This window comes from Myxocyprinus asiaticus, chromosome 13, assembly GCF_019703515.2.
Source record: "Myxocyprinus asiaticus isolate MX2 ecotype Aquarium Trade chromosome 13, UBuf_Myxa_2, whole genome shotgun sequence".
In the NCBI taxonomy this organism is placed as follows: Eukaryota; Metazoa; Chordata; class Actinopteri; order Cypriniformes; family Catostomidae; genus Myxocyprinus; species Myxocyprinus asiaticus.
Window position 1 is genome coordinate 22758079 of NC_059356.1, and position 60948 is coordinate 22819026.

Below are 60948 nucleotides of genomic sequence, written 5' to 3' on the forward strand. Positions count from 1 at the left end.
CCACCTGATTTATACTGTTTTTGGGAGTGGTTTACACCCCCCTAAAGCGGCAGATACTCTTGGAGTGGTGATTACTGCTTTCGGAAAAGGTCATGAGGCATCGGTGTATTACTCCCTGTTAATTCAGAGTCTTGGGGATGGAGCTTCAGCTTCTCTTAAGAGATTGTGGGAGAAGGATCTTGGCTTGGTATTGAGGAGGGAGTGTGGGCTAGGATTCTAAAAAATGACAAATCTGCATCTAGAGATGCAAGGGTTCACCTTATGCAGTTCAAGATTTTACATAGAGTCTATTGGACCCCCTCTAAATTGTATAGGCTTGGTCTTAAAGACTCACCCACCTGCTGGCGATGTCAATCAGAAGATGGAGACACAACCCATGTTTTTTGGGGGTGTCGTAAGATTCAAGAATTTTGGCTTAAGGTGCAACGTTTTTGTGTGATGTGTTGGGAACTCGGGTCTCGTTCTGCCCCAGACTCTGTATTTTGGGAGATGGGAAGGTCATGGATTTGGAGGATAAGTACATGAAGGACTGGGTTTTGACCAGTGTGATGATTGGTAGGCAGGTTATTTTGAGGAGTTGGAAGTCAGATGGAGCACCCTCGTTCCCGGAGTGGTGCACGGAGATGGGGAGGGTGGCTGTCTTTGAGGAGGGGTCAAGCAGAATGATGGGAGTTAGGGATTTTTATAATAAGAAATGGGGCAATTACCTAGCATTTCTGGGGGAATCTTGAGGAGAGGCGGTGGAGGGAGTAATTTAGTTTTTATTTTTTATTTTATTTTTATTATACTTGATTATTGTATTTTCTTTTTGTTGTTATTGTTGTTTTAGTTTGTGCTTTTTTTTTTTTTTTTTTTTGTGTGTGTCTATGTTCAATTGACCACAGGGGTGTTCGTGGGGGGGGTCAGGGTGGGGTGGGAGTTTGGTAGGGGGAGGGGATATGGTAGGGGTTTAATGTTTAAAGTGATTGATTCATTATATATATGTTGTTGTTTTTTTTTGTGTGTGTGTTAATTTATGAATCAATAAAAATGGTAATAACAACAAAAGGACACAAAAAATATTACTATTGGTTTAAAAATGGACAGAATGAGATTGAGTGAGAAAAAATGTCTTTTGGCACTACAAGATAGGGGACAGATGTTTAAACAGTGCCCTCTAGCCTGTATGTGCAGATGTGTGAATGTGTTTGTGTGTGTGAATGTGTGTTTGCGCAAAGGGATTGGAGTGTTTAAAGCAAACCCTGTGTTTGGAGATTAGGGATGCACAGAGAGCATAGAACAGAACAGCACACCATGAACCAACGAAACAAAACTATCACACAAGATTTGCTGCAGAGAGAAAATGAGAAAGAGAAAGCAGGAATCTGGGGAAACAGGATAAGGGAACAGAGAGGAACTCCAGGTATTTTTAATTTCTCAGGCACACGTGAAGAGGAAATAAGGATAGTGGAAGACAACAAAAGAACAGAAAGAAGGGAAAGAATAAGAGGATGATTGAGGAGGGGAGAGAAGGGACAGATTTATTTCCTGGAACTCCACAAGAAAGTAATCAGAGAATTCATGATGTATTTTTTTGCACCACGCTGCTTCTCATTTTTAACTTTTGCTGCCTCTGAGCCAGTTCTGACTGTTCAGTAGCCGGTTCTGTACTCCTTCTGATTGGCTCTGTCAAATTGTTACTGTGAAAACCCAATAGAGAGGTGTGGAAAGGAGGTGGCGAGAACCGGCTTGACAATATAAATAATAGTTTAATAATAAACTTAAAAAGACACGAACATAAACATGCAGGGCAGCTGCCCATAACTCTCTCTCTCTCGAACTGCCACCTCCGGTCGCCTTTATCCCTCTCCAAGGCTTGACTGGGGCTGGGTGTGCAGCATCATGACCCGGCCCCGCCCTCCTTCTTGCCACAAGAGGCCATTTGAGAAAACAGCTGGTAGGTGCTTTGACCAGATAAGTGTTGCATATTTTTTATCATCAAAGTTTAGAGGCTTATTTTCACCTTTAAGGGAAAGATCAGCCAAAAATGATTTTACTCATCCTCATGTCGTTCCAATTCTGTATGACTTTCTTTCTTGTGTGGAACACAAAAGGAGATGTTAGGCAGAATGTTAGTCTAGGTCACCATTCAGTTTCATGGAAAAAAGATACCATGAAAATAAATGGTGACTGAAACTAACATTCTGCCTAACATCTCCTTTTGTGTTCCACAAAACAAATGAACTCGCACAAGTTCGGGATGGTGAGTAACCAGCCTGATCTCAGGAAATTTACGCGAACATGACAACAGTTTTGCAATTCAAAGTTTACATTCTGTATAACACGTTTGGCTGCAGTTTTCCACTGAAATGTCCAGCTGAGGGCACCAAAAGCGAGTAAAATGGTGTCTTCTGATGAGGTTTTAAGGAATTTTAGATGGATGTTTTTAAAACATACCTCCCTAACCTAAAACTTTTGCCTGAACCTAACCAATAGTTTTTTAAAATATAAATGAGATGTTTAAAAAGACATCCTTACCAAATCAATGCCTAAACCTAACCATTAATGTTTTAAAATATAAATGAGACATTAAAAAAGACATCCCTACCAAATCAACACCTAAACCTAAGAATTAGTGTTTTAAAATGCAGAAGCGAAATGAAAAAGCACATATTCAGAAGCAACCACATTATTTTGTGCCGCTTCTATGACTCTGATGTGTCACAAATCAGCTTGAGTTCATGGCTGAACTTGAACCTTGGTCCTTCAAATCAAAGTCCAGTGCTTTGTCAGGTGAGCTATGATGCAAGCTATTCATGTTGAAATAATTTTATATATATATATATAGGTAAGTCTGTAATACAAGAATTAAAATGTATCGTTTTTCAAAAAATGCATTAGAGTAAAAGTGTGTCAAAGCATAAAATAGCAGGTATTTATAAAGTCATTATCAGCCATTAAAGTCGTGATTTGAGTGAAACTGTATAAAACACACAGTTGTTGTAGCGCCTCTAGTGTTCATTTCACCTGGAAACTTCAGGGAATTGTACCTGGAGACACATACGTATAACAAGTTTTGCAAAAATGTTTATAGAGTCACGTTTTCACTATGAGATCAGGAACGAGTAACTGATGACAGAATTTTCATTTTTGTGGTGAACTATCCCTTTAACAGTGTTTAAATGTGCAACATATGCAAATCAGTATCATTGGTATTATATATTTAAGGGTACTTTTCTTCATTTTTTGTTTTAAAGCTAAATCTAGGTTCAGGTGAATGTTTTTTCCCAGTTAGTCTTTTCAATAATTAATGAACGATATTTAGCTAGTATCTTGGAGGTTTGTGTTTGGCTACCACCTATTGAGAAAAAGGAAGTCTGCTCTCTTGCCCTTACAAATATAATTTGTTTCAGCTTATTTAAGATGTGCATATCTTTGTCTGTCTGTTTGTGTGTGCGTGCATATGCATTTGTTCATGTTTTGGCAGATGCAATCATGGATTTGTCAAGTGGATCATCTTACTTGCATCATTTTGAAGTCCAACTGCTCAGTGAAGTGTGTCTATTTCATCTCAAGTGTTTACACAAACCACATTTTAGTTTCTGAAAGAAAAGTCTTAAGATTTGATGATGATTAGGAATCGACAAAGTGGATTTGAGAATTTTCAATGGATTTGCTCATAAAGTGAAGCACCTCTAAAACTTTACATCTATAACACAGTCAGCAATGCTCTCCACTTCAAGCAAAAATCAAGTGAAAATCAAGAATAAAACTGAGGCACTTTCAGCACAAAAGTAAATGAAAATTAACTTTACATTCTGTTGTAATGCCCTTTGTGAGGGTGCGGCTGGGCCGTGAGGACACACGCCCGACCCTGAATCAGGCTAATCAGCGGGGAGGGGGATAAAGACGAGCCGGAGGTGCCATTTCGGGAGAGAGAGAGCCACATGAGGCCGCTGTGTGTGTGTGTATGTGTGTGTGTGTGTGTGTGTGTGTGTGTGTGTGTGTGTGTGTGTGTGTGTGTGTGTGTGTGTGTGTGTGTGTGGGCAGGTTTAAGTGGTTTACGAGGACTTTTTTTTAGGTTACAAACTGGTAATTACAAGGGTATTATACTATAAATGTGGTTTATGAGGATATTTCTAGTGTCCCCATAATTCAAATCGCTTAAAAAACATACTAAACAATATTTTATTGAAAATGTAAAAATGCAGAAAGTTTTTTGTGAGGGTTAGGTTTAGGAGTAGGGGTAGGGTTAGGGGATAGAATCTATAGTTTGTACAGTATAAAAATCATTATCTCTATGGAGAGTCCCCCCCCCCCCCCCCCCACCAACCAACCAACAGTGGTATCAAAATTACTCTGTATTCTGGAACAGATTTTCATAGGTAATTTGTTTTTTTACTTAATCTTGTACTTATTTATTAATGTTACTTATGGTTAATTTTAAAAGATTTAATGGTGTGCTTGCTTTAGCAATTATATTTTTTTTTATCTCACACTATCTGAAACTATTAGTTTAAGGTCTGGGGTAGGAAGGTAGGTTTTGTTGATTTAAAACTCGTTAGAGCATTATCCTTAAATACCTATTCTCTTTGGGAGAACATTTAACTCGCTTTTAGTGCCACACAGTGGATATTTAACCTCAGAACGTCCGCAAAACGTGTAATGAACCGTGTAAATAATTTTCATGGTAATTAATTGCACAAGGAGATAAGCACACATAAGAAGCTTCAGTGGATGGTTTGTGATTTAGCCTAATACAGCAGTAAAGGAACACCATGTGCTGTACTCTTCTGACTCTGCTATCTCAGTGTTGCAGAGTTCATGTTCATGGAACATATCTCCAGGTCTGAGAGATCTTCTTGGAACTATAGTCTGTGCAGCTCTAATGTGCTTTTTTCATTGATAGATGCCAGTTCCTGCATATTCCAGTACATTTTGGAATTTGACACATGAGGAATGGTTGTTTAAATCCCACTGATTTATGGCCATTACTGCCATTTAGCAAACTTTCCTCAAACTTTCCTCAAAGGTCTGAGCGGATGATACATCTGCTGAGGACATCTGCTGACTAACTAAAAATATATAAAAAAGTGATCTGTCCTCCTAGACTGCAAAAGCTCATAATTTGGAGGAGCACATTATGTTCAGTCTTTGATGGGTTTTATGTTCTATTCTAAACTCCATTGTGGTTTTCAGTTTATATTAGTGAAGATGGCTGCTTGTGGTGGTGTCTTGATATGTTTTATGTGATTTACACAATTAGGACATGTTCTTGAATAAACATCCAATATTGCTCCTGGAACCAAGACTCTTAAATTCACAGACCTGTGACATTTTTATGGGTAAGTAGGCAAGTTTTACCTACTGGACGATGGAATAAAAAAAAAAAAAAATGTTAACCTAGAAAATGTGCTTCATGTGGTAACATCTAAATTTACTGGTTTTTATTCAAAACAAAAATGTATTTAACCTTACTGAATCAACCTGAATGCATTAGGTTACACAAACACACACACACACACACACACACACACACACATGCACGCACACACACAGACACACACAAATTAATTTTAAGGATTAAATCAGGTAGAAACAGCTCCTTAAAGAATTGTTCACCCAAAAATGGAGATTCCTTCATCAATTACTCACTGTCACCATGTTCACTGTTAGGGGAAAGGAGGAAGTGGAAGACGGCGAATCCAACTCAAATGGTATGTTTATTTTAAACTCAAAATTTACACTTTTCAGTGGACACACTCAAAAACCCGCTTTTCAGCGGACACAGATCAGTACAGTCTCTTCAGCTTGTGTCTCGTAACTCTCTCTCTCTGCTCCCTGGTGTACGGCTCGTCTTAAAGCCTGTCTTCACTCTCACTGCAATGACAAAGAGCTGTTAGAGACAGTCATTGCCAGGTGATGATCCTTACCATTCTCATCTCCTGAACTCGCTCTCCATTCACAAGCTGGTGCTCAACCACGCCCCCACCTCCACATAACCCCATCGCCTGACTCAGGCCAGGGAGCCATCTGGCCTGCCCAGTACTCCCCCCCATTTCTGGAAAGAAAGTCTGCAACAGCAATCTGCGCCCCCGGTCTTTGGACCACCTCGAACTTAAAAGGCTGAAGAGCCAGATCCCAACAGGTGATCCGCGCATTGGTATCCTTCATGCGATGGAGCCACAAGAGCGGGGCATGGTCCGAACAGAGGGTGAAAGCCCATCCCGGGAGGTAGTACCGAAGGGTGAGGACCACCCACTTGATGGCCAGACACTCCTTCTCAATGGTGCTGTACCTCACCTCTCTCACCAAAAGCCTCCGGCTGATGTACAGCACTGGGTGCTCATCCCCCTCAACCTCCTGTGACAACATTGCTTCCAACCACCTGTCCGAAGCATCGGTCTGTACAACAAAAGGGAGAGAAAAATCAGGAGCATGTAACAATGGCCAGTCACAAAGCGCAGCTTTCACCTGCATAAAAGCCTGTTGGCATGGCTCCGACCACTGGACCGTGTCTGGGGCTCCCTTTTTAGTAAGATCGGTCAATGGGCTGGTGACATCTGAATAATTAGGCACAAACCTCCTATAATAGCCAGCCAGCCCCAGGAATTGTCTCACCTCCTTTTTGGTCTTGGGTCTCAGGCAGGCCACAACTGCTTTGGTTTTTGGATTTTTTTTGGGGGGGTGCACCTGCCCGTGACCCAAGTGGAACCCCAGATATCGTTCTTCCACCCATCCAGTTGCACACTTCTTGGGGTTTTCCATGAGTCCCGCCTGTCACAGCGACCTCAGAACCGCCCTCAGATGCTGCATATGCTGCTGCCAATCATTACTGTATATAATGATGTCATCCAGATAGGCAGTGGCATACGCAGAGTGCGGTCTGAGAACTCTGTCCATAAGGCGCTGAAACATAGCTGGGGCCCCAAACAAACCAAATGGAAGGCCAAACGGTGTGGAGAAGGCCATTTTCTCATGGGACATTGGTGTTAAGGGGATCTGCCAATAACCCTTCATTAAATCCAGTGTAGAATAAAAGCGAGCCATGCCCAACCGATCGAACAGTTCGTCAATATAAGGCATTGGATATGAATCAAATTTAGACACCGCATTGACTTTTCTATAATCCACACAGAAAATCGCTCTTCAGAACCAGTACCAATGGGCTGGCCCAGTCTCTGTGGGATTCTTCTATTACTCCCATATTGAGCATGGCCTTTAATTCTTTTCTAACCACTTTTTCTGTGCTCGGTTAATCGGTAGGGACGACTGCGCACCACTACCCCTGGGTCGATATGGTGTTTTATAAAGTTCGTGCAAAAGGGAAGGGGCGAGAACACATCCGAGAATTCTCTTTGCAACCGGGCCACATCCGTGATTTGTGACAGTGAGAGGTGGTCTCCGCAAGCCTGTAGCAAATTCTCCTGTGATAGCTGCCCCAATGTGTGGAGTTTTGCTCTCAGGTCAAGAACATCTTGAATTTCATTTTTGCTGTTTGAAAGTCCCTTCTCCCAATTTTCTCTCACAACATCTAAGACACTTCGAGGCTTACGCCCATACAATAATTCAAATGGGGAGAACCCCGTGGAGGCTTGCAGGACCTCTGGAACTGCAAATAACAGGGGTTCATCCCAATTCTGAGCATTTTCGTGCACAAACTTATGAATCATGTTTTTCAGGGTTTTATTAAACCATTCGACCAAGCCATCTGTTTGTGGGTGGTAGACGCTTGTCCGAATCGATTTAATACCCAATAATTCGTACAGCTCGGGTAGTGTACATACCATAAAATTAGTGCCTTGATCAGTGAGGATTTCTTTTGGAATCCCCACTCGGAAGATAATTCTGAAGAGTGCTTCAACAACACTACGTGCTGAGGTGTTGCGCAAAGGCACTGCTTCCGGATATCACATTGCGTAATACACCAGAACCAACACAAAGCGATGCCTGTGTGTCGTACGCTCTAATGGCCCGACGAGGTCCATACCAGTTCTTTCGAAGGGGACCTCGATCAAAGGGAGTGGGAGCAAAGGTGCTCTTGGGGTGGTAGGAGGATTCACCAACTGATATTCACAGCATGCCGCACATCATCTGCGAAAAGGTTACCCCTTTTACAGTGTACCTGGAACAGCCCTCTTTTCAACCAATCACTGCCATCATGTTTTAGCTGTAGGATAAGAGTTACAATGTAAAAAAGTGGAAATCTGCAATCATACCTTAAGGATCTATTTCTAATTGATCTAACCCTTAAAAAAAACATTTGTTGTGTGTAACCTAATTTAGTTGTATAATATTTTTGACTTAAAGTTACCTGACACAAAAAATGTCACAGTGTAGGGTTAGGGCTATGATTGGTTGATAAGAATGTTGTTCCAGGAACAACAGTGGATTTTCCAGGAAAAACAAACTACTTGTGTAAACCATAATAATGTTTTCTTAGCGGAGATCAGTGATGGTCATTGCTTTAAATTACTGTATCTAATGAGAAATGATGTCCACTCACCTTAACTACTCATAAACACCAGGGACGGCCAGGCTGTAGGGTAAGGCATACACACCAAAAAACAAACACAGCCAAAAACATTCATACACTCATTACACACATGCTTAAATAGCCAGGAGGATGCATACAGCTCACAGAGCTCTGACAAGGTGTTCACTTCATAGAACAATCTTGTCACTCAGTGCAAAAATGAATAAGAACAGACATTTTGCGTATGGGTGGGGCGGCGTTTTCGTATCTGTTTGTGTATACTGTATGTGTGACACAGTTGATAATTCTGGAAAACTTTAGAAAATGAAGCCAAACACATACGAGTTCCCGCAAATGTTCACTTCAGAACAAAGTGTGGTTTTGATCTAAATTAAACTGTCAGCTTTTGCAATGTCCAGGAAAGCATGCACACATTTTTTTTTCTCTAATATGTTTGTTGTCATTTTTTTTCTCCAATATGTTTGTTGTTGTTAAATCTCATCTTATTTTAAACATCTAACTAGGGGGACACGTGACGCCATGCGAGAAGCAGACGTGTGAGTGACTAGCTCTGTGTACTTTGCTAGTTTTAATTATTTTCATGTTATAATCCGGTGAGATTCGATACACCCAGTTACATACTGGCTTTTTGAGGTAAACATGGCAAAGAAGTCATAATCCTCAGACTCTGGAGACATTAAAACACACTTACGTGTTCAAGCTGAGGCCTCTGACAGGCCTGCGAGCCGGGGACTCGATTTGGAAAGCACATCAGAAGAAATTCAGCATCAACTGTCCAACATATTGGTTATGCTGACGAAGGTTGTTGCTGACTTGGAGGATCTCGCTGTAATACGTCGATCGATTTTGGCGATGGAAACAAAATTTTCTGAGTTGGTCACAAGAGTGGCAGATGTTGAGAAACGGATTGATTATCTGGAGTCCTCGGAAAGGGAATTATCCGCTAATTCGCCTGCATCCAAAACAGACTTGGAACACATTTTGGAAAACTCAATATGAGTTGAAGGAATAACATATGGATTGTTGGAATTCCTGAGCATGAAGAGGGCAGAGATATGGTGAAATTCCTTGACGAGCTCTTCCCGAGTCTGCTCAACATAACAGGCCATAAACTGGAAATCGAGTGAGCTCACAGAGTCCCAGCTCACAGATCTGCTGAGGGAGACAGGCCCGATCAATTCTGGCCACATTTTTGAGATCATCCAATAAAGATCTGCTGTGCCAGGCAAGGAGCAAAGGAAAGCTTTCTTGGAAGAATCACAATATTTTCTTTTTCCCGGACTTTGCGAATTCGACAAGAGAGAAACGCGCTCGGTTCAAGGAATGTAAGAAACTCTTACATCAGCAGAAGACCGCTTTTGCACTGATGCTTCTGGCCAAGCTGAGAATAGACATCAAGGATGGCAGTAAAGTATTTACATGTCCCAAAAAGGCACTCTCTTTCATAAATACATTGGAGCGAGTAAGCCATTTGAGGTTTTTTATATTAGTGGACTGACTCGCTGTCCAGTGACTCGATTGTCTGAGGAAGCTGGGCGCCATTTTTTTTTTCTATTTGCGTTGGCTCCACCTAGCGGCTGGTGTTTGTTTTGTGGAATGACACTTCCTTCAAAAAACTTTTGCATTGATGGAAGATCGTTTTTTACACTGAAGTTCCCAGCCAGATTGAGAATGGACACTATGGATGACCGCAAATATCTACATGCACACATAAATGACGTTTTTTTATAAAGTTGACGGGCTGAGTAAGTCATGGTGTATTTTGTATTTTTTTTTACATGGCCTCTGAGTGAGTTTGGCTCTTGATCATCCAAGGAACCGGGATGCCTGTTTTTTTTTATTTATTTTTTTTGTGTGTGTGCTGGTTCCGCCTAGTGGCTGGAGCTTGTTTTGTGGAATAACTCTGCTTCGGGACAGTTGGGGATGAATCTGTTCGTTCCTTGTGCCTATGCCTCCTGTTGGCTGTAGTTTGTTTTTGTGAAGTATTTTTAAAGGACATTAGAATGATTATGTCATCTGCTGAACTCATAACAGCCAGCTCACTGAACCATTGTTTGTCTGTCCGAGGAAACTGAACGGCTTTATATTGGCTGGAATTTGTTTTGTGAAGGAACACACCTTCGAGATAGTTCTGTGAATGAATCTACATGTTCTTTGTGTTTATTCTGCCTGTTGGCTGGGGTCTGTTTTACAAAGTATTTTCTGTTATGTAATTTTGCCTCACAAAATTTGTGCAGAAGCTCCGGACTTGAGAAATCCGATAGCAAAGTTGTCACGGGGCTCTCATAGACGTACATGGTCTTTTTAAATTTAGAGGAATTGATGCCGGTTGGCGCTGTCATGCGCAGGGTTAATGCGCATGTTTTCCTTTTTCTGTTTGTTTTGTTGGGGGGGATGTTCGGGTTTGATTTTTGGAGTAATGGGGAATATGGACTGTATAATCTTGTTTTTGACACACAATTTATTTATTTTATTATATCAATATGTCAGATGTTAATATGAGTAGGTTATCTCTCTCCACATGGAATGTGAATGGGTTGGGGCACCCCATAAAAAGAAGGAAGGTTATTTATTTTCTTAAGCATAAGAAATATGATATAGTGTTTCTTCAAGAAACACATCTTTCCCCGCAGGAAGCTGAAAAATTTGGGAAGATATGGGGTGGACATGTTTTCTTTAGTGCTGGCTCAAGTAAGAGTAGGGGAGTCATCATACTGATAAATAAACATCTACAATTCAAATGTCTCAAACAGAGTAAAGATAAATTAGAAAGAGTCATTATTGTTTTAGGAGAAATTCAGGGGGCAAAGGTTGATTTTGGCTAATATTTACACACCTAATGCTGATGATCAGGGCTTTTTTATAGATCTTGAAGGGATCTGCAAGCCACTGGCATACCTCATGTTATAATACTTGGAGGTGACTTTAATCTTTTGATGGACTCAGTCCTTGATCATAGTGAAGCAAAAGTGTGTAAGCCCCCTAGAGCAACATTGACACTTCACAGGATGTGTAAAAATCTTGGTCTTGCAGATATTTGGAGACTTTTGAACCCATCTGGTAGGGACTATACATTTTTTTCACCAGTCCATAAGATTTATTCTAGAATAGATTTATATATATATAAGTCCCTCATTTCATCAGTTGTTGACTGCTCAATTGTCTCAGATCATGCCCTGGTGAGTTTAGAGGTGTTGCCACATACAGAGAAAAATAAATCATATAGTTGGCACTTTAATGTATCCCTTTTGCAAAATCCTGATTTCCAACAAATTTTAAAGACTGTAATCAATGTTTATATGGAGACCAACTGGTCCTCAGTATGCTCTGTGGGCATGGCTTGGGAGGCACTTAAGGCAGTTCTTAGGGGTCGGATCATACAGTATGCATCATTCATCAAACAATCCAAAGCACGAGAACTCGTGGAGTTGGAAGGGAATATTAAAAGTGCAGAGGCAGAGCTGAAGTGCCAAATGTCGTCTAATGGCCTCAGAGAATTGAAACGTTTGAAATACAGATATAATACAATTTTGTCATGGAAAGTGGAGTTTTGGTTGTTCAGGGCAAGACAGTCATATTTTGAGTCTGGGGACAAAGCAGGGAAGTTTTGGCTAGATATATAAAGCAGAGAGAGTCTTTTTCTACCATTCCCTCAGTGAAATCTGCTGGTGGTGAAATTTTTACCTCAGCCATTGATATTAATAATGCCTTTAAAGAATTCTATCTTGATCTTTATAGTTCCATGTCTTCGTCTACTGATGAAGATATTAGAAACTTTGTGGAACCATTAGAACTCCCTAAACTGACGACTGAGCAAAAAAATTCTCTTGATTCTGAGATAACCTTGGAGGAGCTTGGCGAGGTAATACAGGCTCTGCCTACTGGCAAGGTTCCGGGGCCAGATGGTTTTGCCACTGAATTTTTTAGATCGTATGCGACAGAACTGGCTCCACTTTTGTTAGAAGTTTATACAGAATCATTAAAGAATGGAAAGCTTCCGCTAACCATGTCACAAGCCCGGATCAGTCTGATTCTTAAAAAGGTCAAAGATCCAAGAGAGTGTAAAAGTTACCGTCCAATTTCCCTGATCCAGCTAGATCTAAACATTTTGGCAAATATTCTGGCTAATCGATTAAGTAAAGTTATGACCTCTCTTATACATATAGATCAGGTGGGGTTTATTCGAGGCCACAGCTCTTCTGACAACATTAGGCGTTTCATTAATATCATGTGGTCAGTGGCGAATGATCAGACTCTGGTCGCTGCCATCTCACTTGACGCCGGAAAGGCATTTGATATGGTAGAATGGGATTTTCTTTTTAAGATTTTGGAAATATATGGGTTGGGAAATACTTTTATTGGATGGATTAAGTTACTTTATAGATGCCCTGTAGCGGCGGTACAAACAAATGGATTAAATTCAGATTGTTTTACTCTGGATAGGGGCACCCGGCAGGGTTGTCTTCTTTCCCCATTATTGTTCTGTCTTGCCCTGGAACCTTTAGCAGCCACGATAAGAAAGGAGGATGATTTTCCAGGGGTGACGGCGGGAGGTGTGGCGCATAAGCTTTTACTTTACACAGATCATATTTTGTTATTTGTCTCCGACCCCACTAGATCTATGCCTAGCCTCCACAGAATTATCAATTCCTTTTCTAAATTTTCGGGATACAGAGTTAGTTGGTCTAAATCCGAAGCTTTAGCTCTGACTGCATACTGCCCAGTAAGCTTCTCAGTAGGCTTTTCAAGCAGGCGCCTTTCAATAGCCCTAACAGGGCATTAAGTATTTGGGCATTTTATTCCCAGCAAATTTATGTGATTTTGTCAGAGTTAATTTTGACCCTTTAATAAAAAGGTTTTCGAGCGATGTGGGCAGGTGGGCTTCATTACATTTATCTATGATTGGGAAGGTTAATGTTATTAAAATGAATTGTATTCCAAAATTCATCTACCTACTACAGTCTGTCCCTGTAGATGTCCCCCTCTCTTACTTCAAGCAATTTGATAGCATAGCAGAGTCCTTCATTTGAAATGGAAAGCATCCCAGGTTACATTTCAACAAGTTACATAAGCCGATTGACAAAGGTGGGTTAGGCCTACCTAAGATTTTGTTTTATTATTATGCATTTGGCTCATTGGTTTGGCTCATTTGGCTCAGACATTTGGCTCATTGGTCGCTTCCACCTGAGAGAGCCCCTCCCTGGTTTTGTATTGAAAAGGAAGTTCTTGCCACTGCAAAGCCCTTCTATTAAAACAACTGGAGAAGTTAAGTCACACCCCGTTATCTCGCAATTACACTCGATATGGACAAAAGTGTCCAGAGTGTTTAATTCTGACATTTATTTAAATGTAGCCTTGAGCATATGGCTGAACCCTAAACTATGTATTAATAAGTCCCCTCTCTGTTGGTCAGATTGGATTGTGAGTGGGGTTAATACACTTGGTGACCTATATGAGAGTGGAGTATTGAGATCTTTTGAAAATTTGATTCAACATTTTGGGATTCCCAGATCTCAATTTTATAAGTATTTACAGCTGCACCACCTGCTCTGCACTGTTTTTGGGAGTAGCACTCACCCCCCTAGAGCAGCAGATACTCTGGGAGTGGAGATTGCTGCTTTTGGGAAGGGTCACGAGGCATCAGTGTATTACTCCCTGATAATTCAGAGTCTGGGGGACGGAGCTTTAAATTCTCCCAAAAGATTATGGGAGGAAGATTTACATTTGTTGTTGGAGGAGGGAGTGTGGGCTAGGATTCTAAAAAATGTCAAGTCTGCATCTAGAGATGCAAGGGTTCGCCTTATGCAATTTAAGATTTTACATAGATTTTATTGGACCCCTTCTAAATTGTATAGGCTTGGTCTTAAGGACACACCCATCTGCTGGTGATGCCATTCAGAAGATGGAGACACCACCCATGTTTTTTGGGGGTGTTGTAAGATCCAAGAATTTTGGATGAAGGTGCAAAGTTTTGTATGTGATGTGTTGAACATTCAAATCTCATTCTGCCCCAGACTCTGTATTTTGGGAGATGGGAAAGGTCATAAATTTGGAGGATAAGTATATAAAAAATTGGGTTTTGACCAGTGTGATGATTGGTAGGCAGGTTATTTTGAGGAGATGGAAGTCGGATGGAGCACCCTCGTTCCCAGAGGGGTGCGCGGAGATGGGGAGGGTGGCTGCCTTCGAGGAGGGGTCGAGCAGAAGGATGGGAGTTAGGGATCTTTTCAGTAAGAAATGGAGCAATTACTTAGCATTTTTTGGGGAATCTCGAGGAGGAGCAGTGGAGGGAGTAATTTAGAGTTTAGTTTTTTTTTTATTATTATTATTATACTTGATTATTGTATTTTCTTTTTTTTTTTTTTTTTTTTTTTTTAGTTTTGTGTTTTTTTTTGTGTGTGTCTATATTCTATTGACCACGGGGTGTTCATGGGGGGGTCAAGGTGGGGTGGGAGTTTGGTAGGAGGAGGGGATATAGTTGAGGTTTAATGTTAAAAGTGGTTGATTCACTATATATATTTTGTTTTTTTCTTGGTTAATTTATGAATAAAATAAATAAATAAAAAAAACATCTAACTAGAATTTCCACTATTCTTGCAGAAACTTTTATTTGAAAACTGGATTGTGATGTCAGATCACAAATAGGCTTAATTATTACCGGGCCTGAATCATGAATTTATGATAGGTTCAGATAATCAGGCACGAGAGCTCCAGTCCACTGATGGACTCTACTGTCTTACTGTCCAGATGAATCCTTCTCCATCATCCGAACTTTCAGAGAGTTTGACTGTTCATGTCCTTTTCTCTTCTTTTACCCTCGCAAGTTCTACTAAAATTTTAATGGCAGAGGTATTTTTATACCAGCTGCTGTCAGCGTTATTAGTCTCCTCAACTTTTAGACAGTGTGAGAGATGATCTGGAGAAAACTGTCATTTCTGAATCTCAGATCTGAAAAGATGAGAAGGGTAAAATGATGTAGCCTGGATATTCTCAGATGAATGGAGTTCTGTTCTCATCAGACTTTTTTGATATCCTTCGTATAAAGATTTGGAATAAAAGGACATGATTCTCTGTAGCTGTTAACATCAGTGTTTATGCACCTGATCAATTCATTAGTAAAGATGGAATACCTACCATTTTAAAAATATAACACAAGTGATGTGTTCTATGTTCACTATGTCCATTTGCTTACATACAGCATGTACTAATTCAGCCATCTATATATTTAAGCATATTTACAGTTCTTGCATTTCGCCGAGCAACGTACAGACAAGCAGCCCAACTGAAATGATCACCTCTGAATGTAATGCACCCAATATCAGCACTCACTGAAGGCCACTCGTCCAATCAGATTACAGGACTAGAACTGTTTTATAATCACATACATTCAAGCAAACGGACACTCCCTGCAAAGACAAAATGCAGTAACTACAAATGTTGTTAAAATTGAGTTATAACAAAATGGGCTCTCTTCAACAACACAATCACACAGGAAATCGACCTGTTGCTCCCAGAAGTTCATGTACCCTGAATTCAACCCCATTCAGCTGAGTTACTGACAAGCACCATTTCCCATCAGACATTTTTGTATGAAAACATTCCCTCTAGCACTGCTGACCTTGAGTTCTGGTCTCATGTAAACCAGGAAGTAATCACGTTCACATAAACAATGGTGAGCATTTTCGCTTAAAAACAAAAATTTTACTCCAGGTATGGGTGATGGAACAGAATTGATAAAATATGCATTCCTGTTGACTGCATTACAAAAAAAAAAAAAAAAAAAAAAAAGCTTGTGTTTGGTGCCACTCTGTGAACTGGAGCTCACACTTGCCCATACATTCAACAACACTTCCAGCTTCGTCCACTGGGGGCAATGATTTAAATTTTAATAAGCATAGACCAATTTCAGCATCAAAAACTTCAACCTACTGTTGCCGAATTCACAGTGTAGTCTGTCTGCACTTGGACTACGATTTGTACTGTACTGAGTGAGACTATTTCATAATCCACATTTGGTTGGATAGTCAAAAAACATTGAAGCAATTGTTTTTGGTTTCAGTTTTGACATAGTTACTGCATTTTGGTTTTGTAGGGCAGTACTGCTCTGCCAATTTCACCCCTCTCATCTCTCAGCTTTTCCTCTGGTTGTCTGTATTTCATTCCCACCTTTAAGCTCTCAGTGTGTCTCTGCAATATGTTACTTGGCAGCAGAGGCGCAAAAACCATATATGCAAGACTGGGGTAACAAGATAACAAGATAACCAATAACAAGACTGAACTAATAACAAGATAACAGCTTGACAGAGACAGAGAAATGGGGCACAAAATGTCATTTTGCATACCCACTTGGAAAAGTGTAGTTGCGCCCCTGCTTGGCAGTTAAACCTGAAACACATTCTCTATCTGAGCTCTGTCTGTGGAGACCACTTTTTCTCTCTCCGTTCCTCTTGTTTTTCAGTTTTTACCTTTTAACCCTATTCATTGTCTCCCCAGCTTTTCTCTCGCAACTATTTTCTGCTGAGCAGAGGTGCTGGATGGACACACTTTCTTCAATCAGACTGTGATCAGAGAGCACTGTCCATGGTGCTGAAATCACTTTCTTTCTTTCTTTCTTTCTTTCTTTCTTTATGTGCTCTTTGAGAAGTGCCTGACTCATCCCTTCCTGTCTGACCTGATGACTCCTCTAATTAGTTACTCTGTCAGCCAATCCCATCTCTTTCAATCACCAGCAAAACACATAATGATTATCCTCTCAACCAATCACAGCAAAATGTCTTAATGGATCGTTTGAGGACAAAATGGGCATTTAATGTCTTTCTTTCTCACCATGGGTAATGATTACGGCATTGGAAGTTCACCCCACGCAACAGCCAGTAAGGTGACAGAAAGATTGTTTGAATTTGAATATGTCACCAGCCTAATGATTACATCCCTGATAGCAAGCTGAAGTATTAGAATTGTATTAATTGGTGGAATTAATTAAATCCATGTTTCGATGGAAGTTGTTTCTTCATTATTTTTGATTTTAGGTTAAAGATCTTCAAGAAGTACACTGTGTTCATCCAATGAGCTAATGAGTTTGTCTTTGTCATATAAGTTCTCTCTCTGCCATTGGCAAAATACGATGGTCATTAAACATTTCAATAATTAATTAATTTTTAATTACAGTAGAATATTCTATTGATTATTCTTATTCTACAGTTATTATTTCTGAATAAGCTGTTCAGCTGTTGAAATTATTAATTCAACATAATGCAAGTAACACAATGATTTTTATGTGCTTAAAAACCTCACAAGAGAGTGGTTTCTAGTCTAAATTATGAAGATGGGTGAGTTCAATACAAGTTAAGCTCAATCGACAGCATTTGTGGCATTCTTAAAAAAAATATATATATATATATATATATATATATATATATATATATATATATATATATATATATATATATATATAAATTCTGGGCTATACAGTGAGGCACTTATTTTGTAAGTGAATGGAGCCAATCCATAAATGTTAAAATACTCACTGTTTCAAAAGTATAACCACAAGATGAAAACGTTTTAAGTGTTACCATGATTTTAGTGTGATAAAATCACTAACCTTTTCTGTGTAAAGGTATATCTAATTTTACAACTTCGTAGCCATAAATCCTAAAACGACAGTAAAACAATGATTTAAACAACTTTACATCTCAAATACAGTTTTAACATTTTTATTTATTTATTTATTTATTTTTTTAAGAAAAGGAGGGATGAGTCAAAAATAATTTTTTTGATAATCAACAATTTATCACAAATGCTGTCAATTGAGTCTAACTTGTATTGAACCTGGAATATTCCTTTAAAGGGATTATTCAACCAAAAATGAAAATTCTGTCATAATTTACTCGCCCTCTTATTGTTTCAAACCTGACTTTCTTTCTTCTGTGGAACACACAAGGACATTATTGGCAGAATCTTACAGAATAACACCCTCAGTCACCATTCATTTTCATTGTATGGAATAAGAGCAGTGTCAAAATTCTTCATGTTCCAAAGAAAAATAAAAAAGTGAAATGGATTTAGATCAACTTGAAGGTAAGTTGATGATGACAGAACTTTCATTTTTGGGTGAATTCTGTTTAAGACATTAAACACAACTCAAACGTCCAGAGTCCAAGAAACAGACACTGATTTGTTGCTTCAGAAATAGAATTTAATAATTTTAACTAGAAATAACAGAGGGTTGTGTAATACTTGTACGCATGCACATATTGTAATCATTGTGTGTATTTGTGACATTGCTAAGTGTGTGAATGAGACACACTGGGTGACCACTGCCACCAGTAAACAGCTAAAGAATTAAAATCAAAGTATTCAAGCTGGAGTTTTGTGCTTTTTTTTTTTTTTTTTTTTTTTGAAGAAACAAAAACAGACAAATCAGCTGATATAAATTCCATTTCTCATGCTTTCTAATAGTTCTACCTCCTACTAGTTCTCTTTCCAATGCAATCATTCACTTATTGTGCAGTCAGGAAAGCTTTTTACCAAAAGTGCTCATTCAGTTCATAACAAAACATTTTTTGCTCCTAACCTGGGAGCAGTTGTCCAATTCCATCTTGACCATGGTCAAAAAACATTTAAAACTGGTCTCAGATTAGGAGGAAGTTCTAAATGCACTTTCAGGTTAGCGATCTGCATTCATCCTCCGTAATTTGGCAGGGAGGTTGTCTTCTGGCCGGCCTCCACTGGAGGACATATTTATGTGTGGAGGGGCGTGGGGGTGTGTGGGAATGGCTGCAGGGGTGGGGGGCAGACTCCTCTGGTGGAGATCTCCAGTGGACATGGCCATGGTCTGGAATCCCACCTTGATGGCTTTGAGGTGGAATCGTGCCTCTCCGTCACCCTGGCCAGGACTGGATCCAAGGCGCTGCAGTTTGAGAGGAAGGTCCCCTGTGCTCGAAGCTTTGTCTGATGGATGGGAGCTCAGATGCAACACCTTCCTCTGCAAATCCTCCCTGCCATATGAGCTCATTTTCTGAAGTTTATTGGGCAGTTTGCAAGAAGCACTACCACTTCCTGGACCGGCCACTTCATCACCTGCTTCCAGGCAGTCTACTGAGAACACTCGGTCATGGTACGGAGTGAGCAGGGGAGAGGAAAGCGAAGATTTCTCTTCATATTCTTTCACGCTGTAGGGTGGCGTGGGGACCTCAAAGGTGCTGTGGAACTGTGAGTAATCCACCCGAAAAAACCCCTCTTCCAGAGACATGACGGGCAGGAAACGGTGACCCCACAACACTTCATCTTCTGTATATGAAGTACGTGCCTGACATGTCATACCTACAAGAGATAATGTATTATAAACAAGCATTAAAATGGACAGAAAAGGTCTACTGTCAAAATGTGTTTCAGTTGTTAGGTTTGCCTGTATGTGACTTGAAGATGTGAATGATTTTCACTGTCCCATTCCTCCCTCTTCCCCCAGAATCTGATTTACTGTCACATGTTTGTGTGTTTTTGTTCATTTATATGTTTTCATGTTTTGATTTCTTGTCTTTTATTTTGAAATGTAGTTCCTGTTTCATGTGACTACCTTGTCTTGTCATGTGACCCTCATGTTTCATGTGTTTTTGTTTTCATTGGTTTTTAGTCATTGGGTGCTTCTAATTTCTGAAATTGTGCATCCTCATTTCCTTTCCTTGCTTCCTTTCCTCATTTCCTTGCTCCACCCACTTAGGAAATGAGGAAAGGATGGAAGGAAAGGAAATGAGGACAGAGGAATCGAAGGAAGATGTTTTTGTAAAATGGAATGTCCTGCTCACTCAGGCGTCACTTCAGAGTGCCGTCTCTGCGCAGCTGCATTACATCGGAGAACTTTCCATTATATTATTGAAACTTGATAAATTCATATTTTCATTATAAAACCTAATAATTCAAGATGCACAGTTAAAGTATGTGATAATTAAAGTTTATTTAAACCACAAAGGTGAAGCATGAATTAAAACTGTTGTGTCAGATGTGAAGGGGGAGGAGAATTTGAGCGTGATTCAGGTGTTTCGACCAAAAAGTCTGCCGCAAAGGAAGCACCTGTGTTTCCTCGCTCAAGCGTCCTCTGTAAGCTTCCTCGGTCCTCGGTGCATTTAGCGAATTGATATGTCCTTCGTGATGCCGGACTTTGATTGGTTTCCAGGTCACGGGCTTGAGGACGGAGGAGCGAAGAAACGAAGAAGCTAAATTTAGGAAATGAGAAGCACCCATAGTCTTGTTATCGTGTTCATTAGTTTTGTCTTCTCATTGGTTTGTTTATTAGCCTTATTATCAGTTCTGTTATGTCATTGGTTCATGTGTTCATTGTCTTGCTAACTTGTTATGTCTGTGTATTTATAGCCCTCATGTTTGCCTTTGTCTCTTGTCGAGCATTGTGATTGTTTAATCTTGTAATGTTGTTTTTGCTTCTAGTTCACGATTTAGTCATAGTCAAGTCAAGTTAAATTCATGTTTTGTTTTGCTACTTTCATGTTTTTGGATTTCACTTTACGTAATTAAATTGCACTTGGGTTCTTTTCATCTTTGTTTCAGCTTCGTTCTCGTTCTGTTCCTGCCTGCTCAATGTTACATTTACATACTCTCAGTACATAATGTGTGTGAGAAGGTCAGGCAAGGAAGAGTTTTAAGACTCCTGCAGCCATAATTCAAACAGGGGGATGCTGAGTGATCCATAAACACTGCTGTGCTCTTTTGCTGGTGAACCTGGCCACAGAGAATGAAAATCCAATTTGCTCCTCAATAAAATTACAAATAATTAATAGACCAATCACTGAATGCTTTGTCCCATTAAAAAGCATGCATTGCTTTTCTTATTTTTTTTTTTTTTTTTTTTTTGTATCATCACAAGAGGGATTATGCCATTTTGGGGGAAAAACAATCAATAAAACATGAAGGAGAGATGAAAAAACAAAACAAAAACAAAAGAGCAAACTAAGAATTAACCATTCAAGAAAGAAGATTAGTAAGATTAGAGATAATTATCTCACAGAATCTTGCTCACTGAGGAAGTGAACATTTTAATTTGTCTTAAATTATATTTTAGGTGTCTGCTTGCCACATTGTACATTAACATAATTAAAAAGAGTAATTCTGGGCTCAATACAAGTTCAACTCAATTGACAACATTTAAGGCATAATGTTGATTACCAAAAAATAAATAAATGAAAATTTAAACTGTAACTGTAACCCAGATTTATGCAATTTTTTAAAAGAAAAGGAGGAACAAGACAATTAATTTTGTGGTAATCAACATTAATGCCACAAATGCTGTCAATTGATCTTAACTTGTATTGAACCCGGAATATTTCTTGAAGTAATCTTGAGTAATATTTAAAGCGATACTGTTAAAGGGGTAGTTCACCCAAAAATGAAAATTCTGTCATCATTTAATCACCCTCATGTCATTCCAAACATGTGTTTTTTTTTTCTTCTCCTGTGGAACACAAAGGAGATCTTAGACAAATTGCTAGGCTCAGTCGCCATTGACTTTAATTGCATCTTTTTTTTTTTTTTCTCCACAAAATGAAAGTGAATGATGACTAAGGCCAACATTCTTCAGAAGAAAGAAAGTCATATGTGTTAGTAACAACATGAGGGTGATTAAATGATTCATTTTTGGGTGAACTAATCCTTTAAGCTGCACTTCAGTACCATAATTACCATTTGTGTTAAAAAAGGCTGCTGTTTAAAAAACAAAACATATATATTCATATCATTAACTGATGACAAAATACTAATCATTTAATAACTAGCAACTAATTAGCAGCACCTAATATAGAAGGAGAATGAGTTTTAGTTTTAAAGTACGAAGGATGGAAATCACAATAAATCACTCTCTGACAGTATTTTTGATGACTCTACATTATGCAAAACAAATTATAATAATAAAAGTTTATGTGACATTAATCATACAGAAAATCCCATATTTTGCTACTGGAGAGATCGTACTGAGCAGGAGCAGTGGGGTGGCCTGCCTTCATTTAAAGGCTTAAATTGTGGATCAATGCTGGAAGAGGTTTTGCAAATGTATCAATGGCTTCACAGCAGTTCAGCTGGAAGTAGCTTTTTAAGTTCTCATTTAAAGCATGCATGCAAGACAAATCTCACAATCTTCGCATTGAAACTCTTGATTGGGCAATGCTCTGTCGGCATATATAATTAGAGTCTGTCTGCCATCTCTTTTTTATCCATTTTAACTGAAATGTTCATATACTGGATCTCTTCCTTTATGGTTTCCTACTGGGGTGTAGAAGAAGCGCAGATGCAAATTAAAACTAGACATACATTTCAGCTCTGTGAGCTCTAAGCTACAAGCACCTAAAAAAATAATAAAATTAAATAATATGCATGTGCAGTGGAGCCATTATCTGTATTTGTATCTGTATCTGTTCATATGATAAAATTATTTGTATCTTTCTCTGTATTCGAATAGAACCGGGTGTGGGCAGAGCTTAAACCGGAAGTGTGTCAAAACTAAATGAAATGCCCATTTTTAAGTATTACTCTTACATTTATAGTTTCTATTAATTAAATATGCCTTGTATATGCCTTTTCATAATAATAGCCTAATAATAATAATAATAATAATAATAAATATAATAACATACAATTATTATTTAAAATATATATATATATTTTTTTTTTTTCTTACCAGATGAAGCTGAATTTGTAGGCTACATTAACTGTGGAATATGTTGTGGTTTCTCCTGGTATTTCAGATATTAATATCAGCATAAAAAATAATTTTCATTTGTCTGTGCATGTATAACAACATTATTCTGGAGGCAGGAGGTGTCAAGCAAATTGTGAAATGTCAAGCACATATTTTTGCAGTGAATAATAAATACAAATTCAAACATTAAAATAAATTAAAATAAAATCAATATAGAGGTTAACCCTAACCCTATCAGAAATTTTTACGATAGGACACCATTATTTAGTTAAATAATAATAATAATAATAATAATAATAATAATAATGTTAAATTTATATTGCGCCTTACCAGAGTTCAAGAACACTTAACATTCTAAATTTAGCACAGTTTAAAGAAGAAAAAGAAAAAATACGGAGCATGTTTCAGTTTCTTTATTTTACATGAGCAGGAATATTCCAAACAGATGAGTACTCTATGGAGCATTTAAACCTTTATGGAGCATTTTAACTTTTTTTCGGAATAAAGTCTTAACCAGTTAATTACCTTAATCGCTGATGTAAATATAAATATAGTAAACTTTAAGAGACGGATAGACGAGCTCTGACGTGAAATCATTACTTCAGGTCAGGAATTTAACATTGTGCTCAGGTTTAGGCTATAAATAAATACTCATGTGTGAATCGTGTGATACATTAAAACAGACATTTCAAGAAGTGGAAAGTGTATATGTTGTTTCTTAGTATATTACACTTGATAAGCTCCAAACGCGCACAATTAACAAAGACCGCAAACGGAGTTAAGACTGCGCCCATCTGATTTGAAATAACAATGTGCTAATATTCATTCATAAGGTTTACACTTTAGAAATATTGGCTGCACAGATTCATAAATTAATTGCAATTTTGGATATGTTTATTTAAAATGTCACCTTTTCCTTGTTCTTTTTGGATAATCAGTCAAATGAATATTTGTTTTATATTATTCGGATGAATATGTTATTTGTTTTGAAGTCATTATCCGTGCCTTTCCGAATAAGGTATTCGGCTTCGGGCACATCCATATTAAAAAATAAATATTAGCTGCTAACATTTTAACATAATAATAATACAATTATACCATGGGTCTGTTGAATGCTTGATTTTGATTGGTTGACAAGTTCTAAGGTGTGCAATTATTTTTCAAGTAAACGCACAGCTATGAAGTAGTTCCAGGTCTTGACCGCATAATGGTTCCATTTCACTTTATTTAAGTGAAAATTATTTAAATTTATTTAAGTTATTTCAAAGAGCCCTACATGCTACCACAACAAAATAACCAATTAAAACATAGACACTGGTTAAGTACATCAGATAAGAATGACAAACAATATCTATAATATCCTAAATCTATTTCAGTTTCGATTGAAAAGTGTCCTTGGGCTACCTCTCTTTCTTTGTTTCTTTCTTCTCTCTCTCTCTCTCTCTCTCTCTCTCTCTCTCTCTCTCTCTCTCTCTCTCTCTCTCTCTCTTTCACTCTCATTTCAACTTACATCTTGGCAATTTTGAAGCGATGTTACTTCTGATGAGAGCTGCAACAAAAAAGGTAATTCCAGAAGCGAACTCTCTCGATTCCCTCAAAAACAAACTCACAAACACACACACAAACACACTACCTTGTTACTCCAGTAAGTGCTCCATTAAAGCAGCGCAAGCCTCACTATCCTCCGTTGCTATTTCTAAAGTGACGTTCTCAAACTAGCAACAAAGGCTCGAACTGTATCAAAGCAAGATGCTGAATCCATGGCGGAGGGTATTAGTTCCACTCACAAGAGCGTTTTCGGGACGAAAACCAGAAAATGTCTTGAGATAAAACCCTGAACAATGTCTTAAGGTACAGTAAGTTAACTATTACAATAATTGACTCCGGCCCATTGGATTATTGAAAAATAATGCACACCCGAGGTATAAATCCACTGCACGTCATGACCGCATTATTTTCCAATAATTCAACGGTCCATCGTCAATTATTCCTCACATAATCTTGTGATTTATTTATTTATGTATTTATTTATTTTGTAATAAGCAGATTAACACTTTTGGTTACTTTTTGAAGAAAACAGCGACAACAAACTGCAACACTAGGTAACGTTAACTTAGAGATGGAATCCAGCAAACATCCGGCTCCAAGCACAACACCGACTACTACACAAACTCAGAGTAATCCAAAAAAAAAAAAAAAAAAAAAAAAAAAAATTTATCTACTGAATCCCATCTGGCTAAGTGGGAACGTGATCGTGGTCGAACGAAAACTAGAGTGAACATCGGCAGGGCATTTGATTCCTGGAGGGACCTTCGTTCAGTTTTGGGGATAAAAAAAAAAAACCTGAATTGGCATTCTTCTTATTGGACAGGTATCTGTGTAATTTTAGCTAACTTGATCTAGCCTGCTAACGCTGACGAGCTACCTTGCTATGTAACTTTCAAATAATTTCAACGATCTTCTCTTTATACTAAAAGTCAGTTATAGAGGATAAATTTAACCAAATACGCTGGTTTCTTGATCGTAGTACAACATATGACATACAAAACATACAATAGTGCAACATAACAGTGCAGTGCAACAGTAAACTGTCGGGTATAGTTCTGTAGTATTTAGCTGTATGTGTGTATCAGTACGCTATGTTAGCTGATAAGTAGTTTTTGTTTAGTCTCAAAGTTTGTAGTAAAAGGTCCTGGTTACTTGCGTAACCTCCATTCCCTGATGGAGGGAACTCGATGTTGTGTCGATGTAGTGACACTAAGGGTCACTCTTGGAAGCCCGAAACACCTCTGGTCTTTGAAAAAAGGCCAATGAAAATTGGCGAGTGGTATTTGCATACCACTCCCCCGAACATACGGGTATAAAAGGAGCTGGTATGCAACCACTCATTCAGATTTTGTGCTGAGGAGCCGAGACAAGGTCCCGCCCATTTCAGCGGGTAGTCCAGCGTTGTGGCAGGAGGGACACAATGTCTCGTTCCCTCCATCAGGGAACGAAGGTTCTCACTCGACGTTGTGTCAATGTAGTGACACTAGGGGTCCCTATACAAAATGCCACAACTGGCTGAACTGTGTTACATGAACTGGCAGTGTGTGATGGGCAGACCACTGTGTGCCTCGCAGCCAGCACACCAGGCCGACACGTAACCTCCCCCAACGCTGTTATGAGTGTCGAACGGCCCTTTGGGGACAAGTCGACTGCCCAAAAGATAGAGACAGGCTAGCCCAGTCGTGGCCTCTTATCCTCTCTTTTTTTCTCCCCAAAAAAAAGAGTGAAATTTGTTAAACGACTGGGGCCACAGGTCTACGTCGGGGGGGTGTCACTCCCAAGTATTTTGAGTGGAAATATGTCACATGGTCTTGCGGAGCTTTGTCGGAAGTATGTCATGTGGAGAAGTCCCATGGTTGGTCCTAACCTATGGGGGAGGAGTTTCTACAAACATGGTGACTGGGCAAGGAAGATACAGTTTACCAACAGGGAAACAAATTAGCAGAAGATATATGTTGCATGGGGTTACTTATGGGAAACCAACACATGCGGAGCACCTACCCCAGTACAGGGCTTAGTTAGCACAGGTACTGAGCCGGCAGCGAGTTTCTCCACAAACTCGTCTGCCACAGGGCTCGGAGGAAGTCATCCAGGGAACACAGTTTGTGAACACTACTGAGAGTCAACAGCGTATGTCTTCAGCTCAGGGGAGGTGAAAGGCGCTATGCGCAAGTGATACACCCGGCCAGCTGTCCCAGACTTACCTGATTGTGCCTGCCACTACATGGGAGGAAACCGGTTCCACCCAGAGATTGTAGAACCTCGCAAAGGTGTTGGGTGTTGGGTGTTGCCCAGCCCGCTGCTCTGCAAATGTCTGTTAGAGAGGCACCACTGGTCAAGGCCCAGGAGGCCGCCACACTCCTGGGCAGCATGTCCTGAGCGTGATATGCCATTGCTATTGTGTCAATGAGCCAGTGGGTGATCCTCTGCTTGGAGACAGCGCTTCTTTTCCGCTGTCCACCAAAGCAGACAAAGAGCTGCTCAGAGACTCTAAAGCTCTGCGTGCGATCCAAATAGATAAGTAAAGTGCACATTGGACACAGCAATATCAGGGCTGGGTCTGCCTCCTCCTGGGGCAGCGCTTGCAGGTTCACACCTGATCCCTAAAATGGGTCGTGCGAACCTTGGCACATAGCCCGGTCGGGGTCTCAGGATCACGTGAGAGTATCCCGGACCAAAATCCAGGCACGTTTCGCTGACAGAGAACGCTTGCAGTTCTCCTACCCACTTGATGGAAGTGAGCGCAGTCAGGAGGGCAGTCTTCAAAGAGAGTGCCTTAAGCTCATCTGACTGCAGGGTCTAAAAGGGGGCTCCCTGTAGACCCTGAAGAATTACAGAGAGGTCCCTTGAGGGAATGAGGCACGGTCTGGAGGGATTCAACCTCCTGGTGCCTCTCAGGAACCTGATGATCAGGTCGTGCTTCCCTAAGGACTTATCTTCCACTGTGTCGTGGTGTGCCGCTATAGCGGCTACATACACCTTCAAGGTGGAGGGGGACAGCCGCCCTTCCAACCTCTCCTGCAGGAAGGAAAGCACCGATCCGACTGCACATCTCTGGGGGTCTTTGCGTTGGGAAGAACACCACTTAGCAAACAGATGCCACTTCAAGGCATACAGGTGCCTCGTAGAGGGAGCCCTAGCCTGAGTGATCGTGTCTACCACTGCGGGTGGTAGGCCACTTAAGTCTTCCATGTCCCGTCCAGGGGCCAGACATGGAGATTCCAGAGGTCTGGTCGTGGGTGCCAGATGGTGCCCTGCCCCTGAGAAAGAAGGTCCTTCCTCAGGGGAATTCACCGGGGGGGGCTGTCGCAAGGAGCGTGAGGTCCGAGAACCACGACTGGGTGGGCCAGTAGGGTGCTACCAGGACGACCTGCTCCTCATCCTCCCTGACCTTGCACAGGGTCTGTGCAAGTAGGCTCACTGGGGAAACGCATATTTGTGTAGTCCAGGGGGCCAGCTGTGTGCCAGCATGTCTATACCGAGAGGTGCCTCAGTCAGGGTGTACCAGAGCGGGCAGTGGGAGGATTCTTGGGAAGAGAACAGGTCTACCTGTGCCTGCCCAAATCAGCTGGACCACCTGAGGGTGGAGTCTCCCCTCTCCCCTGAGGGTAACCTGTCGTGACAGCATGTCCGCTGCAGTGTTGAGGTCACCCGGGATGTGAGTGGCTCGCAGCGACTTGAGGTGCTGCTGACTCCAGAGGAGGAGACGGCGGGCGAGTTGTGACATACAATGGGAGCGTTAACTGCCTTGACGGTTGATGTATGCCACCGTTGCCTTGTTGTCTGTCTGAACTAACACATGCTTGCCCTGGATCAACGGCCGAAACCTCTGCAGGGCTACCAGAATTGCCAACAACTAGAGGCAGTTGATGTGCCAATGCAGCCATGGGTCCGTCCAGGAGCTGGCGGCTGCGTGCCTGTTGCATACAGTGCCCCAGACCATTTTGGAGGCATCTGTCGTAACCACGATGCACCTGGAAACCTGCTCTCTGAAACAATTTCAGTGGAACCGCTGTCTTCTGTCTGAATGCCTTCAAACAGGTCAGCACCGACTGTGCGCACTCGTTCATGAGGCGCTCCGTCATCGAGACTGAGTTCAACTCCAAGCCGAGAAAAGAGATGCTCTGAACCGGGAGGAGCTTGTTCTTTCCCCAGTTGACCCAAAGCCCTTGTCGGCTGAGGTGCGAGAGCACCAGGTACCTGTGTGCACACAACACATCCCGAGAGTGATCTAGGATTAGCCAATCTTCGAGATAGTTGAGGATGTGAATGCCCACTTCCCTTAACAGGGCAAGGGCTGCCTCTGCGACCTTCGTGAAGACGCGAGGGGACAAGGACAGGCCGAAAGGGAGGACCTTGTACTGATACGCCCAACCCTCGAATGCAAACCGCAGGAAGGGTCTGTGTCGAGGTAGAATCGAGATGTGGAAGTACACGTCCTTCAGGTCTATCGCCGCGAACCAATCTTGATGCTGGACGCTTGCTAGAATGCGTTTTTGTGTCAGCATCTTGAACGGGAGTCTGTGTAAAGCCCGGTTCAGTACTCGCAGGTCCAAGATTGGCCGCAACCCACCGCCTTTCTTTGGTACAATGAAGTAGGGGCTGTAAAACCCCTTCTTCATCTCGGCTGGAGGAACAGGCTCTATCGCACCCTTCCGTAGGAGGGTAGCGATTTCCATGCGCAAGGTAGCGGCGTTCTCGCCCTTCACTGAGGTGAAGTGGACACCGCTGAACCTGGGCAGATGCCTGGCGAACTGAATCGCGTAGCTGAGTCGGATGGTCCGGACCAGCCATCGCGATGGGTTGGAAAGTGCAAGCCACGCGTCCAAGCTCCGGGCGAGGGGGACCAAGGGGACAATCTCGTCGGACGTACCAGCGGGTGGGGCCTCGCAGCGGGGCGGAGCCTGAGGTGCCACGTCATTTTGTGGCCATGCTGAGTTCAGGGACATTGAAGCACTTACCTGGCTCCTTGTGACCACCCCCGGAACAGCCTGGGAGAGGGGAGGAAGAGGCCTGTCCTCGTGACCCGTGGAGATCGTCACATCGGGGGCGGATTTGTGCCACAGCTGGGCACGCAGGGGCGGGGAGATCGCTGCTGGAGCGCCAAACCTGCCAAAATGGAATGATGGACGGTGGTCGTAATGACGGCCTTTGCTGAACTCTTGGGTACCGCAGCCACTTGGGCATGCGGCGAAATTAAATGAAAAGGTAACAAAAGATTCTCCTCCCGGCCCTCCACCGGGGGATTGAGTGGTCTGTTTACCAGCTCCAGAGCAGCATGTTTCCTCATCCCTGGGTCGCTCGTCTCAGGGGCGCTTCGAAGCCTTTCTCGAGTTCTTGGCAGCCAGCCATGAGACAGTTGGTGTCTGCTTCCTGTGTGGGCTCCATGCTGGGGCCGGACCACAGGGGGTGTGGGATCTTGAGCCGTGCCGGGGCAGGATGTGCTGGATAGCTTCCTTCTGCTGCTTCACTGCCTAGAACTGCTGGGCAAAGTCCTAGACGGTGTCGCCAAACAGGCCAATCTGGGAAATGGGGGTGCCAAGGAACCGTGCCTTGTCGGCCTCTCCCATCTCGACCAGGTTGAGCCAAAGGTGGCGCTCCTGGACCACCAAGGTGGACATCGCCCGCCCGAGAGTCCGCGCCGTGACCTTCATCGCCCGGAGAGCGAGGTCGGTTGCCGAGCGCAGCTCCTGCATCAATCCCGGGGTGGAACTACCATCGTGCAGTTCCTTTAGCGCCTTGGCCTGGTGGACTTGGAGGAGAGCCATGGTATGCAGGGTGGAGGCGGCTTGTCCAGCGGCACCGTAGGCTTTCACCGTCAGGGACGATGTAAACCTACAGGCCTTGGACGGGAGCTTTGGGTGCCTTATCCACTGGGGGGATTGCCGAATAGCCCTTGGCTGCCCCACCATCGAGGGTAGTGAGGGCAGGGGAGCTGAAAGATCGGGACTGGGCAGTAAAATGTGCCTCCCACGACCTTGTCAGCTCCTCGTGCACTTCCGGGAAGAAAGGAACTGGGGCGGGGCGTGGCTGTGAGCGGCACCGTGAGCCCAGGAACCAGTCATCGAGCCGCGAGGGTTCAGGGGAGAGTGGAGGGTTCCACTTTAGCCCGACGCTCGTGGCTGCCCGGGAAAGCATGTCCGTCATCTCCACGTCAGCCTGTGACTGGCTGACCGTACCCGGCGGAGGTGGTCCCATTGGGGTCCCAAATCGCCCCCAGTGCTAGCCGCGCTGGCCTCATACCCGTAGGCAGAAGGACCGGGGCGGGGAGCCACTGGGGTGGCTTGCTTTGTTACGAAGGCAAGCCATGACCGCATCGTTGCCATGGAGATGTTCTCACAATGAGTACATGACCCATCCACGAATGCTATCTCCGTGTGGGCAGCACCCAGACACGAAAGACAGTGATCGTGACTGTCAGAAGGTCAGAGATAACGACAGCAACCAGGAATAACACACAAACGGAAAGGCATCTTTAAAAAGATGCGTCTTTAAAAAGACGTTTCGTTTGTGCCGCTCTTTTAGAGAAATATACTCTTTTTTAGAATATACTCTTTTATTTCTGCCGAAGCGCCCAGGGGCGTTCTCTGCAGTGCACCAGTGCAGAGGGGGGAGAAGCCGCTGAAATGCGCTGTCAGGTCCAGCAGAGGTGAATGAACAGCCGTGGGAATTCAGCTCAGTGAGCAAAATCTGAATGAGTGGTTGCATACCAGCTCCTTTTATACCCGTATGTTCGGGGGAGTGGTATGAAAATACCACTCGCCTATTTTCATTGGCCTTTTTTCAAAGACCAGAGGTGTTTCAGGCTCCCAAGAGTGACCCCTAGTGTCACTACATCGACACAACATCGAGTGAGTGACAGGTAGGGAACAATCATAACTGTGTAATTTTAATTATACTACCTCATCTGTCAGCATTATGTCAGTGAATCACATTCAGCCTCTTTGTACATTACGTCATTGTTTTGGCTGATGCTCGCTCGCTAGCGTCCCTATGGAATGTGTGCACGAGCGTGAGCACGAGCAACAAGTAGCTGGCTGCAGTTCACTTAACAGCCACAGGTGTCATTAATAACAAGGGTTTCAGAATCTTACATACTGCATCTTTAAGGTTTAAATTGTTTCCCACCTGAGATGATAGCAGACTTCAACCACTTTGGCGGCAGAAATAAAGGTTCAGGCTCAGACTTGTCTGTATGATGCGCTCATGCAGCACTCATGCTGCTCTTCGCTCGTACCGCGCTTCTGATGTGCTCTAGTGATGGGTCGTTCATGAACAATTAATTCATTTTGAACAAATCTTTTATGTGACTCAGAAGAACGAGTAGTCTCAGAGAGTGATTCGTTCATTTTGTGTTGGCCACACATGCGCATTGCGCAACCTCCGTTCGTTTGTTACGTGAAAACCGCATAGGCGCAGTACAGGAAACAGAAATGATTAGTTCACCTTTCAACTCTTTTGGTCCAAGTCGTTCGTTCTTTTGTCACATGACAGCCGTATACACTATGCATTGCTCACACAGGAAACAGAAATGATTAGTTCACCTCTCGAGTCGGTCGTTCTTTTGTCATGTGACAGCCATATACGCTTAGTGTAACTAAGTCAGTGCTTAATTTGGTTGCACCACTTGCTCTTAAGGCAAGACTTAACAAGTAGCCTAGGTCCTAAGCTCTCCGTAAAGTAATGCGTAGTCACATAATATGATGTTTACTTGTATTGATCCAATAAGCAGCCTTCAAATTTGTATACAGAAGTGTTAAAAAGCCGTGAATTTCAGTTTGATCTTTTTACGGTTAATGTTCAAACCTTATTTGCTCATGTAAATGTCAATTGTAATAAATGATATCCCCATTGAAATACGATACGTAATGAAACAACATTTAATTAATGGCATATTTAGCCTATGTAAATAACAACGTTTAATAACTGTATCTAAAAGGGGCAATAAGTAAATAATACTACAACAGGCTGGAAAAATAGACATTTATTAATTTTAATATGTATTTCGTATATGTTGAAACTTGACACCGGATGATGCACCCTGAAAACTGCACCGTTAGATCAGTTTCATGCTGAAGATGCACTTAAAAGTAATTTTTTTCTCTCTCATAAATGTAAACTAGTGTAAATGTCAACATCGTAATACATGGGGATTTGGCTATTGAAAATTGAAATTTTTTAATTTATTCTGCTCAAATGAATGAAATGACTTGAATAAAGCTTCGTTCATTTTGCTGAATGAGACTCAAAGATCCAAGTCAGTAAAATGATCAGATTTTCCCATCATTAATGCGCTTGTGATGTGCTGCATTCGTGACACCTGCATGTCAACTTTAAAATTGAGTGACAGTCGAATGTAACATGAGGAAGGCGCAATTTAAAGATTAATTTTATCTTGCCAAGTTTATATGATGCAGTGTAAACATTGCCAATTCTTTCTTAATTAAACTGATTTGGGTTTTAGAAGATTTCAATGGTATGATAACCATCCATATATTGTGAAACCTTGAAACCATTGCATCCCTAGTCTCAACATAGTGTGAAAGATGGTGAACTTCAACAAACACAAGAGTGGGGCACATAAAAGCAAAATGCAAAAGCTAATAGCTAATGCGTGGAAATAAAACGGGCTCTGTAGACAATCAGGACATGATCACAACGTGAAAAACAAACCCTTCGGAAAGTGATTAAAGACTCACTGCCCTAAAGGTGAGAGAACATCTACACCCATCATGGGCCTTGATAATGTCTGTAGTGCACCTACTAATGTGCAGATGGAAGACATGGTGCCTGCCTCAGCTAGCCTAGAGGAGGAGCGGCGGAGTGAAGACCACACCACAAGCCCTACTACTGATACCTGTGATGAGAGCTCCATAAGTGATTCCTACAGTACTGATCAAGGTTGTTGGGATAAAATAGAGAGTAATGTTCCAGCATATTGGGCCAAAAAAGGACTGGAATCTTGTCAAAATAAAACGTGGACGTGAGTCAGCTTCAGGATGCCAATAAAAGCACCAGAAACTTTGCTTTTCACAAAGTTATTTCTGACGTGAACTTGGAAATGGAGAATGTGTGCCAAGAGATTGGGTTTTGTATTCACCTTCCAAAGTAAAAATATTTTGCTTTGCTTGTAATATTTTTTGAGATAAAACAAATGTATTTACTATTGGTTAAAGTGATTGGAAGCACGCAAGAGAATGCATGGTTGAGCATGAAGACTCTGAGATGCATCGTAAATCCATGCTTACCTATTTAACAAACTGCAGAGAAAGGACACATAGACTATTGAGTTGAAGAAACCATTAGAAACTGAGTGCAAGTACTGGACTGAAGGGTGGTAGCAGTTGTTACATTTTTGGCAGAGCGTGGCCTTCCTTTTAGGGGTCATAGTGCCATTTGTTTCATCCCAACAATGGGAATTATTTAGGGTTTTTACAATTAATTAGTCAGTTTGATCCCTTCTTAAAAGTGCACATTGACAAATGAGGCAATGCAGGGAAAGGATATCCTTCATATCTTTCTCATGGGATCTTTGAAGAATTTATTCAGTTGATGGGGCAGAAGGTTCTCTGTTAATATCCTAAATCAAATTAAGATTGCAAAATATTTTTCAATCAGTGTCTACCCCAATGTGGCACACACTGATCAGCTCACGTTCATTTTGTGATATGTTTCAGATGGTTGCATTGAGGAACGTTTCCAAAAGATTTTGTCTATCACAAGTCATACTGGGGATTCTCTTTGCATGTCTGTGGTGACTACTTTACATGAGGTAGTCTTTAATAATTGCAGAGAGCAATGTTATGATAATGCCAGCAACATGTCCAGATAACCCCTTTAGTTGAATGGGTGCCTTGTGCCGCCCATATGCTTAATTTGGTTGGTGTAAATAGTGAACTGCTGCCTTGAAACAGAAGACTTCTTTACTTTTGTTCAGATACTTTTAAATTTTTGCTCAAGATCTCCAGCACAATGGCAGACCATCGTAGCCGGCTTACAACCAAATGACAACAGTAGGATCAAGACCCTGACAATGCTCTTGGATACAAGGTGTTCTGCACATGCACAAGCCACCAAAGCACTATGTACAAATTACACCAAAATCCAGGAATCTTTTAGAATGATAGCCGATGACACTAACCAGTAGTTAACCACTCCTGATGAAGCCAGCCAGTTAAATAAGAAAATGGCCAAACTGCAATTGCTTTACTGTGTAACATGTGGAACACAGTTTTGCAATAATTTAACAAGACAAGCACATCCCTCCAGACTGTTGATTTTGATTTGTGTGTTGCAGTAAATGTGTAAAGATCGTTGAGGGATTTTGTGGCAGAGCTCCGAAATCAGTTGAGGCAACGGCAAAATAAATGTCTCCAACTATGCCTGCAGTGTACAAAGCAGGCTCTCAATGTCAGAAAAAGCACAAAAAGTGCAGAGATGAATTCACAGAGCCAGACCATCACATGTCAGGCTGGGATCTGTTTTCATCAAGCATATTTATACTGGTGATTGACAGACTGGTAGCTGAGCTGGACTGGCAGTTCAGTCCATATGACAATGTAAACCAGCACTTTGGCTATTAAATAGCATTCTCTCCCTGACTCCAGAAGAGCTGCGTTGTCTGGAACAACATTGAAAAATAAATACTGCAAAGATTTGAAAATTGACTTGGTAGATGATCCTTAATGAAACTGATACCACCGCAAGAGCGCTCATAAAAAAAAATAAAAAAAAATAATAATAATTGATGTCGTATTTCCAAAAATAGACATCACTTTCCGGTTGTTCTTCACACTGCCAGTAACAAATAAGTGTTTAGTGCCTTCTGTAACACCTGTAATAATGAGCATCACTGGCAAGACTATGCAATACCATCCCTTTCTTTGTCTCCACCTCATTTCCTCTTTTACAAGAGAATGAGAGAAAGGGAAAGATCAAGTGCAAATAGAAAGGACCCCTGGGGTTTCATAAATATGTCCATTTCATCAGAGATAATTTAAAAGAAAACAACCAACAACACATTACTGAATGTGATGTGGAAAGTATGTTGTTAGTGGTCGTCAGGGTGTTATTGCAAAGGTGTTCTGAGGGTTTTTGTTTGTGTTGCTATTCGGTTTTGCCAGTGTGTCCTTGGAGGTTTCTTACTGGCCCAAGTCAAAAGAGAAGGCAGAACCATGGTATTCTGATCCATAGATATGGCTCGAGTCACTCCTGTGATGTAAGTCAATGGGATTTTTCTGTTGAATCATCTGCCCGGCAAAAATCATAACTGTGAACACCTAGAAAAGTCATAGCACACCTATCCTCAACAAGCCACACAATTTGAGGCATCATTCATGTCAATTAAACAATGAAGTTACTTAGTGGTTTAGTAATAGTAAGGCTTGCTTTAGCAAGTACCACTTAAAATTAAATGAGAATTTAACCAAGAATATATGAGGAATAATCAAAGACAGAGAAGGAGACACAAGATTATATATTTTTTTATTATTTTTATGTTTGTGTAGTGAAAGACTCTCATTTAAGCAAACATAAAAAAAGAAATCTGTCTTTTTCCTCCTCTTCTTGCGTCCACAAAAAGAAAATCCCATCCTGCCTGCCACTCAGTTACTTCTTCACTCTTTGCCTGCATGCAAAATACCAGGAATGGATCGAACTGGAGCAAGGTTTGAAGCTCATACTGTACATCAAAATGACAAGCATGTGACTGAATACACTTATTATGCACAGGGCACTGCTAAAAGCATGGCTACAGCACTGGCCTGATAATTCCATCCAAAATCCACTCTTTCAAAATCCACTTGTCTCCCCTGCTGACCTGACTGAAGCAAATACATGAATTAATTGAGAAAACCATGACTGAGGGCTATGAGGGAAAATGGAGATAGTAATTATAGTTTACGAGATAAGAAAAGACTGAGGGTAAAAAAAGTGAAATGTTCGGTCTGATCTAATAAATGAAGGAACACAATTTGCACTATTCCACCATCTGGCCGAACATTTCTGAGCATGGTGAGGAACGTTTCAAGTGCATTTCCACTTGAGCACGGTTCACATCCGTACACTTATAAGCCCTTCACCCTTTTCTCTCTGCTTTCCTTTTTGCTAACTTGGCCATGTCTTTCCTGTGCGTAAGCAGAGTAAAAACCAGGTACCATACGTCATACGTATGTGGTCATCTTCCAAAGTGCACTTGGCTCCAATGTTTACCTCTCAAGCTGTCACTAACTGCCGTATTTGTTTTGTACATTCTAATCCTGATTTTGCAGCACCATAGTGGAAAAAGAAACCGTAACCTTGCCAACTGTCCCAGATTGACACAGAACAGCACGGTTCTGCAACGAGAATCTTTCGGCCCTAAGGGTGGAAAAGATTATGACTGGAGGGATGCAATCAGTGTTGTGTTGCAAAGCCAGTGTTAAACAAGTAGTTATGCAAATTAACGCAATCTCCTAAATTCCTGCATTCAATCAGTTTTAACCACCACGCAAACCATGCAATTGCGTGTGGCCCCAGATGTCCCTCGCCCCGGTAGGAAAGCTCAGTAAAAACCACTAGAGGGGAGACATGCTGTTCTGTGTCAGCGCTCTCAGAGCAGAACTTGATTCACTCACAGATATGCACGAACGGATGAGTTAGGGGCCATTCACACCAAACATGCTTTTCCATTCATCTGCTCTGTTTTTCCATTGTTTTCCTTTGTAAACACACACTGGACGAACATCCTCGACTGCTGTACCGCGTCTCGCTGTTCCTTCAATGTCTCACGCAGGACCGGCACATTTTTAGACACTGTGTCAAGCTAAAAAGAACTTCAGGTCTCAAAAATGCACATCGAGATACCTGCATTCTGTTTCATTCATTGCGCTGTATCCTGATTGTTTTTAGTGCAAGTGTCACAAAGAAGAACAAGTTCAGCTTGCAAATAGGTGACTGTTACAATGTTTAATATGATTCCAGATTGTTCTGCACCAAGCAAATTTTAGCGCTTGCTAAACGGCAATGTTTTTTTTTCTTCTGCTCTAATGTGCTGAGGAAGTGCTGTTTATTGTTACAATACTGTTACGAATGTTGCCTACGATGCTTACATAAAATACTGCCTTTTTCAACATGTTGAACAGTACACTGCAGCCTCCAGGTGAAAGTAAAAAAGACAGAAATATAATCCTATTGTATACAACAAATCATCAAAATAATAATAATACTACTATATCATATTATAATTGGGTTGTAATAATAATAAATAACAACTGAATTCCAAAATGTTAGTGAAGTAGTAGTAGGTTTTGCACACCATGTTCATTAAAGAAATAAAAAATAAAAAGTGTTTTGTCAAAATATACACTCAGAAGTTTTGAAACACTTACTCATTCTTTATTTATTTATTTATTTCACATTTTACAATAATAGTAAAGTCATCAAAACTATAGAATAACATAAATGGAACTATGGGAATCATGTTGTGACTAAACAAAATCCAAAATAAATTAAAACTGTGTTATATTTTAGCATTTTCAAAGTAGTCACCCTTTGCCTAGAATTTGCAGACAAGTACTCTTGACATTTTCTCAACCAACTTCTTGAGGAATCACCCTGGGATGCTTTTTAAACAGTATTGAAGGAGTTCCCATCTATGATGGGCACTTATTGGCTGCTTTCTTCATTATTTGGTCCAAGTCATCAATTTCAAAAACTTTTTTTTAAATAAAATTTTAGTTTTATAATGAAATCAATTAATATGGTGGCAATATTATATTTTTGTCTACAAAACTAATTTAAAATATTTAAGCATACGACCTTTGGATCAAAAGATTTTTAAGATCATGAGAAACATTTCAGTCAAGTGTTTCAAAACTTTGACCGGTAGTGTATATAAATGTAATTTTGTATGTCGAAGATTCTAATGCATAGCCTTCATTCTGACTTATGCAATGCAGGAAGTGAATCATGTTGACTGTTCTTGAGCTACATGCGGGTGCAGCCATGCTGATCAGAGTCTAAAAAGAGAGGGAGCAAGATATTATTCTATTTGCCCTCAAAGTATGCATCTACATAATGGATTGCGTGAAGGCAAGCTTTAAGAGAGGCTTGCTTTTGACTTAGAAACACTGGAATCGGCACTCGATTAGGAGCTTGGTATCAATAATGGAACCAGCGTGGCAAGGGAATTCCAGGAAAGAGGAGAAAATTTTAGAACAAAGATTATGTGTTTGAAATGGATGGCAAGATTTATATGCTAACATTTATACGTTTATAACATTTATAGGTAACACTTTAGAATACTGTTCCTTCATTAACAGGTAACTACACGGGAACAAATGAGTTGCACAACAAAGACATTTGAGTTACTACTATTAACTAACAAGAAACAGTGATTAACTAATTAGTAAGTAATAGCACACAGATGAATGCAATAGTTCACTATTAGGTCATCAATAACTACAATTTTTCATACCTCCTGGAGAACTACTAAGTAACTATACTGTTTCATAATTAATGCTAAACTAATCAAGAACTAATGCAGGACAAATGACTAGGGCAACATTAACATCTTAAACACTACTGTTAACTAATACACAAGATTGTTTACCTAATTAGTATGTAATAGCAGACTGCTATTGATTGAGGTAAGCTATTAATAACTAGTAAATGTTGTTACACCTCCTACAGAGAACTATGTACTAAGGGGTCATTTTAAATAAATGGCCTTCTTAATGCAAGTTCGAGAGGTTACCTCACTCCTGTATCAGTTCTTTCAGCATCCCACCATTGAAGTTTACATTATTTCTATACTGGACCAAAAGGACTCTTCAGCCAACATTACCACAAAAGCCATTTAAACAGTCACTATAGTGATTTATTTTCAGATTTTTTTTTTTTTTTTTTTTATTCAGGGAGTGGGGGCAAAGTCTTTATGATGTCACCAATTCCAGCACTGGAATGACTAAATGTAAATTATTATATTTTATTTAGTGACAAAAATAGAGTACATCTTTAAAGAAGCAGGACAGTGTCCCTCGTGTGCTCTTTAACCAGGAATTAACTTAAAGAAATAACCTCTCCAAATTATTACATTACCTGTTAGAATAGTATTACTAGCCAACTTACCTCACCGAAATATATGGTTCTTTTGGATATCTCTCTTAACCATTACAAATGAGTACACTGTTTCTGTTTTTAGGGGTTATAGGTTTCTATTAATAACTACTTTGAAAAACATGGTAACCCCCTAGTAATGACTAAGGTGTTATCACATCATTCTGAAGGAATTATTTGGCATTTGGAACAGTATTCTAAAGTGAAGATCATGGTAACTCTCTAGTAATGACTGAAGTGTCACTACATCCTTCTAAAGGAGTTATTGACCATTTGGAACAGTATTCAAAGTGAAGATCATTGTAACCCTCTAGTAATGACTAAAATGTTACTACATCCTTCTAAAGGAGTAATTGACCATTTGGAACAGTATTCAAATTGAAGATCATGGTAACCCACTAGTAATGACTAAAGTGTTATTACATCCTTCTAAAGGAGTTATTGACCATTTGGAACAGTATTCAAAGTGAAGATCATTGTAACCCACTAGTAATGACTAAAGTGTGACAACGTCCTTCTAAAGGAGTTATTGACCATTTGGAACAATATTCAAAGTGAAGATCATGGTAACCCACTAGTAATGACTGAGGTGTTATCACATCCTTCTGAAGGAATTACTTGCCATTTGGAACAGTATTCAAAGTGAAGATCATTGTAACCCACTAGTAATGGCTGAAGTGTTACTACATCCTTCTAAAGGAGTTATTGACCATTTGAAATAGTATTCTAAAGTGAAGATCATGGTAACCCACTAGTAATGACTGAGGTGTTATCACATCCTTCTGAAGAAATTACTTGCCATTTGGAACAGTATTCTAAAGTGAAGATCATGGTAACCCCCTAGTAATGACTGAAGTGATACCACATCCTTCTAAAGGAGTTATTGACCATTTGGAATAGTATTCTAAAGTGAAGATCATGGTAACCCACTAGTAATGACTGAGGTGTCATCACATCCTTCTAAAGGAGTTATTGACCATTTGGAATAGTATTCAAAGTGAAGATCATTGTAACCCACTAGTAATGACTGAAGTGTTACTACATCCTTCTAAAGGAGTTATTGACCATTTGGAACAGTATTCAAAGATCATGGTAATGCACTAGTAATGACTGAAGTGTTATCACATCCTTCTGAAGGAATTACTTGCCATTTTGAACAGTATTTTAAGTGAAGATCCTTGTAACCCACTACTAATGACTAAAGTGTTATTACATCCTTCTAAAGGAGTTATTGTCTATTTGGAACAGTATTCAAAGTGAAGATCATTGGAACCCCCTAGTAATGACTGAAGTGTTACTACAACCTAGAAGTGTTTCTTCATAACTCTTCTCTTATTCATCATCTCTTATTTGTCATTGACCCATATACAGATACCAGACACTTCTTATGTTACATTCATAAGTTGATCCAGTTCTGTTCTGAAGAAAACAGAGGCACAATCATGCTTCTCTAAGATGCATTTTCAATTTGACAATAAAAATATAATTCTTCACATTTAAGACACTGGATTTTGAGGAGTTAATGTGGTGATGAGTAATTAATTAGTAGTTAATTTTATTTAGCCCTAGTTAGTCATTAGTTCTCAAAGAGGCAAATAAAATTCAGTAATTATTGATTAGCTTATAGTAAAGTACCACAGTCATCAGTTAGTAATTACTTACTGATTAGTTAATCGTGTTTCCATATTAGTTAATAGTAGTAACTTAAGTGTTAATGTAGACTCATTTGTCCTGCATTAATTCCTGCATAGTTACCTGTTAATGAAGGAACAGTATTCCAAAGTGTTACCCATTTATAACATTAACAATGTACATTGTAATCCCTTTTTAATGTAACTGTGGTTTATGTATGTGTATCTGTTTTTAGATGTTTATAGATTTAGGTGTGTTGCTCTGATAAGGTCCTTCCACAAATCTGCGAAGAGTAAGATAAGGTACTGATGAGGGTCTTGTAGCACCATGATTTATCTGGGAACACTTTACAATAAGGCTCTATACATTAACATTAGGGAGACCCAAGCATTGACATTGATGAAAAAAATAAATAAATAAAACACTCCAAAGTGATAATAAAAAAATTGTGGAAGTTGTGAATTCATAACATAATTTAACACAAAAGTATATGAAAAATTGTTTATTACAAACATTGAGGTTAAATTCTTGAACATTTGACCATTTAAAACTAATAAGCACTATTGATATTGATAATATATTGTATATGCTGGTATAATCAAAATAAATATCTCTATGTACTGTTGTATATTTAATATAGTATATCATGAATACCATAAAACAAATATTATTATTTTTTTTATTATTAATTATAGAACGGCACAGAAAACAGATGCAAATCATTTGGAATAGTTTATAATTTACTGAATAGGCTCTTTTGTGTAAATATACATAAACATATATTATTTGCTGCGCATATAAGAATTGTTTCAAATTTATGAAAGTTGATATTTTTGGGAGATGTTATCATTTTTAAATCAGTAAACATGTTAGGTATTTAGGAAAAATATTACAGGTCAAATACTTACTTGGACAATCGCTACAATTGTTCAAAAAATGATAGCAATTTTGTCAATTAGCCGTGACAATTTTAGTGTGGCTTTAGACAATAATATTTTTTTTTTCCTGCCAAACATCTGTTACAACACAGTTCAGAGTGTCCTCTATTGTTATGTGTATTTTCTACCCATATTTAATCACTATTAAATATTATTTAATTGTTTTAAACAAATATGCCAATTCCGCTTTGCTGGGTCTCTGTGATTTAATGCATTAAGCATCATGAACTAACCATGAACTATATTTTTTAACATTTATTAATCTTGGATAATGTTAATTTATTCATACTGTAATGCATTAAATGACCAGAGTTCAGCCATGCAACTCTAAAGCTATGTTCAGACTGTCAGTTCAAATCAGACTTTTTCTGTATCCAATCGGAATCCAATCTTCATGATCGACTGTCCACACTGTGTATCGCAACTGATCAGATCCGATTTTTGTGTCCCGTTGCTATCTTCATTTTCTGACATGTCTGCAATGGTTGCTATAGCAATGCTGTTGTGTCAGTTTGCAAAAAAACAACACGGATGGGAAAGGAATAGAGATTTTAGCAATGGCAATGTGTAGCTGCAGCACTGGTGTAACTGCACCTTATGAGGCAGAGACGGTGGAGGCTGGCATGTGCTGCTTTATTTCGTGCTGCTGTTTCCGCCGGTATCACAGTTCAAAGCGGTGTGTGGTCCAGACAGACCTTTGTTGAAATGATGTGACTGTCAAACTTCAGAATGTGCGCTGGAAGATTCTATTAATAATATTCTCAGCTAGATAAAACTATTAATATTCAAATTGTTTTAGCTCATGCAGAAATACAAATTAAGATTAATAAATGCTGTTAAAGCATCGTTCATTGTTGGTTCATGTTAACTGTTGTGTTATCGAATGTTACTGTAACACATGCAATCTTAATGTAACGCCTTATCATTTACCTTACAGGAATATTACTTTATGTGACTTACAGCTTGTGCTCAAAAAGACTGAGGTGGAAATTGGGTGGTATTTGGATATTCTGATTTGATCAATGGTGGTTATTGGCCTGAAAAATTCCACTGCCATAAGCAGGGGCACAGCTACCCATTTAGGGAGGTGTGTACAAAAGCAACTTTGGCACCCCTTTAACATTGCCGCTCCCTTGAACATTTTGCGGTCCAAGCACATTGTGCCACTGTTAATAAGAATTAAGTGTTTATGTTAGGGTGGAAGATGCTACCCACCCGTTGTCTCCACAATGCCCTCCAAGATGACGACGATCTCAAACTGCTCGTTCTTGAGTGAGCGCTGGGACAGGTCGAAGAATGGGCTCTTGGGATTGATCTCATGGCAGATGGTGAGCGGAGAGACCAGGAAGAGCTGGTCAGCACCCGTTCCAAACCCCACGTCCAGTTCACACTGATCCAATGGCAGAAACTCACCCTCCGGGGTCTGGCGTGACTGGGAAGAGACACTGATATCATCATCACCATTATCGTCACTCTTGTTATCATTATAGTCATAATTTTCATCAACTTTACATTGAAAAAAATCTAAACTTTAATTTTAGTCTATGCCCTCCCATTTCCGAGACAAATTACTGTAAGAACAATCAATCTGGAAAACAGAAAATCAAGGCCAGATAAAGTACGGTCGGAAATAGAAAAAAAAAAAAAAAAAAAAAAAATATATATATATATATATACATATAGCATCATAATCAAACCCAAAATAACACAGAATATATTGAAACTGAAGGACAAATTCATGCTTTTAAGTGTGTGAGGGCAATATTCCTCTCTTGTCAAATAGAGAGAGAGAGAGAGAGCAAGAGAGAGAGTTTGTGGCTAACAAGGAACGAGTGGGGAATTCTGAGAAGCATGAGTGCTCAGAGCAGTGAAATAAAACACAGATGGAAAGCACAGTGTCATGTGTATTTTGTTGTTTCATGTTTTTCATGTCTTTTATTTTTAAAAGTTTAGTTCCTGTTTCCTGGTCATGTGATGTACTGTTTTCCCTCCATGTTCATGTGTCTTGTTTTCACTGGTTAATTGGTTGATTATCTTGTTATCAATTCTGTCTGTTTATTGGTTATCTTTGTCATGTGTTCTCCCATGTCCATGTATTTAAACCCTCATGTTTTCCATTGTCCTTTGTCAAGTATTGTATGTGTTTGGTACGTTGTTCATGTCATGTCATGTCATGTCATGTCATGTCATGTCATGTCATGTCATGTCATGTCATGTCAGGTCAGGTCATGTCAGGTCATGTCAGGTCAGGTCAGGTCATGTCATGTCACTGCACCGTCAGGTCAGGTCATGCTATGCCAAGTTTATGTTTATGTTCCATTCACATTTGTAGTTAGGGTTTTCACTTCTATTAATAAATTGCACTTGGGTTCTTCAATTCATCATCATCGTCTTCATCGTTGTCAGCGCCAGCAGCACATCGTTACACACAGAGAAAAGGTCGGTGCAGTGAGATTTAAAAAAAAAAAAAATGTTTACAAAGCATTATGTCATTTCAGCCATGATTTAAGATGATAGAAAGTGTCTGTTCACAGAGCCAGAGAAATTTAAGACCTCATGATTAACAGAGAGATGTCTGACCAAATAAGAGAAGGAAACCCCAATGTGAAGAAAATGTTTTCCTACAGAGCACAGGCTAGTGAGGAGTTTGTGTGTGTGCCACAAATTCTCTCCTTTATGGTGTTACTCTGAAGAAAAAGTGGAGGAAAATTCCTCTTACATTCAGCTAGTTAGTGGATGTCCTCTGCTTCCAAGTCCCCACATCATCCACTAGCAATGTAAAAGACTCACTGGAGCTGTTTAGGCTAAAAGCATCCCTAAAGGGCTCTACAGCAAAAGATCAGGAATGTGAACCAACAACCCTAATAAATAGGTCCATTACTTAAAACATTAGAGTTCAGCGGAGCATTAAACAGGGGATAGATCTGATCATATTCCATGCAGGAACAGTGCTCAACTGGGGAGGCATTTCAAGACTCTAAATACAGCCAAAGTGTATTAAGACCGACAAGGCCAACTGCACAATAACTTCATCATAATCATTTTATTCTGATTAACCTTCAAGTGCTTTAAAATGTTCCTTTACTTTAACATGGTGCCATTTGCACATGGTAACAAAAAAACATAATTATCTTTCCATCCCTTCTAATGATAAAATGTATTTAAATGAAAAGTCCACCCAAACATGAAAATTCATACGTTAGTTACTCTGTCTTTCAAAACATGTATGACTTTCTTTCTTCCTTGGAACACAAAAGGAGAAATTTACAGCAGATTGTTCTAGCTGTCCTTTCCCATACATTCAAAGTGAATGGTGACAACGGTTTTAAGGTAATATTTTCAGTGAATAATGACTGTTATTTCATCTGTTCCTCACACAAAGATATCATATGGCTTCAGAACACATAGAAAATAGTGCAAGAATCAAACCGGTCTCGAGATGGAAGTCGTAATAATAGTAAATGATGGTGAAATCGCATTAAAGTTGGCTCATACAAAAACGTACAAATTTTACTCCCAAAAAAATTAACCAACAAACAATTTAGTTTAACCACTAGTTTAACTCAAACCTAAACCTACCCATAATGTGAAAACCCCTTACAGAAGCCCTAAACTTAACCATGACTTTAATAGGAAAATAGCTTTTGTGTACAACAAAAGAAAGAAAGCATCAGGTTTAGAATGAGACGAGGGAAGCATATTACTGTTTATTGACATATTGACATCAGTAATTTGTATTGCATAAATATGGACCAAGTAACCAAATTAGTTCACTGACGTTTCCTTTCTTAAAGGTGCAGACAGTCATTTTTTGAATATACTGTGTTGGACTTACACAGACCCCTAGGGGAGTAGATGCAGCATCATTCAAACACAGTAGTTTTCAGTAACCAATATCATTGCAGAAATTCACTGTTCACAACATGATTAAATGAATCCACGAGTGAGTATCTAATAATAGGGTGGTTACTGAGATTAAGTGAGTAGTTTTTCGATTTGGTCATGTGATCCTAACATGGCAGCCCCCATGAGGGGACCCTCTCCATGTAGAATAAAACAGCTTTTATGAGGTTACTTATATGACTGGAGTCTTCATCTCATTTGAGTGGTCATGATTTTATGCATATACAACATTTATACAAAATTACAATTCTTTTCTATAGGAGTAAATGTATTTTAATAAGGGAAAAATTACTGAGTGCACCTTTTAAAATAATTGTTGGATGCGAGGTGAACTAAAATTTGATGCTTGTATTGTATGGATTTAAAAATGTGTGTTGATTGGTTGTCTTGACTGAAGTAAATATGGACAGTTAGGTGAATATTCATTTAAAAACTGTGTGATGAATCTATAGAGTTGCTAGGTGAGTTAGTTTGAACTCTAATTACAGGGAACACTGGCTGGACAGGGCCTATCACTCCTACAACCAGTGCATCCAAGCAGAAAAATTTAATAGTCCTCATACAGACACAGTATGACATTTCTCTATCTCTCTCATCCCATTATTCTCTACTTCTCACTCTTATCTCTCTCTCTCTCTCTCTCTCTCTCCTTGTCTTTTACTTTCTCTTACAAATTCTTGACCAGAGTAAAAAACTCAGTGACGCAAATTACACCATAAGAGGACACAGATTCACAAATATTGTCATACACTCAGAGATAAAACCTGATGGTCTTAATGGAAGATCTAAAAATATATCTGATTTGCATGGGTCGAATAGCATGTTGGGTTTTTTAGTGATGTCATGATGAATTGTGTCATAGTGACTGGATTAGTCATTTGTTTTGGATTGTCAATCAACTTGATTTAGGCTATAATGTGTGATAGATCCAGAAACTGGTGGTTTGGCTGGTTGATTTATTGATTGCTCATATTGATTATAGCATACAAAATAACATATCAACAATTTGCTAAATTGCACATTAAATTCTAATTGATATTTAACTGTTCTGCTTATTTTGTTGAACTGATAATAACATTTTGTCTGATGTTTTTTAGGAGTAAATCGAGTATGATGTTCAAGGAATAGTTCACCCCAAAAAATATATATATAATTCTCTCATGATTTACTCACCCTAATGCCATCTCAGATGTGTATGACTTTCTTCTGCTGAACACAAACATATGTTTTTAGAAGAATTTCTCAGCTCTCTTGGTCCAAGTGAATGGTGGCCAGAACTTTGAAACAAAATCAAAACAAAACAAAAAACAATCACATAAAGGCATCGTAAACGTAATCCATATGACTCCTGTGGTTAAATCCGTATCTTCAGAAGCGATATGATAGATGTGGGTGAGAAACAGATCAATATTTAAGTCTTTTTTTTATTTTTTTATTTTTTTATAAATATGCATGTTCAAACAGCCCTCCTAGGCACTCTTCTCTCCCAATAGTTCGTCTTCTTTTGTTTTTGGCGAGTCGCATTCTTTGTGTATATTTGTGCTACCTACTGAGCAGAGTGGAGAATTAATAGTAAAAAAGGACTTACATATTGACTTACACCTATCATATTGCTTGAGAATACATGGATTTTATTACTGGAGTTGTTTGGATTACTTTTATGCTGTCTTTATGTGCTTTTTGGAGCTTCAAAGATTTGGACCCTGTTGACTTGCATTGTGAGGACCAACAGAGCTCAAAAATTCTTCTAAAAATCTTTGTGTTCAGCAGAAGAAAGAAAGTCATACACATCTTGAATGGCATGAGGGTGAGTAAATGATGAGACAATTGTCATTTTTGGGTGAAATATCCCTTTAAAGCATGTTCCAGGTCTTATTGTGAACAATTCAGTGGTGCACATTATTACAGTGTTTTTGTTTTTTAATCTTTAATCATAATGTAATAACTTGCTTTTCCTTTCAGACAGCTTTACTTTTCCACTGACATCCCTTCACAATTGAAATTATTTAATGGCCAAATGATTATTTAGGCATTTTTTTTAAGCAAACTGGCATTAAAAGCTCCGTTCTGGTATGGAATGCCTCCTTTTCACAATCCAAAAATTCCCTAAGCATAAAACCAAGTATCAGCCTAGTATTTTTTTTTTTTTTTTTTTTCACATTGAATATCATGTTTCACTTGGAAATGCATTACAGAAGTAAAACGTATTCTGAACAGGGATTCAAAATTGACTTTAACCTCCTTCTACAAACACATTTCTACACATGCATTCCCTTTTGCACACTTTTCCGGAAAATATAAACATACTTTTTAAAATCACACCATCCCACATACACACACACACACATACGGATACACAACCTTCACCCACACAAAGGTTCTGGAGTAACAACATTAAGTGTCTCCTCAACTCTCTTTCAGCCCACAAGGAGCACTTCCACTGTAAAGTCTCATCACACCGGCTACCTATATACAGTATCTCCCTGCTCACACACAAAAATGTCTGCCAAAAACTCGACTTGCCTACTGCTTCTTTTTTAGCAGTATCTGCTCTTCCATCCCCCATACATCAATCGAATACTGCCTAGATATACAGGAGTGTTTCTGCCTACAAAAACTTAAAGGGATGTTTCACTTAAAAATGAAAATTATGTAAAGTAAAAGTTTAGCTGAATGTCCAAGCTGTTCTTTTCCAGAAAATGAAACAGGGGCTGTCAAGCTCCAAAAAAAAAAAAAAAAAAAAAAAAGCAAGTTGTAATTAATTTAAAAGTGTGATCACCATTGACTTTCATTGTATGGAAAAGAGCAGCATTCTGGACATTGTGCTACAGTATAAATAACTTATTTTGTGTTCCACAAAAGAAAGAAAGTCATAAGGGTTTGAAAAGGCATGATGGTGAGTAAATATAGACAGAATTTTCATTTTTTGTGAACTATCCCTTTAATACCATATTTTCTATTCTTTTGGTAGTTAAAAGGTTGAAACTGTGTTAGCCGTAAGCTCACCTCAGAACGTGTTTTGAACACAGATGCTGGGGAAGAGAGATAGTGGTTGTCATGATAACAAAGAGAAACACACATATGTGAACTGTCATAATTTGATGTAACTGCAGAAAGAGTCAAACACATTACCTCCCATAGCTCCTCACCACCAAACCAGTCAAACATTCCTTTGACTGTTGCTCTGATGTTTGGTTCCCCACGGGCTCAAACCATCGGCAAAAAAAAATAAAATAAAGAAAGAAATCAAAACCTGCTCAAAGATGATGCATGAACATGTAACTAAACACAAACCAACTTGCTCATGATGTGAGGTTCATTGGAAGGTTTGGGGTATTGTGGCATGAATGGGATTACATTGTTTTCCAGCAGGCTGTGTTGGAGTACAAACATTCTGGTGCTTTCTTCTTCTTTTTTAATTCACTCGAGGCGATTGTGTTTTTCTTTTACTCCTGTCTCTTCGTCTTAAGCTTGAAAAGACAGATTACCGAGTTCAAGAAGGAGACAAGCATTGCAGAAAAAAACAGCCAAATACAGATATTTTTACAAAATCATAGTGGGCTGCACTGATTATCTTAAACTGCTTAAGTGGAGGAAGTTACTTAATTTGAGTAAGATGTTAAGTGATTGCATGGGTCTGACGAGCCCTTTCAAATGCTAATATTAATGCTGATTGACGTTAAGCAAAAGGCCAGACCATCTTAAAAATTCAGTGTCCACTGGCTTTTAAAGCAGATGACGAGACAAAGACAAAGCAATCTTAAAAACAGCACCTCCAGGATTGAAGTGAAAAACCTATTATTCAAATAGCCTTTTGAGTGTGTCACTTTTAGACCCAAACAATGTCTGAATGTTCATCAGCATGTGTGTGTGTGTGCCTTGTAGAATAAAGAGCTGCCAGATCAAACCTGTCATTCTTCCTCATGTCCCACAGGAAAGAGGGAGAGGGGGAGAAATAGAAAGCAGAGAATAAGAGGGCAGAGGAGTCTTAAAGAAGAGACAAAACAGGAGGACGTGGATCGAAACCTCTTTCCACTGCACCAGGTACCATCAGCCACCCGTTTGACTCAGTCATGTGCATGGGTGAATTAAAGCTAGAATTTCATTGCTATGCTTTCCCCTGACTCACAGTGGCTTTGACAGCAGAGCTGTGGGGAGGGATGGATAGTTACAGGCAAATAGACATGACTCAGTTTTTCACACTTCTTTCACTCTGTTAATAAGGTGCCACTGCACCCAAAATTGAACTCTTAAGATGGAAATGTATGGTTGCGCACTGGTATGACCAGTGAAATCTATTCTATTCTAGACAATATTTCTCTACGTTTCATTGTTACAGAACAGAATAGAATTCTAACAGAAAACATATTCTATTCTATTGCATTCTATTCTAGGCAAGATTTTACTACTTTACTGCCAGAATTAAATACTAGCACACAACAGAATGAATTAAAATAGAACACATCTGTTTTATTCTAATCCAGGCAAGATTGCTCTACTTTTCTATTCCATAGTAGAAGAGATTGAAAAAAATAGGATAGATTAGAATAGAACAGAACATATCTGTTATATTCTACTGAAGGCAGAATAGAATAGAATAGAATAGAATAGAATAGAATAGAATAGAATAGAATAGCACACAACAGAATCAAGTAAGAATTAACACATCTGTTCTAATCTGTTCTAGGCAAGATTTCTCTACTGGTTTCTTCCAGAATATAACAGAATAGAATAGATTAGAATTGAACACACCTTTTCTATTCTATTCTAGGCAAAATCTCTACTTTTTTCAGACAGGATAGAATAGAATATACCTCTGTAGAATAGATTTTTCTTTTTCCCAGTATAGAATAGAATAGAATAGAATAGAATAGAATAGAATAGAACATAATAAAGTAAAATATAACACATCTGTTCTATTCTAGGCGAGATTTCTCCACTTTTCTCTTCAAGAGTAGAATAGAATAAAACACATCTATTCTATTCTGTTCTATGAAAACTCTCTACTCTTTTCTATTTCATAGTACATTTGGTTAACCCTTAAATGCATGGTCATTTTCACAAACACTCTTACATATTTGGGTCTTTAGAGACCCGGCACTTATGTCTATCAAATATGGATGTACAAAATGTCCACAATTAGAAAAAAATGAAATAAAATATATTTTGATCTATTTTGATGTTTTATTTTTCATAAATTATAGAGATACTGGAACAAATCAGGACAAATCAAGAACAGGATTCATTGTTTTGACACTGACATTTCATGAGGCAACTGGCTGTCAAACACATATTGAGCTACACATAACACATAATATACAGTACACATGTGTAATCTATGTGTAAATGACGTGTAGCTTATGTGTATCTTATGTGTATTTTCACAGGCACTTTTTGAGTCTAAATAGATGCACAGCTTACATTATTCATTAGTACACCCAAATGACAATAGTCATATCATACTGTTGTACTTGCTGTAAGTTTACTTCAGTGTTGCTTCTACATCAAATAGCAATGTCAAATGTAAATCAAGTCAATCACTGAAACAACAGCGCCACCTTGAGTAAGAAATTGCATGTATATTATGTATGTGTAAATGCATATAAAACATTGATAATTCACCATTGATAATTCATTGTTGCACAAAGTCAATGTGATCTAGTATTTATTTGTATGAATACAGTACTCATTTCTCTAGTAAGACACAAAGAAATACTGTAGATATCCTGTGATAGTAAACTTAAATAGATATGAAATAATTATAAAAAATATAATTTATGGAAGTGCAAAAAATAAAAAATAAAACAACACTCTAACATACCTCATTTGGTATTTAAACCACTATTAAAAAAAAAACAATAGTGTGTGCAATTTTGCCTTTTTGTGTGTGTGTGTGTGTGTGTGTGTGTGTGTGTGTGTTACACTATTTATAAGAGATACATTGAGGAATACTAAAGAGGTGTGGGCACAACTCCAAAACATGGATGAGGTACAGTGGGGGAATGAGGTCCCGGGTCTCTAAAGACCCGAGGTATGTATTTAAGGGTTAAATTAGGATAGAAAAGAAAATAATAGTACAGAATAGGACACGCCAGAACAGAGAAGAATAAATCTATTCTCTTCCATTCCATTCCATTCTATTCTATTTTATTCTAGGGATGGCTTATCTACTCTAATAGAGTTTAAAAGAATAAAATATAACAGAATATAATATTTACTAATTAGAATTAGACCGAAATGTGGCTCCTATATTTCAATGTTCTTTCTCTCCACTGTCTTGAACTCTGTGACATCACACAATTTAATGAACATGCGTATATAGACAGTGTAATGTCCAATCTTAATGTGGTCATTTACTTTGCTGAAGGTCATATGCATATAACCCCACACAGTGCTTTATGTTTGTCTCTGACAAACTCATCCATCCACCGTATCACTGCTGGGTCACGTGACCTCAATACCTGTCAGTGACAAGACAAATTACATACTGTCCACCTCACATTTCACGCATCACTGCCAGCGGTGTAACACGCGCAGACACAAAATGTACCAGAAGACAGATATTCAGGTATAAATAGCTCCAAGCATGCCTTTGACCCAATGTGAACACACACTCATGGGGTTTGAGTTATATGAACATATATGCACATACATGTCATTCAAAATCATTCAAAATCTTTTTAATCTGTCAAACATATTGTGTGCCAAACATATATAAAGAGACATAAAGTCAATCCCTCAACAAAGAGAGCAATGCCTCATCAGTACATGAAGATCTTAACACACTACATGCCAATGCACTCAACCTTCAGTACATGCAGACTCTTGAGTGAACGCCTGTCTCCTGTAGTCTACTTATCAGCAATTAACTCATTCATCACAGCGCACATGTGACTGTCTCTGCAATAGCAAACATCCGTTCATGCTGTAAGACACACTAACTGAGATCAAACAAACCCAACTGAACTGCAACACAGGAGCATGTTTCTCCTCAGCTTCTGGGGTTACTAGCACAATTAGCGCTTTGTGATAATTTATGACAAAACTCTTGTGTGTGTGTGTTTTTTCATTGTGCATGGGGTTTCCCTCCCTCTGGGTAATCACATTACCTAATAAATGTATTTAATATGCCACTTGCAAATCTGTATATGCAGACATGTCAGGTACTGTATCACTGTTTTTTACACCTCCACAGCTGTTGACATTCTTTTCCAAATTAAGTTAATATTCAGGTTAAGAAAAAGAAGTTTACAAGTTCCACAGATATGGGAATATTGGGGAAAATCCTGTATGCATGGTAATCAGCATTTTCCAAGTACACTGAGACATACACATTCTTTTCTCTTCTGAAAATATTGGAGACCATTTATTATAATGCATTTTTAGTCATTCTGCACAGTAGTTTAATCAACTTTTAAATTTCAATCAGAATTATCGAACATATGTGCAGGGATAAGGGTGTTTCTTCAACTTCGGACACTTTCATGTCCCAGGGGTGTAATTTTTATTCAAATGAACAGATTTCAACTTCTGTCTTTTTACTATATGAAACTCTCATTAAAACCACACTGGCAACTTTTTACCAGGCCTTTATCATTCATTTTTGATACTTTTCAACTGCCTTTTATGCAGATTTCATTGTTTCAGTTTTGTAGTAGACGAAGACTTTCAAAATTGAACTTTAAAATTCATAAAAAATACCATGAATAGAATAGAGTAGAATCGAATCTATTCTATTTGAGGCAAGATTTCTCTACTTTTCACTGTTCCAGAATAGAATAGAACTGATTAGAATATAATGGAATAGAACAGAATGGAACACATTTGTTCTATTCTATTCCAGGCAAGATTTTTCTACTTTTCACTGTTCCATGTTAGAATAGAATAGAATAGAATAGAATAGAATAGAATAGAATAGAATAGAATAGAAAAAATATTCTAGGAAAGAGTTTATATGTTCTCTTCCAGAATAGAATATAATAGCACACAACAGAATGAATTAAAATAGACTACATCTGTTTTATTCTAATCTAGGCAAGATTTCTCTACTTTTCTCTTCCAGAATAGAATAGTTATAATTTATAAATTATCACCTCATGCTCTAAAACAAAAAATCTGAGGACAATGCCATCCTATTCTCTCTTATGTTTGCATCTGTGTTATTAGAAAAGGAGGGAAAATCTATTCCTGTGCACCCGACCCAACCTTTACCCTCATTAAGACAGAAACAGACTGACTGACGGACAGACAGACAGATAGTGTTCCTTATTTTTACCTATTTGAATTGGTTTGTGTTCTTCCTGAAACAAACTCTCTATCTCTCTCCCACTCTATTCTCAACTTATGCCTTGTATTTTCTCTATTTTGTCTCTTGTGATAACGATCTTTGACTCCTTTCATCTCTCTGCTCTTTTCATCTGTTCTATTTTATCTTCTCTGTACCCTCTCTCTGTACTCTTTGTACATCAATTTAAAATCAATAGAGACACAGAGTTAGAAGTGAGATTAGGTGAGAGGAAGGTGATTTTTAATATTTCATTTGTTTTGCAATACACAATAAAATATGGGGGAAAAAATCAGTGACATTTCGTTCAAATTAGAGGACATGGGAAGGCAGATGGAAAATAAAACAAGCGAGAAATGGAGAAATGTGAGGCAAAAGATATTAAGAGAGATGTGGGGGCAAGTGAACTGCATTTTAAAGGGAATATTTGAATATTGGATAAACCATGACAGGGTTCATTCTGGTGTGACTCTTTGTGGTATTTGCACCTCCAGGATATGCTGTACTAGTTTACACTCACACAATACACCTTGCCTTTTGTTCAGTGTAAATGCTAAAAAAAATTTAAAAAAAAAGTCAAAAAAGTCCAGTGTAAATGCTAAATCATGAAATTCATATGTGCCTTTTTATTTTTCACAGCTATAACTTTAAATGCATAATATTAAATTTCTCAGGATCTGACATGTCTTCCGACAAAAGATGACTGTGTATAACTGAGTCAGTGTGTGTGTGTGTGTGTGTGTGTGTGTGTGTGTGTGTGTGTGTGTGTGTGTGTGTGTGTGTGTGTGTGTGCGCGCAGGCTGGCTGGCGAATCAATCTAAATGGCCTGGTTTGCTGCATATGCCGACTTCAACCGAAAATTGGCAGGTGAAAGAAACAGATAGAAAGTAACAGACAGAGTTCATTCATATGTAATTAAAGCACACACAGCAAAGACAGCTGTGACTGCCTGTCCCTCAAAATAAGAGACAAAAATCACACACAAGGTACGTCTTGTGGTATTCTCAAGTCCTTCAGCTGTTATTGTATAGACAAGTCTCTATGACAGACAGGGAAATTAAAAAGGAACTCCAGTGTACATCTAGCAAACACTTTTAATACACAAAGCCAAATCATTTCTGCTTTCTTTGTTGTTTTGTATGTGTGTGTTTACCACTGTGCTTTATACACTTTTATATAAAAACATAATATAAAAAAACAATATGCTTTTGCTGCACCTAGAAGTCCAGGCATAGGGTAAGAATTAGTTAAATACACACTGTATCGCTTCAAAAACCACTTGAGTGATATGGATTACCTTTATGCAGTCTTTATGTCCTTTTTAGAGCTTGAAAGTTATAGACCACATTGACTTAAATTTTATTGACAAAAACACATCGTACATTCTTCAAAATATCTTCGTCTTTGTTCTGCAGAAGAAAGTCATACGAGTTTGAGATGGCATGAGGGTGAGTTAATGATGGAAATGTATTTATTTATTTATTTATTTTATTATTATTTTGTGAACTACCCCCTTTAAGTAATCCACATTATGTGACTAACATACTGCTCTCTTGTCTTGTTTTCCAAAAATTAGGGAAGATATTTTAGCATTCATATTAAGTATAAATTGTTGTTGTTCTGGCTGAGGTTCTTTAAAGATTAAAAAAAAAAAAAAAAAAAAAAATTTAAAATTGCCTGCTTAAATAGCCCTGAAGCAGAGTTGAGGTTGTAAGAGAGAGAGAAGATATCTTCATTCCAATTTCTGTTCACATTTCTTTGCTTTCTCTTTATTGCTGCTATTCCTCAGTTTTCTGGCATTTTATTTTTTTCCTATTTACTTCAAATCTAATTCTCTTTCTCTCTGCCTAATTTGTTTGTGCTCCCTCATGCCTTCTCACCTGGCTATTATATTTCAAACATCTCACTATCTTACCTTGCCTTCACTGTTTATTCTCTCTTCTACTTTATCTTCTTATTCTCTCATCGAGAGAAAAATTTCTGCACAGCTTAAACTGACAGTCTGCTTCAATATATCAGACACCATTGACCAAAGACTCTTAATCAATCACTACATTCATTTGCTACTAGATAATTAGTGTGTGTCCAGTGAAATATTTTTGGAGTGGGTCTGAAAGGTCATTCATGCGTATCTTTGAAGAATATTAACCTGCTTTAACTTTATAATTTTTAAGAGGACTGAGATCACTTATCCATACATTATTATACCAGAAAGAATATGGGCCATTGAAGTGTTCAGTTGTATTACACTGACTTCATTGTTCACCTTATTAGGAGTCTTTGACTGAGTCCAATTAGTTACAGGAATAAAGTGCTATTTATTAATTCTACCCAGTGTTGGTGAATGAATATGTGTTTTTGTGTGGGTAAATTTTCCATGCCTTACTCCTTTAATTTTTAGCCTTTTCAACCAACAGTGATGTTAATCTGGAACATCAGACAGCCATGCAAACTCATACACATAGTAGCATCAAAAAGTGTGTAAAAGTATGTTTATAATGTACCTGGAACAATATTCCTATCAACCAATCAGATTTTTCAGGTTTAGAGAAAGGGTCAATCTTAGGACTAGTGTTAGGGGCTTGTAAACCATTCTTATCAATTTACCATTTCACTCTGATTTTAAGGGTAGTTCATAAAAACTTAAACACCAGTTCTTTGACAGGATGTTGTTCCAGGATTTTCAAAATATGTTGATACAGGAATACTTGGGAAATCATGATGACCTTGTGTTCAGATACATTTCCTACCAGACCTATTATGCACTATTCTTCCAGAAGATAAGTGTCCATTGAAAATAATGACTCCTCTACCCTTCAGAATACATTTTTCACAACTCCAGCATGAACATCTGTAAATTATTCTGCTAAATTTTCATAAGGTTCTAGAAGACTGCCCGAGGCTGCAGCCCACAATAATCCTCCTTTACAAGTGTGCAAATGTGGATTTTCCGGCATTTCTCTGCCTCTGACCTCAGCTCCCGCAGGAGTCTTAGAAAGGCTTATGAACTCAAAACCCAGAGCAACTGTCTTTTCTCTTCGCATTTTGGCAAATACCTGCTAAAACCGGCAGCCACTTAAGCTTTAGAAACATCACTGGCGTGGAACCGATTTCCAATTAGCGAGCAGGTTTGTTTAAATGTCACTGGTTACAGAGTGACAGATGTTAGACAGTTATCTGTCTGTAAAGCTTGCTTATCTAAGACTTTTGTGATTGTAGTCTAATCTTATTCAACTGTGATGATGGCTGTCCGTGTCAAGATTACAATAATACATTTAAAGCCCATTCATGTAATAGGTAATCAGTAGTGAAAGGGGTTTTGTTTCGCCTCAAATTCTCAGCAGTATTTCCATCCTGCTAAATTATATTTCACAGGTCCTTTGATTGTAACTTATGCTCAAAATTCTATGCTCTGCATGCTTTCTGTGAAAGAGAACAGTACATGGAAATGGAAATCAGTCAGTTCCTACCAGTCCACAACTCAGTATATCAATGAGAAAACAATTTCAATTAAAAATACCTCCCATTAATTCTGAGTCCATCAAGCATTGAGGCACTTTAACTGACTCTATATTCATCCTTTTGACTAGCATGCACACAACTACATCATAACAGAATGACAATATGACATAAAAATCCCCTGACACTTATGTAACTGCTAAACTTCAAGTGGGGAGCTGACAAGTCTAGTTATTCTTATACATTATTGATTTGAGAAATGCAAAATATGCTTAAAGATATTTGCAAACAACCTCCTCCTTTCTCCCTGATATTTATACAGTTTATTTTTTTAAAAGACACCAAACACAAGTATGCGATCTTCCAATAAACAATTTACTGTACTAAATAAAATCAACTTTTTATCATTGTAATGGTGCTTCACTATCAAAGTTTGTCAATGAGAAATACATAACATGTGAGGAGGGCAATGTTGAACCACAACCAGGAAGTGCTTCACCACTGAAAATTCATCAAATGATGCTCATAAAACCTACCACAGGCAAAAAGAAGGATTCCACCACACAGTACATTTAAAGAGATACCACATTTTGTACATTACTTAATTTGACTAACCTAGTCAAGTAAAAGTCTAAGTAGGTCTTAGTAAAATGTGAGCAGTTCTTTATAATTTAGAAATGTCACTTAACTGGGTGCAAACGCTAGAGAACAATGTTATACAATTAGTTATACACATTATCACATGAAATACGATTTGATGTTGATTGAATTTTATGGGTAGGTGTCTAAATATTCAGATTGATAACGTTTGTTAATTAATTGATTAAGTTGAAGTAGTATGTGAATAAAAGGATCACACATGTTTAAAAAAAAAATAAAAAAAAAATGTAAATGTCCTCATAAACGTAAACAATGCCCCAGAAAATCAAAACCAATTGCCCTTTTATGGAAAAGTTGATTTGTGACACTGTTAGAGAATAAAATAAAGCACATTTAAAGAGTTGAACACCTGTTTATGCACACTTGTCACTAAGAACAATCTAAAATATAAGAATTAAAAGTGTTCCCACAACTGAATCTTGGGAAGATAGAACCTGTGAATGAATTAACGTAATGTAAACTGAAATGAATGCTTTCCAGACAGCTTGGTGATGTAAAGAGGCAAGCAAGATCTCTAACTTATGAAATTGTTTGTATGTGGCTCGGGTTAAAAAAACGTAACCTAACAATAATAATAATAATAAAAAAACTTTTTTTTAAATAAAAAAAAAAAAAAACAATTTTAAAAAAAAAATAAAAATTAAAAAAAAATTTAAAAAAGGAGCGAGAATGATACAAGCCCCAAAATTAAAAAAAAAAAAAAATAAATAAATAAATAAATAAATAAATAAACAAATTAATTGTTTCTGGTATGTATTGTCTAGGGTCTTTATAATTGTGGGTCAACTAAAAGCAAATAAATGCCCAATTAGCGCAGTAAAAGTGCAGCGACTGTGCGTGTGTGTTTTTTCACCTTTATGAGTTTACACCTGATTTGCGCTGACACCATATGGCTGTTCCTCAGATTGCCCACGCGGAACATTAAGCAGAGTTTTCCGTCGCGCTGTGAGATCACCGAGTCCTGACTGAACATTAGCGTCTCTGCGCGCTTCTTGGGCTGCGACATCTTAATGAACATACAGCCGATGAGGAACGCGTCCACTATAGAGCCCAGCAGAGACTGGAACAGGAACAGAATAATGCCCTCAGGGCACTTCTCAGTTATATAGCGGTACCCATAACCAATGGTCGCCTCGGTTTCAATGAAAAAGAGGAAAGCTGATGGGAAGTTGTAAACATTGGCGACGCAAGGAGTGTAGGAAGCGTCGTGGCCATGATTTAAGTCCCCTCTTATATATGCAATGATCCACCACATCGAGGCCATGACCAGCCAGGCGATGGTGTATGTGAGGATGAAAATGAGAAGGTTCCAGCGCCACTTCAAGTCTACCAGCGTGGTAAACAGGTCCGATAAATAACGACTGGTCTCTCCGCCGAGATTCCCGTGCTGGACGTTGCAGCGTCCGTTCTTCTCCACGAAGCGCTGACGTTTCTTCTTCACCTGCGCGCTGGAGAAAGTCGCGCCTCTGTTCGTGTTCACCACTTGATAGTCTTCTCCAAATTTACGCCTTAGCGCAGCCATAACTTCAATGCATTTGTTTCATTAAACCGGCAATAATTAATTTTAAAACTTACTTTGTCTGTAGCATGGCTTTGGCACCGTTTTACTTTTTTGAAAAGTAGATGAAACGGTTCAAAAATGCAGTCAGAGTGTATTAACACCAAACGTAGCTCTCTCTTTGCCAACTTTTCCCTCAAATGCAGAATAAAACTGAATAGTATAGTTTACTGAGTAAAGAACTGAAGGACTAGAGTGTCATTCTGCTGTACTTTCACTATGCATATGTAGTTGCCTACTATTATTGTGTAGGATGGTATTCTCCGTGCCAGTGTCCCTTTGATGTCTGTGTGAAGTGCACGGGTTGTGTTCTCTGTGCACTCACTGCTCTTCTATAACATGACATGAACAGAAGAATGAGAGAGAGAGAGAGAGAGAGAGAGAGAGAGAGAGAGAGAGAGAGAGAGAGAGAGAGAGAGAGAGAGAATGGGTGGGTTTGTGTGAGCGAAATGCTATTTTCTACAGTGGAAAAGATGCTTGAGTGGTGGGGAGTGTGTGTGTGTGTGTCTGTGTGTGTGTGTGTGTGTGTGTGTGTGTGTGTGTGTGTGTGTGTGTGTGTGTGTGTGTGTGTGTGTGTGTGTGCGTGCTCAGTGGTGGGTAAAGCATTGGGGGAGGAGATTACATTTCCAGTCAAATATTGAAATCAATACTCTGCTCAGTCTACTACATGGGTGTCCAATGACAGCGAATACA

At 39.0% G+C, this 60948-nt stretch overlaps 1 protein-coding gene across 1 annotated transcript; it reads right to left on the reverse strand.

Moving 5' to 3' along the window:
* Positions 1 to 18649: 18649 nt before the first annotated feature.
* LOC127450818 (G protein-activated inward rectifier potassium channel 1-like) lies at positions 18650 to 60583 on the reverse strand. The gene is made up of 3 exons (XM_051715204.1): positions 59551 to 60583; positions 43607 to 43823; positions 18650 to 19798 (listed from the first exon to the last, which is right to left on the reverse strand). Exons 1-3 carry the CDS (start codon positions 60217 to 60219, stop codon positions 19143 to 19145), a joined length of 1542 nt encoding a protein of 513 aa, XP_051571164.1. The 5' UTR covers positions 60220 to 60583; the 3' UTR covers positions 18650 to 19142.
* Between the last annotated feature and the right edge of the window lie 365 nt (positions 60584 to 60948).

Coding starts and splice junctions, on each gene's coding strand:
- LOC127450818 (XM_051715204.1), bottom strand. CDS start 60,219: ATGGCTGCGCTAAGGCGTAAATTTGGAGAAGACTATCAAGTGGTGAAC. Junction 43,824..59,550: donor TCAGGTGTAAACTCATAAAG/GTGAAAAAACAC, acceptor GTCTCTTCCCAG/TCACGCCAGACCCCGGAGGG. Junction 19,799..43,606: donor GGGCATTGTGGAGACAACGG/GTGGGTAGCATC, acceptor TATCTCTTGTAG/GTATGACATGTCAGGCACGT.